Raw genomic sequence first — 72,089 nt, forward strand, 5'->3', positions numbered from 1 at the left:
TTTGTGTTCCCAACAAGCTAGGTGAATTTCGGCTTTCACACGCACTTACCTCACAGAACAGAGCATGTGGAGAGACGTTCGTTCATCTAGCACAAAGGGAACGGTTTGCAGGTGAAAATTTTACTCTGGTTTCTCAGAGTTTTTCCTACTGCCGGTTTGATGTTCCTGCAGTTTTCACTGTAAAACCGTGTTGGAGCTAGTACCTCCCCATATATATGTATGGAGTGGAGTTTGCAAGTGAAAAGAATCTTTCTGTTCCCAACAAGCTAGGTGAAGTACGGCTTTCACACACACATATCTCTCAGAATTGAGCATGTGGAGAGACGTTCGTTAATCTAGCACAACGGGAACGTGTTGCAGGAGAAACTTTTACTCTTGTCTCTCTGTCTGTTTCCTAGTGCCGGTTTGAAGTTCCTGCAGTTTTCACTGTAAAACCGAATTGGGGCTCGTACCTCCCCATATATATTTATGGAGAGTAGTTTGGAACTGAAAAGAAACTTTGTGTTCCCAACAAGCTAAGTGAAGGACGTCTTTCACACACAATTATCTCTCAGAACTGAAAATGTGGAGAGACGTTCGTTCATCTAGCACAAAGGGTACGGATTGCAGGAGAAACTTTTGCCATGGTTTCTCAATCTGTTTCCTAGTGCCGGTTTGAAGTTCCTGCAGTTTTTACTGTAAAACCGAGTTGGAGCTAGTACCTCCCCATATATATATATGGAGTGGATTTTGCAACTGAAAAGATACTTTGTGTTCCCAAAAAGCTAGTTGAAGTACGGCTTTCACACACACTTATCTCTCAGAACTGAGCATGTGGAGAGACGTTCGTTCATCTAGCACAAATGAAACGGGTTGCAGGAGAAACTTTTACTCTGGTTTCTCAGTCTGTTTCCTATTGCCGGGTTGAAGTTCCTGAAGTTTTCACTGTAAAACCGATTTCGAGTTCGTACCTACCCATATATAGTTATGGAGAGGAGTTTGCAACTGAAAAGGAACTTTGTGTTCCCAACAAGCTAGGTGAAGGACGGCTTTCACACACACTTATCTCTCAAAACTGAGCATGTGGAGAGACTTTCGTTCATCTAGCACAATAGGATCGGGTTGCAGGAGAACCTTTTATTCTGGTTTCTCAGTCTGTTTCCTAGTGCCGGTTTGAAGTTCCTGCAGTTTTCTCTGTAAAACCGAGTTGGAGCTAGTACCTCCCCATATATATGTATGGTGTGGAGTTTGCAACTGAAAAGAAACTTTGTGTTCCCAACAAGCTAGGTGAAGGACGGCTTTCACACACACTTACCTCTCAGAACTGAGCATGTGGAGAGACGTTCGTTCATCTAGCACAAAGGGAACGGGTTGCAAGAGAAATTTTACTCTGGTTTCTCAGTCAGTTTCCTAGTGCCGGTTTGAATTTCCTGCAGATTTCACTGTAAAACCGAGTTGGAGCTAGTACCGCCCCATATATATATATGGGTTGGGGTTTGCAAGTGAAAAGAAACTTTGTGTTCCCAACAAGCTAGGTGAAGAAAGGCTTTCACACACACTTATCTCTCAGAACTGAGCATGTGGAGAGACGTTCGTTCATCTAGCACAAAGGGAACGGTTTGCAGGAGAAACTTTTACTCTGGTTTCTCAGTCTGTTTCCAAGTGACGGTTTGAATTTCCTGCAGTTTTCACTGTAAACCCGAGTTGGAGCTAGTACCTCCTCATATATATGTATGGAGAGTAGTTTGGAACTGAAAAGAAACTTTGTGTTCCAAACAAGCTAAGTGAAGTACGTCTTTCACACACAATTATCTCTCAGAACTGAAAATGTGGAGAGACGTTCGTTCATCTAGCACAAAGGGTACGGATTGCAGGAGAAACTTTTGCCATGGTTTCTCAATCTGTTTCCTAGTGCCGGTTTGAAGTTCCTGCAGTTTTCACTGTAAAACCGAGTTGGAGCTAGTACCTCCCCATATATATATATGGAGTGGATTTTGCAACTGAAAAGATACTTTGTGTTCCCAAAAAGCTAGTTGAAGTACGGCTTTCACACACACTTATCTCTCAGAACTGAGCATGTGGAGAGACGTTCGTTCATCTAGCACAAATGAAACGGGTTGCAGGAGAAATTTTACTCTGGTTTCTCAGTCTGTTTCCTATTGCCGGGTTGAAGTTCCTGAAGTCTTCACTGTAAAACCGAGTTCGAGTTCGTACCTACCCATATATAGTTATGGAGAGGAGTTAGCAACTGAAAAGGAACTTTGTGTTCCCAACAAGCTAGGTGAAGGACGGCTTTCACACACACTTATCTCTCAAAACTGAGCATGTGGAGAGACTTTCGTTCATCTAGCACAATGGGATCGGGTTGCAGGAGAACCTTTTATTCTGGTTTCTCAGTCTGTTTCCTAGTGCCGGTTTGAAGTTCCTGCAGTTTTCTCTGTAAAACCGAGTTGGAGCTAGTACCTCCCCATATATATGTATGGTGTGGAGTTTGCAACTGAAAAGAAACTTTGTGTTCCCAACAAGCTTGGTGAAGGACGGCTTTCACACACACTTACCTCTCAGAACTGAGCATGTGGAGAGACGTTCGTTCATCTAGCACAAAGGGAACGGGTTGCAAGGGAAATTTTACTCTGGTTTCTCAGTCAGTTTCCTAGTGCCGGTTTGAATTTCCTGCAGATTTCACTGTAAAACCGAGTTGGAGCTAGTACCGCCCCATATATATATATGGGTTGGGGTTTGCAAGTGAAAAGAAACTTTGTGTTCCCAACAAGCTAGGTGAAGGAAGGCTTTCACACACACTTATCTCTCAGAACTGAGCATGTGGAGAGACGTTCGTTCATCTAGCACAAAGGGAACGGTTTGCAGGAGAAACTTTTACGCTGGTTTCTCAGTCTGTTTCCAAGTGACGGTTTGAATTTCCTGCAGTTTTCACTGTAAACCCGAGTTGGAGCTAGTACCTCCTCATATATATGTATGGAGTGAAGTTTGCAACTGAAAAGAAACTTTGTGTTCCCAACAAACTAGGTGAAGGACGGAATTCACACACACATATCTCTCAGAATTTAGCATGTGGAGAGACGTTCGTTCATCTAGCACAACGGGAAAGGTTTGCAGGAGAAACTTTTGCCATGGTTTCTCAATCTGTTTCCTAGTGCCGGTTTGAAGTTCCTCAGTTTTCACTGTAAATCCGAGTTGGAGCTAGTACCTCCCCATATATATGTTTGGGTTAGATTTTGCAACTGAAAAGATACTTTGTGTTCCCAACAAGCTAGGTGAAGTTCGGCTTTCACACACACATATCTCTCAGAACTGAGCATGTGGAGAGACGTTCGTTCATCTAGAAAAAGGGAACGGGTTGCAGGGAAATTTTTACCCTGGATTCTCAGTCTGTTTCCTAGTGCCGGTTTGAAGTTCCTGCAGTTTTCACTGTAAAACCGTGTTGGAGCTAGTACCTCCCCATATATATGTATGGAGTGGAGTTTGCAACTGGAAAAAAACTTTGTGTTCCCAACAAGCTAGGTGAAGGGCGGCTTTCACACACACTTATCTCTCAGAATTGAGCATGTGGAGAGACGTTCGTTCATCTAGCACAAAGGGAACGGTTTGCAGGGGAAACTTTTACTCTGGTTTCTCAGTCTGTTTCCAAGTGAAGGTTTGAATTTCCTGCAGTTTTCACTGTAAACCCGAGTTGGAGCTAGTACCTCCTCATATATATGTATGGAGAGTAGTTTGGAACTGAAAAGAAACTTTGTGTTCCCAACAAGCTAAGTGAAGGACGTCTTTCACACACAAATAACTCTCAGAACTGAAAATGTGGAGAGACGTTCGTTCATCTAGCACAAAGGGTACGGATTGCAGGAGAAACTTTTGCCATGGTTTCTCAATCTGTTTCCTAGTGCCGCTTTGAAGTTCCTGCAGTTTTCACTGTAAAACCGAGTTGGAGCTAGTACCTCCCCATATATATATATGGATTGGATTTTGCAACTGAAAAGATACTTTGTGTTCCCAAAAAGCTAGTTGAAGTACGGCTTTCACACACACTTATCTCTCAGAACTGAGCATGTGGAGAGACGTTCGTTCATCTAGCACAAATGAAACGGGTTGCAGGAGAAACTTTTACTCTGGTTTCTCAGTCTGTTTCCTATTGCCGGGTTGAAGTTCCTGAAGTTTTCACTGTAAAACCGAGTTCGAGTTCGTACCTACCCATATATAGTTATGGAGAGGAGTTTGCAACTGAAAAGGAACTTTGTGTTCCCAACAAGCTAGGTGAAGGACGGCTTTCACACACACTTATCTCTCAAAACTGAGCATGTGGAGAGACTTTCGTTCATCTAGCACAATGGGATCGGTTTGCAGGAGAACCTTTTATTCTGGTTTCTCAGTCTGTTTCCTAGTGCCGGTTTGAAGTTCCTGCAGTTTTCTCTGTAAAACCGAGTTGGAGCTAGTACCTCCCCATATATATGTATGGTGTGGAGTTTGCAACTGAAAAGAAACTTTGTGTTCCCAACAAGCTAGGTGAAGGACGGCTTTCACACACACTTACCTCTCAGAACTGAGCATGTGGAGAGACGTTCGTTCATCTAGCACAAAGGGAACGGGTTGCAAGAGAAATTTTACTCTGGTTTCTCAGTCAGTTTCCTAGTGCCGGTTTGAATTTCCTGCAGATTTCACTGTAAAACCGAGTTGGAGCTAGTACCGCCCCATATATATATATGGGTTGGGGTTTGCAAGTGAAAAGAAACTTTGTGTTCCCAACAAGCTAGGTGAAGGAAGGCTTTCACACACACTTATCTCTCAGAACTGAGCATGTGGAGAGACTTTCGTTCATCTAGCACAAAGGGAACGGTTTGCAGGAGAAACTTTTACTCTGGTTTCTCAGTCTGTTTCCAAGTGACGGTTTGAATTTCCTGCAGTTTTCACTGTAAACCCGATTTGGAGCTAGTACCTCCTCATATATATGTATGGAGTGAAGTTTGCAACTGAAAAGAAACTTTGTGTTCCCAACAAGCTAGGTGAAGGACGGCATTCACACACACATATCTCTCAGAATTTAGCATGTGGAGAGACGTTCGTTCATCTAGCACAACGGGAAAGTTTTGCAGGAGAAACTTTTACTCTGGTATCTCAATCTGTTTCCTAGTGCCGGTTTGAAGTTCCTCAGTTTTCACTGTAAATCCGAGTTGGAGCTAGTACCTCCCCATATATATGTTTGGGTTAGATTTTGCAACTGAAAAGATACTTTGTGTTCCCAACAAGCTAGGTGAAGTTCGGCTTTCACACACACATATCTCTCAGAACTGAGCATGTGGAGAGACGTTCGTTCATCTAGAAAAAGGGAACGGGTTGCAGGGAAATTTTTACCCTGGATTCTCAGTCTGTTTCCTAGTGCCGGTTTGAAGTTCCTGCAGTTTTCACTGTAAAACCGTGTTGGAGCTAGTACCTCCCCATATATATGTATGGAGTGGAGTTTGCAACTGGAAAAAAACTTTGTGTTCCCAACAAGCTAGGTGAAGGACGGCTTTCACACACACTTATCTCTCAGAATTGAGCATGTTGAGAGACGTTCGTTCATCTAGCACAAAGGGAACGGTTTGCAGGAGAAACTTTTACTCTGGTTTCTCAGTCTCTTTCCTAGTGCCGGTTTGAAGTTCCTGCAGATTTCACTGTAAAACCGAGTTGGATCTAGTACCACCCCATATATATGTATGGAGTGGTGTTTGCAAGTGAAAAGAAACTTTCTGTTCCCAACAAGCTTGTTGAAGGACGGCTTTCACACACATTTATCTCTCAGAACTGAGCATGTGGAGAGACGTTCGTTCATCTAGCACAAAGGGAACGGGATACAGGAGAAACATTTACTCTGGTTTCTCAGTCTGTTTCCTAGTGCCGGTTTGAATTTCCTACAGTTTTCACTGTAAAACAGGGTTGAAGCTAGTACCACCCCATATATATGTATGGAGTGGTGTTTTCAATTGAAAAGAAACTATCTGTTCCAAACAAGTTAGTTGAAGGACGGCTTTCACACACACTTATCTCTCAGAACTGAGCATGTGGAGAGACGTTCGTTCATCTAGCACAAAGGGAACGGTTTGCAGTAGAAAGTTTTTCTCTGGTTTCTCAGTATCTTTCCTAGTGCCGGTTTGAAGTTCCTGCAGATTTCACTGTAAAACCGAGTTGGAGCTAGTACCTCCCCATATATTTTTATGGGTTGGTGTTGGCAACTTAAAAGAAACTTTGTGTTCCCAACAAGCTAGGTGAATATCGGCTTTCACACGCACTTATCTCACAGAACTGAGCATGTGGAGGGACGTTCGTTCATCTAGCACAAAGGGAACGGGTTGCAGTAGAAACTTTTACTCTGGTTTCTCAGTCTTTTTCCTACTGCCGGTTTGAAGTTCCTGCAGTTTTCACTGTAAAACCGAGTTGGTGCTAGTACCTCCCCATATATATGTATGGAGAGTAGTTTGGAACTGAAAAGAAACTTTGTGTTCCCAACAAGCTAGTTGAAGGACGGCTTTCACACACACTTATCTCTCAGAACTGAGCATGTGGAGAGACGTTCGTTCATGTAGCAGAAATGGAACGGGTTGCAGGAGAAACTTTTACCCTGGTTTCTCAGTCTGTTTCCTAGTGCCGGTTTGAAGTTTCTGCAGTTTTCACTGTAAAACGGATTTGGAGCTAGTACCACCCCATATATATGTATGGAGTGTTGTTTGCAAGTGAAAAGAAACTTTCTGTTCCCAACAAGCTAGTTGAAGGACGGCTTTCACACACACTTATCTCTCAGAACTGAGCATGTGGATAGACGTTCGTTCATCTAGCACAAAGGGAACGGGATGCAGGAGAAACAATTACTCTGGTTTCTCAGTCTGTTTCCTAGTGCCGGTTTGAATTTCCTACAGTTTTCACTGTAAAACAGAGTTGAAGCTAGTACCTACCCATATATATGTATGGAGTGGAATTTCCAACTGAAAAGAAACTTTGTGTTCCCAACAAGCTAGGTGAAGGACGGCTTTCACACACACTTATTTCTCAGAACTGAGCATGTGGAGAGACTTTCGTTCATCTAGCACAAAGGGAACGGTTTGCAGTAGAAACTTTTACTCTGGTTTCTCAGTATCTTTCCTAGTGCCGGTTTGAAGTTCCTGCAGATTTCACTGTAAAACCGAGTTGGAGCTAGTACCTCCCCATATATATTTATGGGTTGGAGTTTGCAACTTAAAACAAACTTTGTGTTCCCAACAAGGGAGGTGAATTTCGGCTTTCACACGCACTTATCTCACAGAACTGAGCATGTGGAGAGACGTTCGTTCATCTAGCACAAAGGGAACGGTTTGCAGGTGAAACTTTTACTCTGGTTTCTCAGACTTTTTCCTACAGCCGGTTTGAAGTTCCTGCAGGTTTCACTGTAAAACGGTGTTGGAGCTAGTACCTCCCCATATATATGTATGGAGTGGAGTTTGCAAGTGAAAAGAAACTTTGTGTTCCCAACAAGCTAGTTGAAAGACGGCTTTCACACACACATATCTCTCAGAATTGAGCATGTGGAGAGACGTTCGTTAATCTAGCTCAACGGGAACGGGTTGCAGGAGAAACTTTTACTCTTGTCTCTCTGTCTGTTTCCTAGTGCCGGATTGAAGTTCCTGCAGTTTTCACTGTAAAACCGAATTGGGGCTCATACCTCCCCATATATATGTATGGAGAGTAGTTTGGAACTGAAAAGAAACTTTGTGTTCCCAACAAGCTAAGTGAAGGACGGCTTTCACACACACTTATCTCTCAGAACTGAACATGTGGAGAGACGTTCGTTCATCTAGGACAAAGAATACGGGTTGCAGGAGAAACATTTACCATGGTTTCTCAAAATGTTTCCTAGTGCTGGTTTGAAGTTCCTGCAGTTTTCACTGTAAAACCGAGTTGGAGCTAGTACCTCCCCATATATATTTATGGGTTGGTGTTTGCAACTTAAAAGAAACTTTGTGTTCCCAACAAGCTAGGTGAATTTCGGCTTTCACACGCACTTACCTCACAGAACAGAGCATGTGGAGAGCCGTTCGTTCATCTAGCACAAAGGGAACGGTTTGCAGGTGAAAATTTTACTCTGGTTTCTCAGAGTTTTTCCTACTGCCGGTTTGATGTTCCTGCAGTTTTCACTGTAAAACCGTGTTGGAGCTAGTACCTCCCCATATATATATATGGAGTGGATTTTGCAACTGAAAAGATACTTTGTGTTCCCAAAAAGCTAGTTGAAGTACGGCTTTCACACACACTTATCTCTCAGAACTGAGCATGTGGAGAGACGTTCGTTCATCTAGCACAAATGAAACGGGTTGCAGGAGAAACTTTTACTCTGGTTTCTCAGTCTGTTTCCTATTGCCGGGTTGAAGTTCCTGAAGTTTTCACTGTAAAACCGAGTTCGAGTTCGTACCTACCCATATATAGTTATGGAGAGGAGTTTGCAACTGAAAAGGAACTTTGTGTTCCCAACAAGCTAGGTGAAGGACGGCTTTCACACACACTTATCTCTCAAAACTGAGCATGTGGAGAGACTTTCGTTCATCTAGCACAATAGGATCGGGTTGCAGGAGAAACTTTTATTCTGGTTTCTCAGTCTGTTTCCTAGTGCCGGTTTGAAGTTCCTGCAGTTTTCTCTGTAAAACCGAGTTGGAGCTAGTACCTCCCCATATATATGTATGGTGTGGAGTTTGCAACTGAAAAGAAACTTTGTGTTCCCAACAAGCTAGGTGAAGGACGGCTTTCACACACACTTACCTCTCAGAACTGAGCATGTGGAGAGACGTTCGTTCATCTAGCACAAAGGGAACGGGTTGCAAGAGAAATTTTACTCTGGTTTCTCAGTCAGTTTCCTAGTGCCGGTTTGAATTTCCTGCAGATTTCACTGTAAAACCGAGTTGGAGCTAGTACCGCCCCATATATATATATGGGTTGGGGTTTGCAAGTGAAAAGAAACTTTGTGTTCCCAACAAGCTAGGTGAAGGAAGGCTTTCACACACACTTATCTCTCAGAACTGAGCATGTGGAGAGACGTTCGTTCATCTAGCACAAAGGGAACGGTTTGCAGGAGAAACTTTTACTCTGGTTTCTCAGTCTGTTTCCAAGTGACGGTTTGAATTTCCTGCAGTTTTCACTGTAAAACCGAGTTGGAGCTAGTACCTCCCCATATATATATATGGAGTGGATTTTGCAACTGAAAAGATACTTTGTGTTCCCAAAAAGCTAGTTGAAGTACGGCTTTCACACACACTTATCTCTCAGAACTGAGCATGTGGAGAGACGTTCGTTCATCTAGCACAAATGAAACGGGTTGCAGGAGAAACTTTTACTCTGGTTTCTCAGTCTGTTTCCTATTGCCGGGTTGAAGTTCCTGAAGTTTTCACTGTAAAACCGAGTTCGAGTTCGTACCTACCCATATATAGTTATGGAGAGGATTTAGCAACTGAAAAGGAACTTTGTGTTCCCAACAAGCTAGGTGAAGGACGGCTTTCACACACACTTATCTCTCAAAACTGAGCATGTGGAGAGACTTTCGTTCATCTAGCACAATGGGATCGGGTTGCAGGAGAACCTTTTATTCTGGTTTCTCAGTCTGTTTCCTAGTGCCGGTTTGAAGTTCCTGCAGTTTTCTCTGTAAAACCGAGTTGGAGCTAGTACCTCCCCATATATATGTATGGTGTGGAGTTTGCAACTGAAAAGAAACTTTGTGTTCCCAACAAGCTAGGTGAAGGACGGCTTTCACACACACTTACCTCTCAGAACTGAGCATGTGGAGAGACGTTCGTTCATCTAGCACAAAGGGAACGGGTTGCAAGAGAAATTTTACTCTGGTTTCTCAGTCAGTTTCCTAGTGCCGGTTTGAATTTCCTGCAGATTTCACTGTAAAACCGAGTTGGAGCTAGTACAGCCCCATATATATATATGGGTTGGGGTTTGCAAGTGAAAAGAAACTTTGTGTTCCCAACAAGCTAGGTGAAGGAAGGCTTTCACACACACTTATATCTCAGAACTGAGCATGTGGAGAGACGTTCGTTCATCTAGCACAAAGGGAACGGTTTGCAGGAGAAACTTTTACTCTGGTTTCTCAGTCTGTTTCCAAGTGACGGTTTGAATTTCCTGCAGTTTTCACTGTAAACCCGAGTTGGAGCTAGTACCTCCTCATATATATGTATGGAGTGAAGTTTGCAACTGAAAAGAAACTTTGTGTTCCCAACAAGCTAGGTGAAGGACGGAATTCACACACACATATCTCTCAGAATTTAGCATGTGGAGAGACGTTCGTTCATCTAGCACAACGGGAAAGGTTTGCAGGAGAAACTTTTGCCATGGTTTCTCAATCTGTTTCCTAGTGCCGGTTTGAAGTTCCTCAGTTTTCACTGTAAATCCGAGTTGGAGCTAGTACCTCCCCATATATATGTTTGGGTTAGATTTTGCAACTGAAAAGATACTTTGTGTTCCCAACAAGCTAGGTGAAGTTCGGCTTTCACACACACATATCTCTCAGAACTGAGCATGTGGAGAGACGTTCGTTCATCTAGAAAAAGGGAACGGGTTGCAGGGAAATTTTTACCCTGGATTCTCAGTCTGTTTCCTAGTGCCGGTTTGAAGTTCCTGCAGTTTTCACTGTAAAACCGTGTTGGAGCTAGTACCTCCCCATATATATGTATGGAGTGGAGTTTGCAACTGGAAAAAAACTTTGTGTTCCCAACAAGCTAGGTGAAGGGCGGCTTTCACACACACTTATCTCTCAGAATTGAGCATGTGGAGAGACGTTCGTTCATCTAGCACAAAGGGAACGGTTTGCAGTAGAAACTTTTACTCTGGTTTCTCAGTCTCTTTCCTAGTGCCGGTTTGAAGTTCCTGCAGATTTCACTGTAAAACCGAGTTGGATCTAGTACCACCCCATATATATGTATGGAGTGGTGTTTGCAAGTGAAAAGAAACTTTCTGTTCCCAACAAGCTAGTTGAAGGACGGCTTTCACACACACTTATCTCTCAGAACTGAGCATGTGGAGAGACGTTCGTTCATCTAGCACAAACGGAACGGGATGCAGGAGAAACATTTACTCTGGTTTCTCAGTCTGTTTCCTAGTGCCGGTTTGAATTTCCTACAGTTTTCACTGTAAAACAGGGTTGAAGCTAGTACCACCCCATATATATGTATGGAGTGGTGTTTTCAATTGAAAAGAAACTATCTGTTCCAAACAAGCTAGTTGAAGGACGGCTTTCACACACACTTATCTCTCAGAACTGAGCATGTGGAGAGACGTTCGTTCATCTAGCACAAAGGGAACGGTTTGCAGGTGAAACTTTTACTCTGGTTTCTCAGACTTTTTCCTACTGCCGGTTTGAAGTTCCTGCAGGTTTCACTGTAAAACGGTGTTGGAGCTAGTACCTCCCCATATATATGTATGGAGTGGAGTTTGCAAGTGAAAAGAAACTTTGTGTTCCCAACAAGCTAGTTGAAATACGGCTTTCACACACACATATCTCTCAGAATTGAGCATGTGGAGAGACGTTCGTTAATCTAGCTCAACGGGAACGGGTTGCAGGAGAAACTTTTACTCTTGTCTCTCTGTCTGTTTCCTAGTGCCGGATTGAAGTTCCTGCAGTTTTCACTGTAAAACCGAATTGGGGCTCATACCTCCCCATATATATGTATGGAGAGTAGTTTGGAACTGAAAAGAAACTTTGTGTTCCCAACAAGCTAAGTGAAGGACGGCTTTCACACACACTTATCTCTCAGAACTGAACATGTGGAGAGACGTTCGTTCATCTAGGACAAAGAATACGGGTTGCAGGAGAAACATTTACCATGGTTTCTCAATCTGTTTCCTAGTGCTGGTTTGAAGTTCCTGCAGTTTTCACTGTAAAACCGAGTTGGAGCTAGTACCTCCCCATATATATTTATGGGTTGGTGTTTGCAACTTAAAAGAAACTTTGTGTTCCCAACAAGCTAGGTGAATTTCGGCTTTCACACGCACTTACCTCACAGAACAGAGCATGTGGAGAGACGTTCGTTCATCTAGCACAAAGGGAACGGTTTGCAGGTGAAAATTTTACTCTGGTTTCTCAGAGTTTTTCCTACTGCCGGTTTGATGTTCCTGCAGTTTTCACTGTAAAACCGTGTTGGAGCTAGTACCTCCCCATATATATGTATGGAGTGGAGTTTGCAAGTGAAAAGAATCTTTCTGTTCCCAACAAGCTAGGTGAAGTACGGCTTTCACACACACATATCTCTCAGAATTGAGCATGTGGAGAGACGTTCGTTAATCTAGCACAACGGGAACGTGTTGCAGAAGAAACTTTTACTCTTGTCTCTCTGTCTGTTTCCTAGTGCCGGTTTGAAGTTCCTGCAGTTTTCACTGTAAAACCGAATTGGGGCTCGTACCTCCCCATATATATGTATGGAGAGTAGTTTGGAACTGAAAAGAAACTTTGTGTTCCCAACAAGCTAAGTGAAGGACGTCTTTCACACACAATTATCTCTCAGAACTGAAAATGTGGAGAGACGTTCGTTCATCTAGCACAAAGGGTACGGATTGCAGGAGAAACTTTTGCCATGGTTTCTCAATCTGTTTCCTAGTGCCGGTTTGAAGTTCCTGCAGTTTTCACTGCAAAACCGAGTTGGAGCTAGTACCTCCCCATATATATATATGGAGTGGATTTTGCAACTGAAAAGATACTTTGTGTTCCCAAAAAGCTAGTTGAAGTACGGCTTTCACACACACTTATCTCTCAGAACTGAGCATGTGGAGAGACGTTCGTTCATCTAGCACAAATGAAACGGGTTGCAGGAGAAACTTTTACTCTGGTTTCTCAGTCTGTTTCCTATTGCCGGGTTGAAGTTCCTGAAGTTTTCACTGTAAAACCGAGTTCGAGTTCGCACCTACCCATATATAGTTATGGAGAGGAGTTTGCAACTGAAAAGGAACTTTGTGTTCCCAACAAGCTAGGTGAAGGACGGCTTTCACACACACTTATCTCTCAAAACTGAGCATGTGGAGAGACTTTCGTTCATCTTGCACAATAGGATCGGGTTGCAGGAGAAACTTTTATTCTGGTTTCTCAGTCTGTTTCCTAGTGCCGGTTTGAAGTTCCTGCAGTTTTCTCTGTAAAACCGAGTTGGAGCTAGTACCTCCCCATATATATGTATGGTGTGGAGTTTGCAACTGAAAAGAAACTTTGTGTTCCCAACAAGCTAGGTGAAGGACGGCTTTCACACACACTTACCTCTCAGAACTGAGCATGTGGAGAGACGTTCGTTCATCTAGCACAAAGGGAACGGGTTGCAAGAGAAATTTTACTCTGGTTTCTCAGTCAGTTTCCTAGTGCCGGTTTGAATTTCCTGCAGATTTCACTGTAAAACCGAGTTGGAGCTAGTACCGCCCCATATATATATATGGGTTGGGGTTTGCAAGTGAAAAGAAACTTTGTGTTCCCAACAAGCTAGGTGAAGGAAGGCTTTCACACACACTTATCTCTCAGAACTGAGCATGTGGAGAGACGTTCGTTCATCTAGAAAAAGGGAACGGGTTGCAGGGAAATTTTTACCCTGGATTCTCAGTCTGTTTCCTAGTGCCGGTTTGAAGTTCCTGCAGTTTTCACTGTAAAACCGTGTTGGAGCTAGTACCTCCCCATATATATGTATGGAGTGGAGTTTGCAACTGGAAAAAAACTTTGTGTTCCCAACAAGCTAGGTGAAGGGCGGCTTTCACACACACTTATCTCTCAGAATTGAGCATGTGGAGAGACGTTCGTTCATCTAGCACAAAGGGAACGGTTTGCAGTAGAAACTTTTACTCTGGTTTCTCAGTCTCTTTCCTAGTGCCGGTTTGAAGTTCCTGCAGATTTCACTGTAAAACCGAGTTGGATCTAGTACCACCCCATATATATGTATGGAGTGGTGTTTGCAAGTGAAAAGAAACTTTCTGTTCCCAACAAGCTAGTTGAAAGACGGCTTTCACACACACTTATCTCTCAGAACTGAGCATGTGGAGAGACGTTCGTTCATCTAGCACAAACGGAACGGGATGCAGGAGAAACATTTACTCTGGTTTCTCAGTCTGTTTCCTAGTTCCGGTTTGAATTTCCTACAGTTTTCACTGTAAAACAGGGTTGAAGCTAGTACCACCCCATATATATGTATGGAGTGGTGTTTTCAATTGAAAAGAAACTATCTGTTCCAAACAAGCTAGTTGAAGGACGGCTTTCACACACACTTATCTCTCAGAACTGAGCATGTGGAGAGACGTTCGTTCATCTAGCACAAAGGGAACGGTTTGCAGGTGAAACTTTTACTCTGGTTTCTCAGATTTTTCCTACTGCCGGTTTGAAGTTCCTGCAGGTTTCACTGTAAAACGGTGTTGGAGCTAGTACCTCCCCATATATATGTATGGAGTGGAGTTTGCAAGTGAAAAGAAACTTTGTGTTCCCAACAAGCTAGTTGAAAGACGGCTTTCACACACACATATCTCTCAGAATTGAGCATGTGGAGAGACGTTCGTTAATCTAGCTCAACGGGAACGGGTTGCAGGAGAAACTTTTACTCTTGTCTCTCTGTCTGTTTCCTAGTGCCGGATTGAAGTTCCTGCAGTTTTCACTGTAAAACCGAATTGGGGCTCATACCTCCCCATATATATGTATGGAGAGTAGTTTGGAACTGAAAAGAAACTTTGTGTTCCCAACAAGCTAAGTGAAGGACGGCTTTCACACACACTTATCTCTCAGAACTGAACATGTGGAGAGACGTTCGTTCATCTAGGACAAAGAATACGGGTTGCAGGGAAACATTTACCATGGTTTCTCAATCTGTTTCCTAGTGCTGGTTTGAAGTTCCTGCAGTTTTCACTGTAAAACCGAGTTGGAGCTAGTACCTCCCCATATACATTTATGGGTTGGTGTTTGCAACTTAAAAGAAACTTTGTGTTCCCAACAAGCTAGGTGAATTTCGGCTTTCACACGCACTTACCTCACAGAACAGAGCATGTGGAGAGACGTTCGTTCATCTAGCACAAAGGGAACGGTTTGCAGGTGAAAATTTTACTCTGGTTTCTCAGAGTTTTTCCTACTGCCGGTTTGATGTTCCTTCAGTTTTCACTGTAAAACCGTGTTGGAGCTAGTACCTCCCCATATATATGTATGGAGTGGAGTTTGCAAGTGAAAAGAATCTTTCTGTTCCCAACAAGCTAGGTGAAGTACGGCTTTCACACACACATATCTCTCAGAATTGAGCATGTGGAGAGACGTTCGTTAATCTAGCACAACGGGAACGTGTTGCAGGAGAAACTTTTACTCTTGTCTCTCTGTCTGTTTCCTAGTGCCGGTTTGAAGTTCCTGCAGTTTTCACTGTAAAACCGAATTGGGGCTCGTACCACCCCATATATATGTATGGAGAGTAGTTTGGAACTGAAAAGAAACTTTGTGTTCCCAACAAGCTAAGTGAAGGACGTCTTTCACACACAATTATCTCTCAGAACTGAAAATGTGGAGAGACGTTCGTTCATCTAGCACAAAGGGTACGGATTGCAGGAGAAACTTTTGCCATGGTTTCTCAATCTGTTTCCTAGTGCCGGTTTGAAGTTCCTGCAGTTTTCACTGCAAAACCGAGTTGGAGCTAGTACCTCCCCATATATATATATGGAGTGGATTTTGCAACTGAAAAGATACTTTGTGTTCCCAAAAAGCTAGTTGAAGTACGGCTTTCACACACACTTATCTCTCAGAACTGAGCATGTGGAGAGACGTTCGTTCATCTAGCACAAATGAAACGGGTTGCAGGAGAAACTTTTACTCTGGTTTCTCAGTCTGTTTCCTATTGCCGGGTTGAAGTTCCTGAAGTTTTCACTGTAAAACCGAGTTCGAGTTCGTACCTACCCATATATAGTTATGGAGAGGAGTTTGCAACTGAAAAGGAACTTTGTGTTCCCAACAAGCTAGGTGAAGGACGGCTTTCACACACACTTATCTCTCAAAACTGAGCATGTGGAGAGACTTTCGTTCATCTAGCACAATAGGATCGGGTTGCAGGAGAAACTTTTATTCTGGTTTCTCAGTCTGTTTCCTAGTGCCGGTTTGAAGTTCCTGCAGTTTTCTCTGTAAAACCGAGTTGGAGCTAGTACCTCCCCATATATATGTATGGTGTGGAGTTTGCAACTGAAAAGAAACTTTGTGTTCCCAACAAGCTAGGTGAAGGACGGCTTTCACACACACTTACCTCTCAGAACTGAGCATGTGGAGAGACGTTCGTTCATCTAGCACAAAGGGAACGGGTTGCAAGAGAAATTTTACTCTGGTTTCTCAGTCAGTTTCCTAGTGCCGGTTTGAATTTCCTGCAGATTTCACTGTAAAACCGAGTTGGAGCTAGTACCGCCCCATATATATATATGGGTTGGGGTTTGCAAGTGAAAAGAAACTTTGTGTTCCCAACAAGCTAGGTGAAGCAAGGCTTTCACACACACTTATCTCTCAGAACTGAGCATGTGGAGAGACGTTCGTTCATCTAGCACAAAGGGAACGGTTTGCAGGAGAAACTTTTACTCTGGTTTCTCAGTCTGTTTCCAAGTGACGGTTTGAATTTCCTGCAGTTTTCACTGTAAACCCGAGTTGGAGCTAGTACCTCCTCATATATATGTATGGAGTGAAGTTTGCAACTGAAAAGAAACTTTGTGTTCCCAACAAGCTAGGTGAAGGACGGAATTCACACACACATATCTCTCAGAATTTAGCATGTGGAGAGACGTTCGTTCATCTAGCACAACGGGAAAGGTTTGCAGGAGAAACTTTTGCCATGGTTTCTCAATCTGTTTCCTAGTGCCGGTTTGAAGTTCCTCAGTTTTCACTGTAAATCCGAGTTGGAGCTACTACCTCCCCATATATATGTTTGGGTTAGATTTTGCAACTGAAAAGATACTTTGTGTTCCCAACAAGCTAGGTGAAGTTCGGCTTTCACACACACATATCTCTCAGAACTGAGCATGTGGAGAGATGTTCGTTCATTTAGAAAAAGGGAACGGGTTGCAGGGAAATTTTTACCCTGGATTCTCAGTCTGTTTCCTAGTGCCGGTTTGAAGTTCCTGCAGTTTTCACTGTAAAACCGTGTTGGAGCTAGTACCTCCCCATATATATGTATGGAGTGGAGTTTGCAACTGGAAAAAAACTTTGTGTTCCCAACAAGCTAGGTGAAGGGCGGCTTTCACACACACTTATCTCTCAGAATTGAGCATGTGGAGAGACGTTCGTTCATCTAGCACAAAGGGAACGGTTTGCAGTAGAAACTTTTACTCTGGTTTCTCAGTCTCTTTCCTAGTGCCGGTTTGAAGTTCCTGCAGATTTCACTGTAAAACCGAGTTGGATCTAGTACCACCCCATATATATGTATGGAGTGGTGTTTGCAAGTGAAAAGAAACTTTCTGTTCCCAACAAGCTAGTTGAAGGACGGCTTTCACACACACTTATCTCTCAGAACTGAGCATGTGGAGAGACGTTCGTTCATCTAGCACAAACGGAACGGGATGCAGGAGAAACATTTACTCTGGTTTCTCAGTCTGTTTCCTAGTGCCGGTTTGAATTTCCTACAGTTTTCACTGTAAAACAGGGTTGAAGCTAGTACCACCCCATATATATGTATGGAGTGGTGTTTTCAATTGAAAAGAAACTATCTGTTCCAAACAAGCTAGTTGAAGGACGGCTTTCACACACACTTATCTCTCAGAACTGAGCATGTGGAGAGACGTTCGTTCATCTAGCACAAAGGGAACGGTTTGCAGGTGAAACTTTTACTCTGGTTTCTCAGACTTTTTCCTACTGCCGGTTTGAAGTTCCTGCAGGTTTCACTGTAAAACGGTGTTGGAGCTAGTACCTCCCCATATATATGTATGGAGTGGAGTTTGCAAGTGAAAAGAAACTTTGTGTTCCCAACAAGCTAGTTGAAAGACGGCTTTCACACACACATATCTCTCAGAATTGAGCATGTGGAGAGACGTTCGTTAATCTATCTCAACGGGAACGGGTTGCAGGAGAAACTTTTACTCTTGTCTCTCTGTCTGTTTCCTAGTGCCGGATTGAAGTTCCTGCAGTTTTCACTGTAAAACCGAATTGGGGCTCATACCTCCCCATATATATGTATGGAGAGTAGTTTGGAACTGAAAAGAAACTTTGTGTTCCCAACAAGCTAAGTGAAGGACGGCTTTCACACACACTTATCTCTCAGAACTGAACATGTGGAGAGACGTTCGTTCATCTAGGACAAAGAATACGGGTTGCAGGAGAAACATTTACCATGGTTTCTCAATCTGTTTCCTAGTGCTGGTTTGAAGTTCCTGCAGTTTTCACTGTAAAACCGAGTTGGAGCTAGTACCTCCCCATATACATTTATGGGTTGGTGTTTGCAACTTAAAAGAAACTTTGTGTTCCCAACAAGCTAGGTGAATTTCGGCTTTCACACGCACTTACCTCACAGAACAGAGCATGTGGAGAGACGTTCGTTCATCTAGCACAAAGGGAACGGTTTGCAGGTGAAAATTTTACTCTGGTTTCTCAGAGTTTTTCCTACTGCCGGTTTGATGTTCCTGCAGTTTTCACTGTAAAACCGTGTTGGAGCTAGTACCTCCCCATATATATGTATGGAGTGGAGTTTGCAAGTGAAAAGAATCTTTCTGTTCCCAACAAGCTAGGTGAAGTACGGCTTTCACACACACATATCTCTCAGAATTGAGCATGTGGAGAGACGTTCGTTAATCTAGCACAACGGGAACGTGTTGCAGGAGAAAGTTTTACTCTTGTCTCTCTGTCTGTTTCCTAGTGCCGGTTTGAAGTTCCTGCAGTTTTCACTGTAAAACCGAATTGGGGCTCGTACCTCCCCATATATATGTATGGAGAGTAGTTTGGAACTGAAAAGAAACTTTGTGTTCCCAACAAGCTAAGTGAAGGACGTCTTTCACACACAATTATCTCTCAGAACTGAAAATGTGGAGAGACGTTCGTTCATCTAGCACAAAGGGTACGGATTGCAGGAGAAACTTTTGCCATGGTTTCTCAATCTGTTTCCTAGTGCCGGTTTGAAGTTCCTGCAGTTTTCACTGCAAAACCGAGTTGGAGCTAGTACCTCCCCATATATATATATGGAGTGGATTTTGCAACTGAAAAGATACTTTGTGTTCCCAAAAAGCTAGTTGAAGTACGGCTTTCACACACACTTATCTCTCAGAACTGAGCATGTGGAGAGACGTTCGTTCATCTAGCACAAATGAAACGGGTTGCAGGAGAAACTTTTACTCTGGTTTCTCAGTCTGTTTCCTATTGCCGGGTTGAAGTTCCTGAAGTTTTCACTGTAAAACCGAGTTCGAGTTCGTACCTACCCATATATAGTTATGGAGAGGAGTTTGCAACTGAAAAGGAACTTTGTGTTCCCAACAAGCTAGGTGAAGGACGGCTTTCACACACACTTATCTCTCAAAACTGAGCATGTGGAGAGACTTTCGTTCATCTAGCACAATAGGATCGGGTTGCAGGAGAAACTTTTATTCTGGTTTCTCAGTCTGTTTCCTAGTGCCGGTTTGAAGTTCCTGCAGTTTTCTCTGTAAAACCGAGTTGGAGCTAGTACCTCCCCATATATATGTATGGTGTGGAGTTTGCAACTGAAAAGAAACTTTGTGTTCATAACAAGCTAGGTGAAGGACGGCTTTCACACACACTTACCTCTCAGAACTGAGCATGTGGAGAGACGTTCGTTCATCTAGCACAAAGGGAACGGGTTGCAAGAGAAATTTTACTCTGGTTTCTCAGTCAGTTTCCTAGTGCCGGTTTGAATTTCCTGCAGATTTCACTGTAAAACCGAGTTGGAGCTAGTACCGCCCCATATATATATATGGGTTGGGGTTTGCAAGTGAAAAGAAACTTTGTGTTCCCAACAAGCTAGGTGAAGGAAGGCTTTCACACACACTTATCTCTCAGAACTGAGCATGTGGAGAGACGTTCGTTCATCTAGCACAAAGGGAACGGTTTGCAGGAGAAACTTTTACTCTGGTTTCTCAGTCTGTTTCCAAGTGACGGTTTGAATTTCCTGCAGTTTTCACTGTAAATCCGAGTTGGAGCTAGTACCTCCTCATATATATGTATGGAGAGTAGTTTGGAACTGAAAAGAAACTTTGTGTTCCCAACAAGCTAAGTGAAGGACGTCTTTCACACACAATTATCTCTCAGAACTGAAAATGTGGAGAGACGTTCGTTCATCTAGCACAAAGGGTACGGATTGCAGGAGAAACTTTTGCCATGGTTTCTCAATCTGTTTCCTAGTGCCGGTTTGAAGTTCCTGCAGTTTTCACTGTAAAACCGAGTTGGAGCTAGTACCTCCCCATATATATATATGGAGTGGATTTTGCAACTGAAAAGATACATTGTGTTCCCAAAAAGCTAGTTGAAGTACGGCTTTCACACACACTTATCTCTCAGAACTGAGCATGTGGAGAGACGTTCGTTCATCTAGCACAAATGAAACGGGTTGCAGGAGAAACTTTTACTCTGGTTTCTCAGTCTGTTTCCTATTGCCGGGTTGAAGTTCCTGAAGTTTTCACTGTAAAACAGAGTTCGAGTTCGTACCTACCCATATATAGTTATGGAGAGGAGTTTGCAACTGAAAAGGAACTTTGTGTTCCCAACAAGCTAGGTGAAGGACGGCTTTCACACACACTTATCTCTCAAAACTGAGCATGTGGAGAGACTTTCGTTCATCTAGCACAATGGGATCGGGTTGCAGGAGAACCTTTTATTCTGGTTTCTCAGTCTGTTTCCTAGTGCCGGTTTGAAGTTCCTGCAGTTTTCTCTGTAAAACCGAGTTGGAGCTAGTACCTCCCCATATATATGTATGGTGTGGACTTTGCAACTGAAAAGAAACTTTGTGTTCCCAAGAAGCTAGGTGAAGCACGGCTTTCACACACACTTACCTCTCAGAACTGAGCATGTGGAGAGACGTTCGTTCATCTAGCACAAAGGGAACGGGTTGCAAGAGAAATTTTACTCTGGTTTCTCAGTCAGTTTCCTAGTGCCGGTTTGAATTTCCTGCAGATTTCACTGTAAAACCGAGTTGGAGCTAGTACCGCCCCATATATATGTATGGAGTGGAGATAGCAACTGAAAAGAGACTTTGTGTTCCCAACAAGCTAGTTGAAGGACGGCTTTAAAACACACTTATCTCTCAGAACTGAGCATGTGGAGAGACTTTCGTTCATCTAGCACAAAGGGAATGGTTTGCTGGAGCAACTTTTACTCTGGTTTCTCAGTCTGTTTCTTAGTGCCTGTTTGAAGTTCACGCAGGTATCGCTGTAAAACGGATTTGGAGCTAGTACCTCCCCATATATATGTATAGAGTGGAGTTTTCAACTGAAAAGAAATTTTGTGTTCCCTACAAGCTAGGTGAACTAAGGCTTTCACACACACTTTTCTCTCAGAACTTAGCATGTGGAGAGACGTTCGTTCATCTAGCACCAAGGGAACGGGATGCAGGAGAAACTTTTACTCTGGTTTCTCAGTCTGTTTCCTAGTGCCGGTTTGAAGTTCCAGCAGTTTTCACTGTAAAACCGAGTTGGAGCTAGTACCTCCCCATATATATGTATGGAGTGGAGTTTGCAACTTAAAAGAAACTTTGTGTTCCCAACAAGCTAGGTGAAGGACGGCTTTCACACACACATATCTCTCAGAATTGAGCATGTGGAGAGACGTTCGTTCATCTAGTACAAGGGAACGTGTTGCAGGAGAAACTTTTACTCTGGATTCTCAGTCTGTTTCCTTGTGCCGGTTTGAAGTTCCTGCAGTTTTCACTGTAAAACCGAGTTGGAGCTTGTACCTCCCCATATATATGTATGGAGTGGAGTTTGCAACTGAAAAGAAACTTTGAGTTCCCAACAAGCTCGTTGAAGAATGGCTTTCACAAACACTTATCTCTCAGAACTGAGCATGTGGATAGTCGTTCGTTCTTCTAGCACAAATGGAACGGTTTACAGGTGAAACTTTTACTCTGGTTTCTCAGTCTGTTTCCTATTGCCGCTTTGATGTTCCTTCAGTTTTCACTGTAAAACCGAGTTGGAGCTAGTACCTCCCCATATATATGTATGGAGTGGAGTTTGCAAGTGAAAAGAAACTATGTGTTCCAAACAAGCTAGGTGAAGGACGGCTTTCACTCACACTTATCACTCAGAATTGAGCATGTGGAGAGACGTTCGTTCATCTAGCACAAATGGAACGGGTTACAGGAGAAACTTTTAATCTCGTTTCTCAGTCTGTTTCTAAGTGCCGGTTTGAAGTTCCTGCAGTTTTCACTGTAAAACCGAGTTCGTGCTAGTACCTCCCCATATATATTTATGGAGTGGGGTTTGCAACTGAATAGAAACTTTGTGTTCCCAACAAGCTAGGTGAAGGACGGCTTTCACACACACTTATCTCTCAGAACTGAGCATGTGGAGAGACGTTCGTTCATCTAGCACAAAGGGAACGGGTTGCAGGAGAAACTTTTACTCTGGTTTCTCAGTCTGTTTCTTAGTGCCGGTATGTAGTTCCTGCAGTTTTCACTGTAAACACGAGTTGGAGCTAGTACCTCCCCATATATATGTATGGAGTGGAGATTGCAACTGAAAAGAAACTTTGTGTTCCCAACAAGCTCGGTGAAGGACGGCTTTCACACACACTTATCTCTCAGAACTGAGCATGTGGAGAGTCCTTCGTTCTTCTAGCACAAAGGGAATGCGTTGCTGGAGCAAATTTTACTCTGGTTTCTCAGTCTGTTTCCTATTGCCGGTTTGATGTTCCTGCAGTTTTCACTGTAAATCCGAGTTGGAGCTAGTACCTCCCCATATATATGTATGGAGTGGAGTTTGCAAGTGAAAAGAAACTTTGTGTTCCCAACAAGCTAGGTGAAGGACGGCTTTCACACACACTTATCTCTCAGAACTGAGCATGTGGAGAGACGTACGTTAATCTAGCGCAACGGGAACGGGTTGCAGGAGAAACATTTACTCTGGTTTCTCAGTATGTTTCCAAGTGCCGGTTTGAATTTCCTGCAGTTTTCACTGTAAAATAGTGTTGGAGCTTGTACCTCCCCGTATATATTAATGGATTGGGGTTTGCACATGAAAAGAAACTTTGTGTTCCCAACAAGCTAGGTGAAGGACGGCTTTCACACACACTTATCTCTCAGAACTGAGAATGTGGAGAGACGTTCGTTCATCTAGCACAAAGGGAATGGGTTGCTGGAGCAAATTTTACTCTGGATTCTCAGTCTGTTTCCTAGTGCCAGTTTGAAGTTCCTGCAGTTTTCACTGTAAAACCGAGTTGGAGCTAGTACCTCCCCATATATATGTATGGAGTGGACTTTGGAACTTAAAAGAAACTTTGTGTTCCCAACAAGCTAGGTGAAGGACGGCTTTCACACACACTTATCTCTCAGAACTGAGCATGTGGAGAGACTTTCGTTCATCTAGCACAAAGGGAACGGGTTGCAGGAGAAACTTTTACTCTGGTTTCTCAGTCTGTTTCTTAGTGCCGTTATGTAGTTCCTGCAGTTTTCACTGTAAACTCGAGTTGGAGCTAGTACCTCCCCATATATATGTATGGAGTGGAGATTGCAACTGAAAAGAAACTTTGTGTTCCCAACAAGCTCGGTGAAGGACGGCTTTCACACACACTTATCTCTCAGAACTGAGCATGTGGAGAGTCGTTCGTTCTTCTAGCACAAAGGGAACGGTTTGCAGGTGAAACTTTTACTCTGGTTTCTCAGTCTGTTTCCTATTGCCGGTTTGATGTTCCTGCAGTTTTCACTGTAAAACCGAGTTGGAGCTAGTACCTCCCCATATATATGTATGGAGTGGAGTTTGCAAGTGAAAAGAAACTTTGTGTTCCCAACAAGCTAGTTGAAGGACGGCTTTCACACACACTTATCTCTCAGAACTGAGCATGTGGAGAGACATTCGTTTATCTAGCACAAAAGGAACGGGCTGCAGGGAAACTTTTTCTCTGGTTTCTCAGTCTGTTTCCTAGTGCCGGTTTGAAGTTCCTGCAGTTTTCACTGTAAAACCGAGTTGGAGCTAGTACCTCCCCATATATATGTATGGAGTGGAGTTTGCAAGTGAAAAGAAACTTTGTGTTCCCAACAAGCTAGGTGAAGGACGGCTTTCACACACACATATCTCTCAGAATTTAGCATGTGGAGAGACGTTCGTTCATCTAGCACAACGGGAACGAGTTGCAGGAGAAACTTTTAATCTGGTTTCTCAGTCTGTTTCCTAGTGCTGGTTTGAAGTTCCTGCAGTTTTCACTGTAACACGAGTTGGAGCTAGTACCTCCCCATTTATATGTATGGAGTGGGGTATGCAACTGAAAAGAATCTTTGTGTCCCCAACAAGCTAGGTGAAGGACGGCTTTCACACACACTTATCTCTCAGAACTGAGCATGTGGAGAGACGTACGTTAATCTAGCGCAACGGGAACGGGTTGCAGGAGAAACATTTACTCTGGTTTCTCAGTATGTTTCCAAGTGCCGGTTTGAATTTCCTGCAGTTTTCACTGTAAAACAGTGTTGGAGCTTGTACCTCCCCGTATATATTAATGGATTGGAGTTTGCACATGAAAAGAAACTTTGTGTTCCCAACAAGCTAGGTGAAGGACGGCTTTCACACACACTTATCTCTCAGAACTGAGAATGCGGAGAGACTTTCGCTCATCTAGCACAAAGGGAAAGTTTTGCAGGTGAAACTTTTAATTTGGTTTCTCAGTCTGTTTCTTAGGGCCGTTTTGATGTTCCTGCAGTTTTCACTGTAAAACCGAGTTTGAGCTAGTACATCCCCATATATATGTATGGAGTGGAGATAGCAACTGAAAAGAGACTTTGTGTTCCCAACAAGCTAGTTGAAGGACGGCTTCCACACACAATTATCTGTCATAACTGAGCATGTGGAGAGACTTTCTTTCATCTAGCACAAAGGGAACGGGTTGCAGGAGCAACTTTTACTCTGGTTTCTCAGTCTGTTTCTAGTGCCGGTTTGAAGTTCCTGCAGTTTTCACTGTAAAACAGAGTTGGAGCTAGTACCTCCCCATATATATGTATGGAGTGGAGTTTGCAACTGAAAAGGAATTTTGTGTTCCCAACAAGCTAGGTGAAGGACGGCTTTCACACACACTTATATCTCAGAATTCAGCAAGTGGAGAGACGTTCGATCATCTAGCACAACGGGAAACGGTTGCAGGAGAAAATTTTACTCTGGTTTCTCAGTCTGTTTCCTAGTGCCGGTTTGAAGTTCCTGCAATTTTCAGTGTAAAACAGAATTGGATCTCGTTCCTCCCCATATATATGTATGGAGAGGAGACTGCAACTGAAAGGAAACTTTGTGTTCCCAACAAGCTAGGTGAAGTAGGGCTTTCACACACAATTATCTCTCAGAAATGAGCATGTGGAGAGACGTTCGTTCATCTAGCACAAAGGGAACGGGTTGCAGGAGAAACTTTTACTCTGGTTTCTCAGTCTGTTTCCTACTGCCGGTGTTTAAGTTCCTGCAGTTTTCACTGTAAAATCGAGTTGGAGCTCGTACAACCCCATATATATGTATGGAATGGAGTTTGCAAGTGAAAAGAAACTTTGTGTTCCCAACAAGCTATATGAAGGACGGCATTCACACACACTTATCTCTCAGAACTGAGCATGTTGAGAGACGTTCGTTCATCTAACACAAAGGGAACGGGTTGCAGGAGAAACTTTTTCACTGGTTTCACAGTATGTTTCCTAGTGCCGGGATGAAGTTCCTGCAGTTTTCACTGTAAAACCGAGTTGGAACTTGTACTTCCCCATATATATGTATGGAGTGGAGTTTTCAACTGAAAAGAAATTTTGTGTTCCCAACAAGCCAGGTGAAGGAAGGTTTTCACACACACTTTTCTCTCAGAACTGAGCATGTGGAGAGACGTTCGTTCATCTAGCACAAAGGGAACGGTTTGCAGGAGAAACTTTTACTCTGTTTTCTCAGTCTGTTTCCTAGGGCCGTTTTGAAGTTCCTGCAGTTTTCACTGTAAAACCGAGTTGGAGCTAGTACCTCCCCATATATATGTATGGAGTAGAGTTGGCAAGTGAAAAGAAACTTTGTGTTCCCAACAAGCTAGGTGAAGGAAGGCTTTCACACACACTTATCTCTCAGTACTGAGCATGTGGAGAGACCTTCGTTCATCTAGCACAAAGGGAACGGGTTGCTGGAGAAACTATAACTCTGGTTTCTCAGTCTGTTTCCTAGTGCCGGTTTGAAGTTCCTGCAGTTTTCACTGTAAAACCGAGATGGAGCTAGTACATCCCCATTTAAATGTATGGAGTGCAGTTGGCAACTGAAAAGAAACTTTGTGTTCCCAACAAGCTAGTTGAAGGACGGCTTCCACACACAATTATCTGTCATAACTGAGCATGTGGAGAGACGTTCGTTCATCTAGTACAAAGGGAACGGTTGCAGGTGCAACTTTTACTCTGGTTTCTCAGTCTGTTTCTAGTGCCGGGTTGAAGTTCCTGCAGGTTTCACTGTAAAACCGAGTTTGAGCTAGTACCTCCCCATATATATGTATGGAGTGGAGTTTGCAACTGAAAAGGAATTTTGTGTTCCCAACAAGCTAAGTGAAGGACGGCTTTCACACACACTTATCTCTCAGAACTGAGCATTTGGAGAGACGTTCGTTCATCTAGCACAAAGGGAACGGGTTGCAGGAGAAACTTTTACTCTGGTTTCTCAGTCTGTTTCCTAGTGCCGGTTTGAAGTTTCTGCAGTTTTCACTGTAAAACCGAGTTGGAGCTAGTACCTGCCCATATATATGTATGGAGTGGACTTTGGAACTTAAAAGAAACTTTGTGTTCCCAACAAGCTATTTGAAAGACGGCTGTCACACACATTTCTCTCTCAGAACTGAGCATGTGGAGAGACGTTTGTTCATCTAGCACAAAGGGAACGGTTTGCAGGAGAAACTTTTTCTCTGGTTTCTCAGTCTGTTTCCTAGTGCCGGTTTGAAGTTCCTGCAGTTTTCACTGTAAAACCGAGTTGTAGCTAGTACCTCCCCATATATATGTATGGAGTGGAGTTTGCAACTGAAAAGGAATTTTGTGTTCCCAACAAGCTAGGTGAAGGACGGCTTTCACACACAATTATCTCTCAGAAATGAGCATGTGGAGAGACGTTCGTTCATCTAGCACAAAGGGAACGGGTTGCAGGAGAAACTTTTACTCTGGTTTCTCAGTCTGTTTCCTACTGCCGGTGTTTAAGTTCCTGCAGTTTTCACTGTAAAATCGAGTTGGAGCTCGTACAACCCCATATATATGTATGGAATGGAGTTTGCAAGTGAAAAGAAACTTTGTGTTCCCAACAAGCTATATGAAGGACGGCATTCACACACACTTATCTCTCAGAACTGAGCATGTTGAGAGACGTTCGTTCATCTAACACAAAGGGAACGGGTTGCAGGAGAAACTTTTTCACTGGTTTCACAGTATGTTTCCTAGTGCCGGTTTGAAGTTCCTGCAGTTTTCACTGAAAAACCGAGTTGGAACTAGTTCCTCCCCATATATATGTATGGAGTGGAGTTTGCAAGTGAAAAGACACTTTGCGTTCCTAACCAGCTAGGTGAAGGGCGGCTTTCACACACACTTTTCTGAAAGAACTGAGCGTGTGGAGAGACGTTCGTTCATCTAGCACAAAGGGAACGGTTTGCAGGAGAAACTTTTACTCTGGTTTCTCAGTCTGTTTCCTAGTGCCGGTTTGAAGTTCCTGAAGTTTTCACTGCAAAACCGAGTTGGAGCTAGTACCTCCCCATATATATGTATGGAGTGGAGTTTGCAACTGAAAAGAAACTTTGTGTTCCCAACAAGCTAGGTGAAGGACGGCTTTCACACACACATATCTCTCAGTACTGATCATGTGGAGAGACGTTCCTTCATCTAGCACAAAGGGAACGGGTTGCAGGAGAAACTATTACTCTGGTTTTTCAGTCTCTTTCCTAGTACCGGTTTGAAGTTCCTGCAGTTTTCACTGTAAAACAGATTTGGAGCTAGTACCTCCCCATATATATGTATGGAGTGGAGTTTGCAACTGAAAAGAAACTTTGTGTTCCCAACAAGCTAGGTGAAGGACGGCTTTCACACACACTTATCTCTCAGAACTGAGCATGTGGAGAGACTTTCGTTCATCTAGCACAAAGGGAACGGTTTGCTGGGGAAACTTTTACTCTGGTTTCTCAGTCAGTTTCCTAGTTCTGGTTTCAAGTTCCTGCAGTTTTCACTTTAAAACCGATTTGGAGCTTGTACATCCCCTTATAAATGTATGGAGTGGAGTTTGCTACTGAAAAGAAACTTTGTGTTCCCAACAAGCTATTTGAAGGACGGCTGTCACACACACTACTCTCTCAGAACTGAGCATGGGGAGAGACGTTTGTTCATCTAGCACAAAGGGAACGGGTTGCAGGAGAAATTTTACTCTGGTTTCTCAGTCTCTTTCTTAGTGCCGGTAAGAAGTTCCTGCAGTTTTCACTGTAAAACCGAGTTGGAGCTCGTACCTCCCAATATATATATATATATGGAGTGGAGTTTTCAACTGAAAAGAAACTTTGTGTTCCCAACAAACTAGGTGAAGGACGGCTTTCACACACACTTATCTCTCAGAACTGAGCATGTGGTGAGACTTTCTTTCATATAGCAAAAAGGGAACGGTTTGCAGGTGAAACTTTTACTCTGGTTTCTCGGTCTGTTTCCTAGTGCCAATTTGAAGTTCCTGCAGTTTTCACTGTAAAACCGAGTTGGAGCTAGAACCTCCCCAATATATGTATGGAGTGGAGTTTGCAAATGAAAAGAATCTTTGAGTTCCCAACAAGCTACTTGAAGGACGGCTTTCACACACACTTATCTCTCAGAGCTGAGCATGTGGAGAGACGTTCGCTCATCTAGCACAAAGGGAAAATTTTGCAGGTGAAAATTTTACTCTGGTTTCTCAGTCTGTTTCTTAGTGCCGGTTTGATGTTCCTGCAGTTTTCACTGTAAAACCGAGTTGGAGCTAGTAACTCCCCATATATATGTATGGAGTGGAGTTTGCAATTGAAAAGAAACTTTGTTTTCCCAACAAGCTAGGTGAAGGACGGCTTTCACACACACATATCTCTCAGAATTGAGCATGTGGAGAGACGTTCGTTCATCAAGCACAAAGGGAACGGTTTGCAGGAGAAACTTTTATTCTGGTTTCTCAGTCTGTTTCCTAGTTCCGCTTTCAAGTTCCTGCAGTTTTCACTTTAAAACGGATTTGGAGCTTGTACATCGCCTTATATATGTATGGCGTGGAGTTTGCAACTGAAAAGAAACTTTGTGTTCCCAACAAGCTAGGTGAAGGACGGCTTTCACAGACACTTATATCTCAGAACTGAGCATGTGGAGAGACGTTCCTTCATCTAGCACAAGGGAACGGGTTGCAGGAGAAACTTTTACTCTGGTTTTTCCGTCTCTTTCCTAGTGCCGGTTTGAAGTTCCTGCAGTTTTCACTGTAAAATAGATTTGGAGCTAATACCTCCCCATATATATGTATGGAGTGGAGTTTGCAACTGAAAAGAAACTTTTTGTTCCCAACAAGCTAGATGAAGGACGGCTTTCACACACAATTATCTCTCAGAACTGAACATGTGGAGAGACGTTTGTTCATCTAGCACAAAGGGAACGGGTTGCAGGAGAAACTTTTACTCTGGTTTCTCAGTCTCTTTCCTAGTGCCGGTTTGAAGTTCCAGCAGTTTTCACTGTAAAACCGTGTTGGAGCTAGTACTTCCCCATATATATGTATGGAGTGGAGTTTTCAACTGAAAAGAATCTTTGAGTTCCCAACAAGCTACTTGAAGGACGGCTTTCACACACACAAATCTCTCAGAGCTGAGCATGTGGAGAGACTTTCGTTCATCTAGCACAAATTGAACGGGCTGCAGGAGTAATTTTACTCTGGTTTCTCAGTCTGTTTCCTAGTGCCGGTTTGATGTTCCTGCAGTTTTCACTGTAAAACCGAGTTGGAGCTAGTTACTCCCCATATATATGTATGGAGTGGAGTTTGCAATTGAAAAGAAACTTTGTTTTCCCAACAAGCTAGGTGAAGGACGGCTTTCACACACACATATCTCTCAGAATTGAGCATGTGGAGAGACGTTCGTTCATCAAGCACAAATGGAACGGTTTGCAGGAGAAACTTTTATTCTGGTTTCTCAGTCTGTTTCCTAGTTCCGCTTTCAAGTTCCTGCAGTTTTCACTTTAAAACCGATTGGGAGCTTGTACATCCCCTTATATATGTATGGCGTGGGGTTTGCAACTGAAAAGAAACTTTGTGTTCCCAACAAGCTAGGTGAAGGACGGCTTTCACAGACACTTATATCTCAGAACTGAGCATGTGGAGAGACGTTCCTTCATCTAGCACAAGGGAACGGGTTGCAGGAGAAACTTTTACTCTGGTTTTTCAGTCTCTTTCCTAGTGCCGGTTTGAAGTTCCTGCAGTTTTCACTGTAAAACAGATTTGGAGCTAATACCTCCCCATATATATGTATGGAGTGGAGTTTGCAACTGAAAAGAAACTTTGTGTTCCCAACAAGCTAGATGAAGGACGGCTTTCACACACAATTATCTCTCAGAACTGAACATGAGGAGAGACGTTTGTTCATCTAGCACAAAGGAACGGGTTGCAGGAGAAACTTTAACTCTGGTTTCTCAGTCTGTTTCCTAGTGCCTGTTTGAAGTTCCTGCAGTTTTCACTGTAAAACCGAGTTGGAGCTAGTACCTCCCCATAAATATATATGGATTGGAGTTTGCAACTGAAAAGAAACTTTGTGTTCCCAACAAGCTAGGTGAAGGACGGCTTTCACACACAATTATCCCTCAGAAATGAGCATGTTTGGAGGCGTTCGCTCATCTAGCACAAAGGGAAAATTTTGCAGGTGAAACTTTTACTCTGGTTTCTCAGTCTGTTTCTTAGTGCCGGTTTGAAGTTCCTGCAGTTTTCACTGTAAAACCGAGTTGGAGCTAGTAACTCCCCATATATATGTATGGAGTGGAGTTTGCAAGTGAAAAGAAACTTTGTTTTCCCAACAAGCTAGGTGAAGGACGGCTTTCACACACACATATCTCTCAGAATTGAGCATGTGGAGAGACGTTCGTTCATCTAGCAGAAAGGGAACGGGTTGCAGGAGAAATTTTACTCTGGTTTCTCAGTCTGTTTCCTAGTGCCGGTTTGAAGTTCCTGCAGTTTTCACTGTAAAACCGAGTTGGAGCTAGTACCTTCCCATATATATGTATGGAGTGGGTTTGCATCAGAAAAGAAACTTTGTGTTCCCAACAAGCTAGGTGAAGGACGGCTTTCATACACACTTATCTGTCAGAAATGAGCATGTGGAGAGACGTTCGTTCATCTATCACAAATGGAACGGGTTGCAGGAGAAACTTTTACTTTGGTATCTCAGTCTGTTTCCTAGTGCCGGTTTGAAGTTCTTGCAGTTTTCACTGTAAAACTGAGTTGGAGCTATTACCTCCCCATATATATGTATAGAGTGGAGTTTGCAAATGAAATGAAACTTTGTGTTCCCAGCAAGCTAGGTGAAGGACGGCTTTCACACACACTTATCTCTCAGAACTGAGAATGTGGAGAGACATTCGTTCATCTAGCACAAACGGAACGGGTTGCAGGAGAAACTTTTACTCTGGTTTCTCAGTCTGTTTCCTAGTGCTGGTGTGAAGTTCCTGCATTTTTCACTGTAAAAAAGTGTTGGAGCTAGTACCTCCCCATATATATGTATGGATTGGAGATTGCAACTGAAAAAAAACTTTGTGTTCCCAACAATCTAGGTGAAGGATGGCTTTCACACACACTTATCTCTCAGAACTGAGCATGTGGAGAGACGTTCCTTCATCTAGCAAAAAGGGAACGGTTTGTAGGGGAAACTTTTACTCTGTTTTCTCTGTCTGTTTCCTACTGCCGGTTTGAAGTTCCTGCAGGTTTCACTGTAAAACCGAGTTGGAACTAGTACCTCCCCATATACATGTATGGAGTGGAGTTCGCAAGAGAAAAGAATTTTTGTGTTCCCAACAAGCTATTTGAAGGACGGTTTCACACACACTTATCTCTCAGAACTGAGCATGTGGAGAGACGTTCGTTCATCAAGCACAAAGGGAACGGTTTGCAGGAAAAACTTTTACTCTGGTTTCTCAGTCTGTTTCCTAGTGCCGGTTTGAAGTTCCTGCCGTTTTCACTGTAAATCCGAGTTGGAGCTAGTACCTTCCCATATATTTATTTATGGAGTGGAGTTTGCAAGTGAAAAGAAACTTTGTGTACCCAACAAGCTAGGTGAAGGACGGCTTTCACACACACTCATATCTCATAAATAAGCATGTGGAGTGACGTTCGCTCATCTAGCACAAAGAGAAAATTTTGCAGGTGAAAATTTTACTCTGGTTTCTCAGTCTGTTTCTTAGTGCCGGTTTGAAATTCCTGCAGTTTTCACTGTAAAACCGAGTTGGAGCTAGTAACTCCCCATATATATGTATGGAGAGGAGTTTGCAATTGAAAAGAAACTTTTTTTTCCCAACAAGCTAGGTGAAGGACGGCTTTCACACACACATATCTCTCAGAATTGAGCATGTGGAGAGACGTTCGTTCATCTAGCACAAAGGGAACGGGTTGCAGGTGAAACTTTTATTCTGGTTTCTCAGTCTGTTTCCTAGTGCCGGTTTGAATTTCCTGCAGATTTCACTGTAAAACCGAATTGGAGCTAGTACCTCCCCATATATATGTATGGAGAGGTGTTTGCCACTCAAATGAAACTTTGTGTTCCCAACAAGCTAAGTGAAGGACGGCTTTCACACACAATTATCTCTCAGAACTGAGCATGTGGAGAGACGTTCGTTCATCTAGCACAAAGGGAACGGGTTGCAGGAGAAACTTTTACTCTGGTTTCTCAGTCTGATTCTTAGTGCTGGTTTGAAGTTCCTGCAGTTTTCACTGTAAACCCTATTTGGAGCTAGTACCTCCCCATATATATGTATGGAGTGGATTTTTCAACTGAAAAGTATCTTTGTGTTCCCATCAAGCCATTTGAAGGACGGCTTTCACACACACTTAACTCTCAGAACTGAGCATGTGGAGAGACGTTCGTTCATCTAGCAAAAAGGGAACGGGTTGCAGGAGAAACTTTTATTCTGGTTTCTCAGTCTGTTTCCTAGTGCCGGTTTCAATTTCCTGCTGTTTTCACTGTAAAACAGAGTTGGAGCTTGTATCTCCCCATATATATTAATGGATTGGAGTTTGCAACTGAAAAGAAACTATGTGTTTCCAACAAGCTATTTTAAGGACGGCTTTCACACACACTCATCTCAGAACTGAGCATGTGGAGAGACGTTCGTTCATCTAGCACAAAGGGAACGGGTTGCAGGAGAAACTTTTACTCTGGTATCTCAGTCTGTTTCTTAGTGCCGGTTTGAAGTTCCTGCAGTTTTCACTGTAAACCCGTGTTGGAGCTAGTACCTTCCCATATATTTATTTATGGAGTGGAGTATGCAAGTGAAAAGTAACTTTGTGTTCCCAACAAGCAATTTGAAGGACGGGTTTCACACACACTCATCTCAGAACTGAGCATGTGGAGGGACGTTCGTTCATCTAGCACAAAGGGAACGGGATGCAGGGAAACTTTTACTCTGGTTTCTCAGTCTGTTTCCTAGTGCCGGTTTGAAGTTCCTGCAGTTTTCACTGTAAAACCGAGTTGGAGCTAGTACTTCCCCATATATATAATTGGATTGGAGTTTGCAACTGAAAAGAAACTTTGTGTTCCCAACAAGCAAGGTGAAGGACGGCTTTCACACACACTTATCCCTCAGAATTGAGCATGTTTGGAGACGTTCGCTCAACTAGCACAAAGGGAAAATTTTGCAGGTGAAACTTTACTCTGGTTTCTCAGTCTGTTTCTTAGTGCCGGTTTGAATTTCCTTCAGTTTTCACTGTAAAACCGAATTGGAGCTCGTACCTCCCCATATATATGTATGGAGAGGTGTTTGCCACTCAAAAGAAACTTTGTGTTCCCAACAAGCTAAGTGAAGGACGGCTTTCACACACAATTATCTCTCAGAACTGAGCATGTGGAGAGACGTTCGTTCATCTAGCACAAAGATAACGGGTTGCAGGAGAAACTTTTATTCTGGTTTCTCTGTCTGTTTCCAAGTGCCGGTTTGAAGTTCCTGCAGTTTTCACTGTAAAACAGTGTTGGAGCTTGTACCTCCCCATATATATGTATGGACTGGAGTTTGCAAATGAAAAGAATCTTTGTGTTCCCAACAAGCTATGTGAAGGACGGCGTTCACACACACTTATCTCTCAGAACTGAGCATGTGGAGAGACGTTCGTTCATCTAGCACAAAGGGAACGGGTTGCATGAGAAACATTTACTCTGGTTTCTCAGTCTTTTTCCTAGTGCCGGTTTGAAGTTCCTGCAATTTTCACTGTAAAACCGAGTTGGAGCATGTACATTCCCATATATATGTATGGAGTGGAGTTTGCAAGTGAAAAGAAACTTTGTGTTCCCAACAAGCTATTTGAAAGACGGCTTTCACACACACTTATCTCTCAGAACTGAGCATGTGGAGAGACGTTCGTTCATCTAGCACAAAGGAACGGGTTGCAGGAGTAATTTTACTCTGGTTTCTCAGTCTGTTTCCTAGTGCCGGTTTGAAGTTCCTGCAGTTTTCACGGTAAAACCGAGTTAGAGCTAGTACATCCCCATATATATGTATGGATTGGAGTTTGCAACTGAAAAGAAACTTTGTGTTCCCAACAAGCTAGGTAAAGGACGGCTTTCACACACACTTATCTCTCAGAACTGAGCATGTGGAGAGACGTTCGTTCATCTAGCACAAAGGGAACGGGCTGCAGGAGAAATTTTACTCTTGTTTCAGAGTTTGTTTCCTAGTGCCGGTTTGAAGTTCCTGCAGTTTTCACTGTTAAAACGATTTGGAGCTAGTACCTCCCCATATATATGTATGGAGTGGAGATTGCAAGTGAAAAGAAATTTTGTGTTCCCAACAAGCTAGGTGAAGGACGGCTTTCACAGACACTTATATCTCAGATCTGAGCATGTGGAGAGACGTTCCTTCATCTAGCACAAAGGGAACGGGTTGCAGGAGAAACTTTTACTCTGGTTTCTCACTCTCTTTCCTAGTGCAGGTTTGAAGTTCCTGCAGTTTTCACTGTAAAACACATTTGGAGCTAGTACCTCCCCATATATATGTATGGAGTGGAGTTTGCAACTGAAAAGAAACTTTGTGTTCCCAACAAGCTAGGTGAAGGACGGCTTTCACACACACTTATCTCTCAGAATTGAGCATGTGGAGGGACGTTCGTTTATCTAGCACAACGGGAACGGGTTGCAAGAGAAACTTATACACTGGTTTCTCAGTCTGTTTCCTAGTGCCGGATTGAAGTTCCTGCAGTATTCACTGTAAAACCGATTTGGAGCTAGAACTTCCCCATATATATGTATGGAGTGGAGTTTTCAACTGACAAGAAACTTTGTGTTCCCAACTAGCTAGGTGAAGGACAGCTTTCATACACACTTTTTTGTCAGAACTGAGCGTGTGGAGAGACGTTCGTTCATCTAGCACAAAGGGAACGGGTTACAGGAGAAACTTTTACTCGGGGTTCTCAGTCTGTTTCCTAGTGCCGGTTTGATGTTCCTGCAATTTTCACTGTAAAAAGGAGTTGGAGCTTGTACATCCCCATATATATGTATGGAGTGGAGTTTGCAAGTGAAAAGAAACTTTGTGTTCCCAACAAGCTAGGTGAAGGACGGCTTTCATACACATTTATCGCTTAGAACTGAGCATGTGGAGAGACATTCGTTCATCTAGCACTAAGAGAACGGGTTGCAGGAGAAACTTTTACTCTGGTTTCACAGTATGTTTCCTAGTGCCGGTTTGAAGTTCCTGCATTTTTCACTGTAATACCGAGTTGGATCTAGTACCTCCCCATATATATGTATGGAGTGGGGTTGGCAAGTGAAAAGAAACTTTGTGTTCCCAACAATATAAGTGAAGTACGGCTTTCACACACACTTATATCTCAGAACTGAGCATGTGGAGAGACGTTCCTTCATCTAACTGAAAGGGAACGGGTTGCAGTAGAAACTTTTACTCTGGTTTCTCAGTCTGTTTCCTAGTGCCGGTTTGAAATTCCTGCAGTTTTCACTGTAAAACCGAGTTGGAGCTAGTACTTCCCCATATATATATATGGAGTGGAGTTTGCAAGTGAAAAGAAACTTTGTGTTCCCAACAAGCTAGGTGAAGGACGGCTTTCACACACAATTATCTCTCGAAATTGAGCATGTGGAGAGAATTTCGTTCATCTAGCACAAAGGAACGGGTTGCAGGGGAAACTTTTACTCTGGTTTCTCAGTCTGTTTCCTAGTGCCGGTTTGAAGTTCCTGCAGTTTTCACTGTAAACCCGAGTTGGAGCTAGAACCTGCCAATATATATATATATATGGAGTGGAGTTTTCAACTGACAAGAAACTTTGTTTTCCCAACAAGCTAGGTTAAGGACGGCTTTCACACACACTTATCTCTCAGAACTGAGCATGTGGAGAGACGTTCCTTCATCTAGCAAAATTGGAACGGTTTGCAGGTGAAACTTTTACTCTGGTTTCTCAGTCTGTTTCCTAGTGCCGATTTGAAGTTCCTGCAGTTTTCACTGTAAAACCGAGTTGGAGCGAGTACCTCCCCATAGATATGTATGGAGTGGAGGTTGCAAGTGAAAAGAAATTTGTGTTCCCAAAAAGCTAGTTGAAGGACGGCTTTCACACACACTTATCTCTCAGAATTGAGCATGTGGCAAGACGTTCGTTCATGTAGCACAACGGGAACGGGTTGCAGGAGAAACTTTTACTCTGGTTTCTCAGTCTGTTTCCTAGTGCCGGTTTGAAGTTCCTGCAGTTTTCACTGTAAAACCGATTTGGAGCTAGTACTTCCCCATATATATGTATGGAGTGAAGTTTGCAACTGAAAAGAAACTTTGTGTTCACAACAAGCTAGGTGAAGGACGGCTTTCACACACACATATCTCTCAGAACTGAGCATGTGGTGAGACGTTCCTTCATCTAGCACAAAGGGAACGGTTTACAGGAGAAACTTTTACTCTGGTTTCTCAGTCTGTTTCCTAGTGCCGGTTTGAAGTTCCTGCAGTTTTCACTGTAAAACCGGGTTGGAGCTAGTACCTCCCCATATATATGTATGGAGTGGAGTTTTCAACTGAAAAGAAATTTTGTGTTCCCAACAAGCTAGGTGAAGGACGGCTTTCACACACAATTATCTCTCAGAACTGAGCATGTGGAGAGACGTTCGTTCATTTAGCACAAAGGGAACGGGTTCAGGGGAAACTTTTACTCTGGTTTCTCAGTCTGTTTCCTAGTGCCGGTTTGAAGTTCCTGCAATTTTCACTGTAAAACCGAGTTGGAGCTTGTACATCCCCATATATATGTATGGAGTGGAGTTTGCAACTGAAAAGAAACTTTGTGTTCCCAACAAGCTATTTGAAGTACGGCTGTCACACACACTTCTCTCTCAGAACTGAGCATGTGGAGAGACGTTTGTTCATCTAGCACAAAGGGAACGGGTTGCAGGGGAAAATTTTACTCTGGTTTCTCAGTCTGTTTCCTAGTGCCGGTTTGAAATTCCTGCAGTTTTCACTGTAAAACCGAGTTGGAGCTAGAACCTGCCAATATATATATATATATGGAGTGGAGTTTTCAACTGACAAGAAACTTTGTTTTCCCAACAAGCTAGGTTAAGTACGGCTTTCACACACACTTATCTATCAGAACTGAGCATGTGGAGAGACGTTCCTTCATCTAGCAAAATTGGAACGGTTTGCAGGTGAAACTTTTACTCTGGTTTCTCAGTCTGTTTCCTAGTGCCGATTTGAAGTTCCTGCAGTTTTCACTGTAAAACCGAGTTGGAGCGTGTACCTCCCCATATATATGTATGGAGTGGAGGTAGCAAGTGAAAAGAAATTTGTGTTCCCAAAAAGCTAGTTGAAGGACGGCTTTCACACACACTTATCTCTCAGAATTGAGCATGTGGCGAGACGTTTGTTCAACTAGCACAACGGGAACGGGTTGCAGGAGAAACTTTTACTCTGGTTTCTCAGTCTGTTTCCTAGTGCCGGTTTGAAGTTTCTGCAGTTTTCACTGTTAAACCGATTTGGAGCTAGTACTTCCTCATATATATGTATGGAGTGGAGTTTGCAACTGAAAAGGAACTTTGTGTTCACAACAAGCTAGGTGAAGGACGGCTTTCACACACACTTATCTCTTAGAACTGAGCATGTGGAGAGACATTCGTTCATCTAGCACTAAGGGAACGGGTTGCAGGAGAAACTTTTACTCTGGTTTCACAGTATGTTTCCTAGTGCCGGTTTGAAGTTCCTGCAATTTTCACTGTAAAACCGAGTTGGATCTAGTACCTCCCCATATATATGTATGGAGTGGGGTTGGCAAGTGAAAAGAAACTTGTGTTCCCAACAATATAAGTGAAGGACGGCTTTCACACACACTTATATCTCAGAACTGAGCATGTGGAGAGACGTTCCTTCATCTAACTGAAAGGGAACGGGTTGCAGTAGAAACTTTTACTCTGGTTTCTCAGTCTGTTTCCTAGTGCCGGTTTGAAATTCCTGCAGTTTTCACTGAAAAACCGAGTTTGAACTAGTACCTCCCCATATATATGTTTGGAGTGGAGTTTGCAACTGAAAAGAATCTTTGTGTTCCTAACAAGCTAGGTGAAGGAAGGCTTTCACACACATTTTTTTATCAGAACTGAGCATGTGGAGAGACGTTCGTTCATCTAGCACAAAGGGAACGGGTTGCAGGAGAAACTTTTACTCGGGGTTCTCAGTCTGTTTCATAGTGCCTGTTTGAAGTTCCTGCAGTTTTCACTGTAAAACCGAGTTGGAGCTAGTACCTCCCCATACATATGTAAGGAGTGGAGTTTGCAATTGAAAAGAAACTTTGTGTTCCCAACAAGCTAGGTGAAGGACGGCTTTCACACACACTTATCTCTCAGAACTGAGAATGTGGAGAGACGTTCGTTCATCTAGCACAAATGGAAAGGGTTGCAGGTGTAAATTTTACTCTGGTTTCTCAGTCTGTTTCCTAGTGCTGGTGTGAAATTCCTGCATTTTTCACTGTAAAACCGAGTTGGAGCTCTTACCTCCCCATATATATGTATGGAGTGGGGTTTGCAACTGAAAAGAAACTTTGTGTTCCCAACAAGCTTGGTGAAAGACAGCTTTCACACACACATATCTCTCAGAACTGAGCATGTGGTGAGACGTTCCTTCATCTAGCACAAAGGGAACGGGTTGCAGGAGAAAATTTTACACTGGTTTCTCAGTCTGATTCCTACTGCAGGTTTGAAGTTCCTGCAGGTTTCACTGTAAAACCGAGTTGGAACTAGTACCTACCCATATATAAGTATGGAGTGGAGTTCACAAGTGAAAAGAAACTTTGTGTTCCCAACAAGCTATGTGAAGGACGGCTTTCACACACAATTATCTCTCAGAACTGAGCATGTGGAGAGACGTTCGTTCATTTAGCACAAAGGGAACGGGTTGCAGGAGAAACTTTTACTCTGGTTTCTCAGTCTGTTTCCTAGTGCCGGTTTGAAGTTCCTGCAATTTTCACTGTAAAACCGAGTTGGAGCTTGTACATCCCCATATATATGTATGGAGTGGAGTTTGCAAGTGAAAAGAAACTTTGTGTTCCCAACAAGCTATTTGAAATACGGCTTTCACACACACTTATCTCTCAGAACAGAGCATGAGGAGAGACGTTCGTTCATCTAGCACAAAGGGAACGGGTTGCAGGAGAAACTTTTACTCTGGTTTCTCAGTCTGTTTCCTAGTGCCGGTTTGAAGTTCCTGCAGTTTCACTGTAAAACCGAGGTGGATCTGGTACCTTCCCATATATATGTATGGAGTGGAGTATGCAACTGAAAAGAAACTTTGTGTTCCCAACAAGCTGGGTGAAGGACGGCTTTCACACACACTTATCTCTCAGAAATGAGCATGTGCAGAGACGTTCGTTCATCTAGCACAAAGGGAACGGGTTGCAGGGGAAACTTTTACTCTGGTTTCTCAGTCTGTTTCCTAGTGCAGGTTTGAAGTTCCTGCAGTTTTCACTGTAAAACCGAGTTGGAGCTTGTACATCCCCATATATATGTATGGAGTGGAGTTTGCAACTGAAAAGAAACTTTGTGTTCCCAACAAGCTATTTGAAGGACGGCTGTCACACACACTTCTCTCTCAGAACTGAGCATATGGAGAGACGTTTGTTCATCTAGCACAAATGGAACGGGTTGCAGGGGAAACTTTTACTCTGGTTTCTCAGTCTGTTTCCTAGTGCCGGTTTGAAGTTCCTGCAGTTTTCACTGTAAACCCGAGTTGGAGCTAGAACCTGCCAATATATATATATATATGGAGTGGAGTTTTCAACTGACAAGGAACTTTGTTTTCCCAACAAGCTATGTGAAGGACGGCTTTCACACACACTTATCTCTCAGAACTGAACATGTGGAGAGACGTTCCTTCATCTAGCAATATTGGAACGGTTTGCAGGTGAAACTTTTACTCTGGTTTCTCAGTCTGTTTCCTAGTGCCGATTTGAAGTTCCTGCAGTTTTCACTGTAAAACCGAGTTGGAGCGAGTACCTCCCCATATATATGTATGGAGTGGAGGTTGCAAGTGAAAAGAAATTTGTGTTCCCAAAAAGCTAGTTGAAGGACGGCTTTCACACACACTTATCTCTCAGAATTGAGCATGTGGCGAGACGTTCGTTCATCTAGCACAACGGGAACGGGTTGCAGGAGAAACTTTTTCTCTGGTTTCCCAGTCTGTTTCCTAGTGCCGGTTTGAAGTTCGTGCAGTTTTCACCTTAAAACCGATTTGGAACTAGTACTTCCCCATATATATGTATGGAGTGGAGTTTTCAACTGAAAAGAAACTTTGTGTTCCCAAAAAGCTAGGTGAAGTACGGCTTTCATACACACTTATCTCTCAGAACTGAGCATGTGGAGAGACGTTCGTTCATCTAGCACAAACGGAAAGTGTTGCAGGAGAAACTTTTACTCTGGTTTCACAGTATGTTTCCTAGTGCCGGTTTGAATTTCCTGCAGTTTTCACTGTAAAACCGAGTTGGAACTAGTACCTCCCCATATATATGTATGGAGTGGGGTTTGCAAGTGAAAAGAAACTTTGTGTTCCCAACAATATAAATGAAGGATGGCTTTCACACACACTTATCTCTCAGAACTGAGCATGTGGAGAGACGTTCGTTCATCTAGCACAAAGGAACGGGTTGCAGGAGTAATTTTACTCTGGTTTCTCAGTCTGTTTCCTAGTGCCGGTTTGAAGTTCCTGCAGTTTTCACGGTAAAACCGAGTTAGAGCTAGTACATCCCCATATATATGTATGGAGTGGAGTTTGCAACTGAAAAGGAACTTTGTGTTCCCAACAAGCTAGGTAAAGGACGGCTTTCACACACACTTATCTCTCAGAACTGAGCATGTGGAGAGACGTTCGTTCATCTAGCACAAAGGGAACGGGCTGCAGGAGAAATTTTACTCTTGTTTCAGAGTTTGTTTCCTAGTGCCGGTTTGAAGTTCCTGCAGTTTTCACTGTTAAAACGATTTGGAGCTAGTACCTCCCCATATATATGTATGGAGTGGAGTTTTCAACTGACAAGAAACTTTGTGTTCCCAACTAGCTAGGTGAAGGACAGCTTTCATACACACTTTTTTGTCAGAACTGAGCGTGTGGAGAGACGTTCGTTCATCTAGCACAAAGGGAACGGGTTACAGGAGAAACTTTTACTCGGGGTTCTCAGTCTGTTTCCTAGTGCCGGTTTGATGTTCCTGCAATTTTCACTGTAAAACGGAGTTGGAGCTTGTACATCCCCATATATATGTATGGAGTGGAGTTTGCAAGTGAAAAGAAACTTTGTGTTCCCAACAAGCTAGGTGAAGGACGGCTTTCATACACACTTATCGCTTAGAACTGAGCATGTGGAGAGACATTCGTTCATCTAGCACTAAGGGAACGGGTTGCAGGAGAAACTTTTACTCTGGTTTCACAGTATGTTTCCTAGTGCCGGTTTGAAGTTCCTGCATTTTTCACTGTAATACCGAGTTGGATCTAGTACCTCCCCATATATATGTATGGAGTGGGGTTGGCAAGTGAAAAGAAACTTTGTGTTCCCAACAATATAAGTGAAGGACGGCTTTCACACACACTTATATCTCAGAAATGAGCATGTGGAGAGACGTTCCTTCATCTAACTGAAAGGGAACGGGTTGCAGTAGAAACTTTTACTCTGGTTTCTCAGTCTGTTTCCTAGTGCCGGTTTGAAATTCCTGCAGTTTTCACTGTAAAACCGAGTTGGAGCTAGTACTTCCCCATATATATGTATGGAGTGGAGTTTGCAAGTGAAAAGAAACTTTGTGTTCCCAACAAGCTAGGTGAAGGACAGCTTTCACACACAATTATCTCTCGAAATTGAGCATGTGGAGAGAATTTCGTTCATCTAGCACAAAGGAACGGGTTGCAGGGGAAACTTTTACTCTGGTTTCTCAGTCTGTTTCCTAGTGCCGGTTTGAAGTTCCTGCAGTTTTCACTGTAAACCCGAGTTGGAGCTAGAACCTGCCAATATATATATATATATGGAGTGGAGTTTTCAACTGACAAGAAACTTTGTTTTCCCAACAAGCTAGGTTAAGGACGGCTTTCACACACACTTATCTCTCAGAACTGAGCATGTGGAGAGACGTTCCTTCATCTAGCAAAATTGGAACGGTTTGCAGGTGAAACTTTTACTCTGGTTTCTCAGTCTGTTTCCTAGTGCCGATTTGAAGTTCCTGCAGTTTTCACTGTAAAACCGAGTTGGAGCGAGTACCTCCCCATAGATATGTATGGAGTGGAGGTTGCAAGTGAAAAGAAATTTGTGTTCCCAAAAAGCTAGTTGAAGGACGGCTTTCACACACACTTATCTCTCAGAATTGAGCATGTGGCAAGACGTTCGTTCATGTAGCACAACGGGAACGGGTTGCAGGAGAAACTTTTACTCTGGTTTCTCAGTCTGTTTCCTAGTGCCGGTTTGAAGTTCCTGCAGTTTTCACTGTAAAACCGATTTGGAGCTAGTACTTCCCCATATATATGTATGGAGTGAAGTTTGCAACTGAAAAGAAACTTTGTGTTCACAACAAGCTAGGTGAAGGACGGCTTTCACACACACATATCTCTCAGAACTGAGCATGTGGTGAGACGTTCCTTCATCTAGCACAAAGGGAACGGTTTACAGGAGAAACTTTTACTCTGGTTTCTCAGTCTGTTTCCTAGTGCCGGTTTGAAGTTCCTGCAGTTTTCACTGTAAAACCGGGTTGGAGCTAGTACCTCCCCATATATATGTATGGAGTGGAGTTTTCAACTGAAAAGAAATTTTGTGTTCCCAACAAGCTAGGTGAAGGACGGCTTTCACACACAATTATCTCTCAGAACTGAGCATGTGGAGAGACGTTCGTTCATTTAGCACAAAGGGAACGGGTTGCAGGGGAAACTTTTACTCTGGTTTCTCAGTCTGTTTCCTAGTGCCGGTTTGAAGTTCCTGCAATTTTCACTGTAAAACCGAGTTGGAGCTTGTACATCCCCATATATATGTATGGAGTGGAGTTTGCAAGTGAAAAGAAACTTTGTGTTCCCAACAAGCTATTTGAAGGACGGCTTTCACACACACTTATCTCTCAGAACTGAGCATGAGGAGAGACGTTCGTTCATCTAGCACAAAGGGAACGGGTTGCAGGAGAAACTTTACTCTGGTTTCTCAGTCTGTTTCTAGTGCCGGTTTGAAGTTCCTGCAGTTTTCACTGTAAAACCGAGTTTGAGCTATACCTCCCCATATATATGTATGGAGTGGAGTATGCAACTGAAAAGAAACTTTGTGTTCCCAACAAGCTAGGTGAAGGACGGCTTTCACACACACTTATCTCTCAGAAATGAGCATGTGGAGAGACGTTCGTTTATCTAGCACAAAGGGAACGGGTTGCAGGGGAAACTTTTACTCTGGATTCTCAGTCTGTTTCCTAGTGCTGGTTTGAAGTTCCTGCAGTTTTCACTGTAAAACCGAGTTGGAGCTTGTACATCCCCATATATATGTATGGAGTGGAGTTTGCAACTGAAAAGAAACTTTGTGTTCCCAACAAGCTATTTGAAGTACGGCTGTCACACACACTTCTCTCTCAGAACTGAGCATGTGGAGAGACGTTTGTTCATCTAGCACAAAGGGAACGGGTTGCAGGGGAAAATTTTACTCTGGTTTCTCAGTCTGTTTCCTAGTGCCGGTTTGAAATTCCTGCAGTTTTCACTGTAAAACCGAGTTGGAGCTAGAACCTGCCAATATATATATATATATGGAGTGGAGTTTTCAACTGACAAGAAACTTTGTTTTCCCAACAAGCTAGGTTAAGTACGGCTTTCACACACACTTATCACTCAGAACTGAGCATGTGGAGAGACGTTCCTTCATCTAGCAAAATTGGAACGGTTTGCAGGTGAAACTTTTACTCTGGTTTCTCAGTCTGTTTCCTAGTGCCGATTTGAAGTTCCTGCAGTTTTCACTGTAAAACCGAGTTGGAGCGTGTACCTCCCCATATATATGTATGGAGTGGAGGTAGCAAGTGAAAAGAAATTTGTGTTCCCAAAAAGCTAGTTGAAGGACGGCTTTCACACACACTTATCTCTCAGAATTGAGCATGTGGCGAGACGTTTGTTCAACTAGCACAACGGGAACGGGTTGCAGGAGAAACTTTTACTCTGGTTTCTCAGTCTGTTTCCTAGTGCCGGTTTGAAATTTCTGCAGTTTTCACTGTTAAACCGATTTGGAGCTAGTACTTCCTCATATATATGTATGGAGTGGAGTTTGCAACTGAAAAGGAACTTTGTGTTCACAACAAGCTAGGTGAAGGACGGCTTTCACACACACTTATCTCTTAGAACTGAGCATGTGGAGAGACATTCGTTCATCTAGCACTAAGGGAACGGGTTGCAGGAGAAACTTTTACTCTGGTTTCACAGTATGTTTCCTAGTGCCGGTTTGAAGTTCCTGCAATTTTCACTGTAAAACCGAGTTGGATCTAGTACCTCCCCATATATATGTATGGAGTGGGGTTGGCAAGTGAAAAGAAACTTGTGTTCCCAACAATATAAGTGAAGGACGGCTTTCACACATACTTATATCTCAGAACTGAGCATGTGGAGAGACGTTCCTTCATCTAACTGAAAGGGAACGGGTTGCAGTAGAAACTTTTACTCTGGTTTCTCAGTCTGTTTCCTAGTGCCGGTTTGAAATTCCTGCAGTTTTCACTGAAAAACCGAGTTTGAACTAGTACCTCCCCATATATATGTTTGGAGTGGAGTTTGCAACTGAAAAGAATCTTTGTGTTCCTAACAAGCTAGGTGAAGGAAGGCTTTCACACACATTTTTTTATCAGACCTGAGCATGTGGAGAGACGTTCGTTCATCTAGCACAAAGGGAACGGGTTGCAGGAGAAACTTTTACTCGGGGTTCTCAGTCTGTTTCATAGTGCCTGTTTGAAGTTCCTGCAGTTTTCACTGTAAAACCGAGTTGGAGCTAGTACCTCCCCATACATATGTAAGGAGTGGAGTTTGCAATTGAAAAGAAACTTTGTGTTCCCAACAAGCTAGGTGAAGGACGGCTTTCACACACACTTATCTCTCAGAACTGAGAATGTGGAGAGACGTTCGTTCATCTAGCACAAATGGAAAGGGTTGCAGGTGTAAATTTTACTCTGGTTTCTCAGTCTGTTTCCTAGTGCTGGTGTGAAATTCCTGCATTTTTCACTGTAAAACCGAGTTGGAGCTCTTACCTCCCCATATATATGTATGGAGTGGGGTTTGCAACTGAAAAGAAACTTTGTGTTCCCAACAAGCTAGGTGAAAGACAGCTTTCACCCACACATATCTCTCAGAACTGAGCATGTGGTGAGACGTTCCTTCATCTAGCACAAAGGGAACGGGTTGCAGGAGAAAATTTTACACTGGTTTCTCAGTCTGATTCCTACTGCAGGTTTGAAGTTCCTGCAGGTTTCACTGTAAAACCGAGTTGGAACTAGTACCTACCCATATATATGTATGGAGTGGAGTTCACAAGTGAAAAGAAACTTTGTGTTCCCAACAAGCTATGTGAAGGACGGCTTTCACACACAATTATCTCTCAGAACTGAGCATGTGGAGAGACGTTCGTTCATTTAGCACAAAGGGAACGGGTTGCAGGAGAAACTTTTACTCTGGTTTCTCAGTCTGTTTCCTAGTGCCGGTTTGAAGTTCCTGCAATTTTCACTGTAAAACCGAGTTGTAGCTTGTACATCCCCATATATATGTATGGAGTGGAGTTTGCAAGTGAAAAGAAACTTTGTGTTCCCAACAAGCTATTTGAAATACGGCTTTCACACACACTTATCTCTCAGAACAGAGCATGAGGAGAGACGTTCGTTCATCTAGCACAAAGGGAACGGGTTGCAGGAGAAACTTTTACTCTGGTTTCTCAGTCTGTTTCCTAGTGCCGGTTTGAAGTTCCTGCAGTTTCACTGTAAAACCGAGGTGGATCTGGTACCTTCCCATATATATGTATGAAGTGGAGTATGCAACTGAAAAGAAACTTTGTGTTCCCAACAAGCTGGGTGAAGGACGGCTTTCACACACACTTATCTCTCAGAAATGAGCATGTGGAGAGACGTTCGTTCATCTAGCACAAAGGGAACGGGTTGCAGGGGAAACTTTTACTCTGGTTTCTCAGTCTGTTTCCTAGTGCAGGTTTGAAGTTCCTGCAGTTTTCACTATAAAACCGAGTTGGAGCTTGTACATCCCCATATATATGTATGGAGTGGAGTTTGCAACTGAAAAGAAACTTTGTGTTCCCAACAAGCTATTTGAAGGACGGCTGTCACACACACTTCTCTCTCAGAACTGAGCATATGGAGAGACGTTTGTTCATCTAGCACAAATGGAACGGGTTGCAGGGGAAACTTTACTCTGGTTTCTCAGTCTGTTTCCTAGTGCCGGTTTGAAGTTCCTGCAGTTTTCACTGTAAACCCGAGTTGGAGCTAGAACCTGCCAATATATATATATATATGGAGTGGAGTTTTCAACTGACAAGGAACTTTGTTTTCCCAACAAGCTATGTGAAGGACGGCTTTCACACACACTTATCTCTCAGAACTGAACATGTGGAGAGACGTTCCTTCATCTAGCAATATTGGAACGGTTTGCAGGTGAAACTTTTACTCTGGTTTCTCAGTCTGTTTCCTAGTGCAGGTTTGAAGTTCCTGCAGTTTTCACCTTAAAACCGATTTGGAACTAGTACTTCCCCATATATATGTATGGAGTGGAGTTTTCAACTGAAAAGAAACTTTGTGTTCCCAAAAAGCTAGGTGAAGTACGGCTTTCATACACACTTATCTCTCAGAACTGAGCATGTGGAGAGACGTTCGTTCATCTAGCACAAACGGAAATTGTTGCAGGAGAAACTTTTACTCTGGTTTCACAGTATGTTTCCTAGTGCCGGTTTGAAGTTCCTGCATTTTTCACTGTAATACCGAGTTGGATCTAGTACCTCCCCATATATATGTATGGAGTGGGGTTGGCAAGTGAAAAGAAACTTTGTGTTCCCAACAATATAAGTGAAGGATGGCTTTCACACACACTTATATCTCAGAACTGAGCATGTGGAGAGACGTTCCTTCATCTAAATCAAAGGGAACGGGTTGCAGTAGAAACTTTTACTCTGGTTTCTCAGTCTGTTTCCTAGTGCTGGTGTGACGTTCCTGCAGTTTTCACTGTAAAACCTAGTTGGAGCTAGTACCTCCCCATATATATGTATGGAGTGGAGTTTGCAACTGAAAAGAAACTTTGTGTTCCCAACAAGCTAGGTGAAGTACGGCTTCCACACACAATTATCTGTCAGAACTGAGCATGTGGAGAGACGTTCGTTCATCTAGCAAAAAGGGAACGATTTGCAGGAGCAACTTTTACTCTGGTTTCTCAGTGTGTTTCCTAGTGCCGGGTTGGAGTTCCTGCAGTTTTCACTGTAAAACCGAATTGGAGCTAGAACTTCCCCATATATATGTATGGAGTGGAGTTTGCAAGTGAAAAGAAACTTTGTGTTCCCAACAAGCTAGGTGATGGACGGCTTTCACACACACATACCTCTCAGAACTGAGCATGTGGAGAGACGTTCGTTCATCTAGCACAAAAGCAACGGATTGCATTCGAAGCATTTACTCAGGTTTCTCAATCTGTTTCCTACTGCCGGTTAGAAGTTCCTGCAGTTTCACTGAAAAACGGATTTGGAACTAGTACCTCCCCATATATATGTTTGGAGAGGAGTTTGCAAGTGAAAAGAAACTTTGTGTTCCTAACAAGCTAGGTGAAGGACGGCTTTCACACACAATTTTCTGTCAGAACTGAGCGTGTGGAGAGACGTCCGTTCATCTAGCACAAAGGGAACGGTTTGCAGGAGAAACTTTTACTCTGGTTTCTCAGTCTGTTTCCTAGTGCCGGTTTGAAGTTCCTGCAGTTTTCACTGTAAAACCGAGTTGGAGCTAGTACCTCCCCATATATATGTATGGAGTGGAGTTTGCAACTGAAAAGAAACTTTGTTTTCCCAACAAGCTAGGTGAAGGGCGGATTTCACACACACTTATCTCTCAGAACTGAGCATGTGGAGAGACGTTCGTTCATCTAGCACAAAGGGAAAGGTTTGCATGAGAAACTTTTACTCTGGTTTCTCAGTCTGTTTCCTAGTGCCGGTTTGAAGTTCCTGCAGCTTTCACTGTAAAACCGAGTTGGAGCTAGTACCTCCCCATATATATGTATGGAGTGGAGTTTGCAAGTGAAAAGAAACTTTGTGTTCCCAACAAGCTAGTTGAAGGACGGCTTTCACACAGAATTATCTCTCAGAGCTGAGCATGTCGAGAGAGTTTCGTTCATCTAGCACAAAGGGAACGGGTTGCAGGAGTAATTTTACTCTGGTTTCTCAGTGTGTTTCCTAGTGCCGGTTTGAAGTTCCTACAGTTTTCACTGTTAAAACGATTTGAGGCTAGTACCTCCTCATATATATGTATGGAGTGGAGTTTGCAAGTGAAAAGAATCTTTGTGTTCCCAACAAACTAGGTGAAGGACGGCTTTCACACACACTTATCTGTCAGAACTGAGCATGTGGAGAGACCTTCGTTCATCTAGCAAAAATGGAACGGTTTGCAGGAGAAACTTTTATTTGGTTTCTCAGTGTGTTTCCTAGTGCCGGTTTGAAGTTCCTGCAGTTTTCACTGTAAAACCGAGTTGGAGCTAGTACCTCTCCATATATATGTATGGAGTGGAGTTTGCAACTGAAAAGAAACTTTGTGTTCCCAACAAGCTAGGTGAAGGGCGGATTTCACACACACTTATCTCTCGGAACTGAGCATGTGGAGAGACGTTCGTTCATCTTGCTCAAAGGGAACTGGTTGCAGGAGAAACTTTTACTCTGGTTTCTAAGTCTCTTTCCTAGTGCCGTTTTAAAGTTCCTGCAGTTTTCACTGTAAAAACGAGTTGGAGCTAGTACCTCCCCATATATATGTATGGAGTGGAGTTTGCAACTGAAAAGAATCTTTGAGTTCCCAACAAGCTAGTTGCAGGAAGGCTTTCACACACACTTATCTCTCAGAACTTAGCATGTGGAGAGACGTTCGTTCATCTAGCACAAAGGGAACGGGTTGCAGGAATAATTTTACACTGGTTTCTCAGTCTGTTTCCTAGTGCTGGTTTGAAGTTCCTGCAGTTTTCACGGTAAAACCGTGTTGGAGCTAGTACCTCCCCATATATATGTATGGAGTGAAGTTTGCAACTGAAAAGAAACTTTGTGTTCCCAACAAGCTAGGTGAAGGACGGCTTTCACAGACATTTATATCTCAGAACTGAGCATGTGGAGAGACGTTCCTTCATCTAGCACAAAGGGAACGGGTTGCAGGAGAAACTTTTACTCTGGTTTCTCAGTCTCTTTCCTAGTGCCGGTTTGATGTTCCTGCAGTTTACACTGTAAAACCGATTTGGAGCTAGTACCTCCCCATATAAATGTATGGAGTGGAGTTTGCAAGTGAAAAGAAACTTTGTGTTCCCAACAAGCTTTGTGAAGGACGGCTTTCACACACACTTATCTCTCAGAACTGAGCATGTGGAGAGACGTTCGTTCATCTAGCACAAAGGGAACGGTTTGCAGTATAAACTTTTACTTTGGTTTCTCAGTCTGTTTCCTAGTGCCAGTTTGAAGTTCCTGCAGTTTTCACTGTAAAACTGAGTTGGAGCTATTACCTCCCGATATATATGTATGGAGTGTAGTTTGCAAGTGAAATTAAACTTTGTGTTCCCAACAAGCTAGGTGAAGGACGGCTTTCACACACACTTATCTCTCAGAATTGAGAATGTGGAGAGACGTTCGTTCATCTAGCACAAAGGGAACGGGTTGCAGGAGTAACATTTTCTCTGGTTTCTCAGTCTGTTTCCTAGTGCTGGTGTGAACTTCCTGCATTTTTCACTGTAAAACCGAGTTGGAGCTAGTACCTCCCCATATATATATATGGAGTGGAGTTTGCAACTGAAAAGAAACTTTGTGTTCTCGACAAGCTAGTTGAAGGACGGCTTTCACAGACACATATATCACAGATCTGAGCATGTGGAGAGACTTTCCTTCATCTAGCAAAAAGGGAACGGGTTGCAGGAGAAACTTTTACTCTGGTTTTTCAGTCTCTTTCCTAATGCCGGTTTGAAGTTCCCGCAGTTTTTTCTGTAAAACAGATTTGGTGCTAGTACCTCCCCATATATATATATTGAGTGGATTTTGCATATGAAAAGAAACTTTGTGTTCCCAACAAGCTAGGTGAAGGACGGCTTTCACACACACATATCTCTCAGAACGGAGCATGTGGAGAGACGTTCGTTCATCTAGCACAAAGGGATCGGGTTGCTGGAGAAACTTTTACTCTGGTTTCTCAGTCTGTTTCCTAGTGCCGTTTTGAAGTTCCTGCAGTTTTCACTGTAAAACCGAGTTGGAGCTAGTACCTCCCCATATATATGTATGGTGTGGAGTTTGCAACTGAAAAGAAACTTTGAGTTCCCAACAAGCTAGTTGAAGGACGGCTTTCACACACAATTATCTCTCAGAGCTGAGCATGTGGAGAGACGTTCGTTCATCTAGCACTAATGGAACGGGTTGCAGGAGTAATTTTACTATGGTTTCTCAGTCTGTTTCCTAGTGCCGGTTTGAAGTTCCTGCAGTTTTCACTGTAAAACACATTTGGAGCTAGAACCTCCCCATATATATGTATGGAGTGGAGTTTGCAACTGAAAAGAAACTTTGTGTTCCCAACAAGCTAGGTGAAGGACGGCTTTCACACACACTTATCTCTCAGAATTAAGCATGTGGAGAGACGTTCGTTCATCTAGCAAAACGGGAACGGGTTGCAAGAGAAACTTATACTCTGGTTTCTCAGTCTGTTTCCTAGTACCGGTTTGAAGTTCCTGCAGTATTCACTGTAAAACCGATTTGGAGCTAGTACTTCCCCATATATATGTATGGAGTGGAGTTTTCAACTGACAAGAAACTTTGTGTTCCCAACTAGCTAGGTGAAGGACAGCTTTCATACACACTTTTTTGTCAGAACTGAGCGTGTGGAGAGACGTTCGTTCATCTAGCACAAAGGGAACGGTTTGCAGGAGAAACTTTTACTCTGGTTTCTCAGTCTGTTTCCTAGTGCCGGTTTGAAGTTCCTGCAGTTTTCACTGTAAAACCGGGTTGGAGCTAGTACTTCCCCATATATATGTATGGAGTGGAGTTTTCAACTGAATAGAAATTTTGTGTTCCCAACAAGCTATGTTAAAGACGGCTTTCACAAACAATTATCTCTCAGAACTGAGCATGTGGAGAGACGTTCGTTCATTTAGCACAAAGGGAACGGGTTGCAGGGGAAACTTTTACTCTGGTTTCTCAGTCTGTTTCCTAGTGCCGGTTTGAAGTTCCTGCAATTTTCACTGTAAAACCGAGTTGGATCTAGTACCTCCCCATATATATGTATGGAGTGGGGTTGGCAAGTGAAAAGAAACTTTGTGTTCCCAACAATATAAGTGAAGGACGGCTTTCACACACACTTATATCTCAGAACTGAGCATGTGGAGAGACGTTCCTTCATCTAACTGAAAGGGAACGGGTTGCAGTAGAAACTTTTACTCTGGTTTCTCAGTCTGTTTCCTAGTGCCGGTTTGAAATTCCTGCAGTTTTCACTGAAAAACCGAGTTTGAAATAGTACCTCCCCATATATATATTTGGAGTGGAGTTTGCAACTGAAAAGAATCTTTGTGTTCCTAAAAAGCTAGGTGAAGGAAGGCTTTCACACACATTTTTTTGTCAGAACTGAGCATGTGGAGAGACGTTCGTTCATCTAGCACAACGGGAACGGGTTGCAGGAGAAACTTATACTCGGGGTTCTCAGTCTGTTTCATAGTGCCTGTTTGAAGTTCCTGCAGTTTTCACTGTAAAACCGAGTTGGAGCTAGTACCTCCCCATACATATGTATGGAGTGGAGTTTGCAATTGAAAAGAAACTTTGTGTTCCCAACAAGCTAGGTGAAGGACGGCTTTCACACACACTTATCTCTCAGAACTGAGAATGTGGAGAGACGTTCGTTCATCTAGCACAAATGGAAAGGGTTGCAGGTGTAACTTATACTCTGGTTTCTCAGTCTGTTTCCTAGTGCTGGTGTGAAGTTCCTGCATTTTTCACTGTAAAATCGAGTTGGAGCTCGTACCTCCCCATATATATGTATGGAGTGGAGTTTGCAACTGAAAAGAAACTTTGTGTTCCCAACAAGCTAGGTGAAGAACGGCTTTCACACACACATATCTCTCAGAACTGAGCATGTGGTGAGACGTTCCTTCATCTAGCACAAAGGGAACGGGTTGCAGGAGAAAATTTTACACTGGTTTCTCAGTCTGATTCCTACTGCCGGTTTGAAGTTCCTGCAGGTTTCACTGTAAAACCGAGTTGGAACTAGTACCTACCCATATATATGTATGGAGTGGAGTTCGCAAGTGAAAAGAAACTTTGTGTTCCCAACAAGCTAGGTGAAGGACGGCTTTCACACACAATTATCTCTCAGAACTGAGCATGTGGAGAGACGTTCGTTCATTTAGCACAAAGGGAACGGGTTGCAGGAGAAACTTTTACTCTGGTTTCTCAGTCTGTTTCCTAGTGCCGGTTTGAAGTTCCTGCAATTTTCACTGTAAAACCGAGTTGGAGCTTGTACATCCCCATATATATGTATGCAGTGGAGTTTGCAAGTGAAAAGAAACTTTGTGTTCCCAACAAGCTATTTGAAGGACGGTTTTCACACACACTTATCTCTCAGAACTGAGCATGAGGAGAGACGTTCATTCATCTAGCACAAAGGGAACGGGTTGCAGGAGAAACTTTTACTCTGGTTTCTCAGTCTGTTTCCTAGTGCCGGTTTGAAGTTCCTGCAGTTTTCACTGTAAAACCGAGGTGGATCTGGTACCTCCCCATATATATGTATGGAGTGGAGTATGCAACTGAAAAGAAACTTTGTGTTCCCAACAAGCTAGGTGAAGGACGGCTTTCACACACAATTATCTCTCAGAAATGAGCATGTGGAGAGACGTTCGTTCATCTAGCAAAAAGGGAACGGGTTGCAGGGGAAACTTTTACTCTGGTTTCTCAGTCTGTTTCCTAGTGCTGGTTTGAAGTTCCTGCAGTTTTCACTGTAAAACCGAGTTGGAGCTTGTACATACCCATATATATGTATGGAGTGGAGTTTGCACCTGAAAAGAAACTTTGTGTTCCCAACAAGCTATTTGAAGGACGGCTGTCACACACAGTTCTCTCTCAGAACTGAGCATGTGGAGAGACGTTTGTTCATCTAGCACAAAGGGAACGGGTTGCAGGGGAAACTTTTACTCTGGTTTCTCAGTCTGTTTCCTAGTGCCGGTTTGTAGTTCCTGCAGTTTTCACTGTAAACCCGAGTTGGAGCTAGAACCTGCCAATATATATTATATATGGAGTGGAGTTTTCTACTGACAAGGAACTTTGTTTTCCCAACAAGCTAGGTTAAGGACGGCTTTCACACACACTTATCTCTCAGAACTGAGCATGTGGAGAGACGTTCCTTCATCTAGCAAAATTGGAACGGTTTGCAGGTGAAACTTTTACTCTGGTTTCTCAGTCTGTTTCCTAGTGCCGGTTTGAAGTTCCTGCAGTTTTCACTGTAAAACCGAGTTGGAGCGAGTACCTCCCCATATATATGTATGGAGTGAAGGTTGCAAGTGAAAAGAAATTTGTGTTCCCAAAAACCTAGTTGAAGGACGGCTTTCACACACACTTATCTCTCAGAATTGAGCATGTGGCGAGACGTTCGTTCATCTAGCACAACGGGAACGTGTTGCAGGAGAAACTTTTACTCTGGTTTCTCAGTCTGTTTCCTAGTGCCGGTTTGAAATTCCTGCAGTTTTCACTGTAAAACCAATTTGGAGCTAGTACTTCCCCATATATATGTATGAAGGGAAGTTTGCAACTGAAAAGGAACTTTGTGTTCCCAACAAGCTAGGTGAAGGACGGCTTTCACACACACTTATCTCTCAGAACTGAGCATGTGGTGAGACGTTCCTTCATCTAGCACAAAGGGAACGGTTTGCAGGAGAAACTTTTACTCTGGTTTCTCAGTCTGTTTCCTAGTGTCGGTTTGAAGTTCCTGCAGTTTTCACTGTAAAACCGGGTTGGAGCTAGTACCACCCCATATATATGTATGGAGTGGAGTTTTCAACTGAAAAGAAATTTTGTGTTCCCAACAAGCTAGGTGAAGGGCGGCTTTCACACACAATTATCTCTCAGAACTGAGCATGTGGAGAGACGTTCGTTCATTTAGCACAAAGGGAACGGGTTGCTGGGGAAACTTTTACTCTGGTTTCTCAGTCTGTTTCTTAGTGCCGGTTTGAAGTTCCTGCAATTTTCACTGTAAAACCGAGTTGGAGATTGTACATCCCCATATATATGTATGGAGTGGAGTTTGCAAGTGAAAAGAAACTTTGTGTTCCCAACAAGCTAGGTGAAGGACGGCTTTCATACACACTTATCTCTTAGAACTGAGCATGTGGAGAGACATTCGTTCATCTAGCACTAAGGGAACGGGTTGCAGGAGAAACTTTTACTCTGGTTTCTCAGTCTGTTTCCTTGTGCCGGTTTGAAGTTCCTGCAATTTTCACTGTAAAACCGAGTTGGATCTAGTACCTCCCCATATATATGTATGGAGTGAGGTTGGCAATTGAAAAGAAAGTTTGTGTTCCCAACAATATAAGTGAAGGACGGCTTTCACACACACTTATATCTCAGAACTGAGCATGTGGAGAGACGTTCCTTCATCTAACTGAAAGGGAACGGGTTGCAGTAGAAACTTTTACTCTGGTTTCTCAGTCTGTTTCCTAGTGCCGGTTTGAAATTCCTGCAGTTTTCACTGAAAAACCGAGTTTGAACTAGTACCTCCCCATATATATGTTTGGAGTGGAGTTTGCAACTGAAAAGAATCTTTGTGTTCCTAACAAGCTAGGTGAAGGAAGGCTTTCACACACATTTTTTTGTCAGAACTGAGCATGTGGAGAGACGTTCGTTCATCAAGCACAAAGGGAACGGGTTGCAGGAGAAACTTTTACTCGGGGTTTTCTGTCTGTTTCATAGTGCCTGTTTCAAGTTCCTGCAGTTTTCACTGTAAAACCGAGTTGGAGCTAGTACCTCCCCATACATATGTATGGAGTGGAGTTTGCAATTGAAAAGAAACTTTGTGTTCACAACAAGCTAAGTGAAGGACGGCATTCACACACACTTATCTCTCAGAACTGAGAATGTGGAGAGACGTTCGTTCATCTAGCACAAATTGAAAATGTTGCAGGTGTAAATTTTACTCTGGTTTCTCAGTCTGTTTCCTACTGCTGGTGTGAAGTTCCTGCATTTTTCACTGTAAAACCGTGTTGGAGCTCTTACTTCCCCATATATATGTATGGAGTGGAGTTTGCAACTGAAAAGAAACTTTGTGTTCCCAACAAGCTAGGTGAAGGACGGCTTTCACACACACATATCTCTCAGAACTGTGCATGTGGTGAGACGTTCCTTCATCTAGCACAAAGGGAACGGGTTGCAGGAGAAAATTTTACACTGGTTTCTCAGTCTGATTCCTACTGCCGGTTTGAATTTCCTGCAGGTTTCACTGAAAAACCGAGTTGGAACTAGTACCTACCCATATATATGTATGGAGTGGAGTTCGCAAGTGAAAAGAAACTTTGTGTTCCCAACAAGCTAGGTGAAGGACGGCTTTCACACACAATTATCTCTCAGAACTGAGCATGTGGAGAGACGTTCGTTCATTTAGCACAAAGGGAACGGGTTGCAGGAGAAACTTTTACTCTGGTATCTCAGTCTGTTTCTTAGTGCCGGTTTGAAGTTCCTGCAATTTTCACTGTAAAACCGAGTTGGAGCTTGTACATCCCCATATACATGTATGGAGTGGAGTTTGCAAGTGAAAAGAAACTTTGTGTTCCCAACAAGCTATCTAAAGGACGGCTTTCACACACACTTATCTCTCAGAACTGAGCATGAGGAGAGACGTTCGTTCATCTAGCACAAAGGGAACGGGTTGCAGGAGAAACTTTTACTCTGGTTTCTCAGTCGGTTTCCTAGTGCCGGTTTTAAGTTCCTGCAGTTTTCACTGTAAAACCGAGGTGGATCTGGTACCTCCCAATATATATGTATGGAGTGGAGTATGCAACTGAAAAGAAACTTTGTGTTCCCAACAAGCTAGGTGAAGGACGGCTTTCACACACACTTATCTCTCAGAAATGAGCATGTGGAGAGACGTTCGTTCATCTAGCACAAAGGGAACGGGTTGCAGGGGAAACTTTTACTCTGGTGTCTCAGTCTGTTTCCTAGTGCTGGTTTGAAGTTCCTGCAGTTTTCACTGTAAAACCGAGTTGCAGCTTGTACATCCCCATATATATGTATGGAGTGGAGTTTGCAACTGAAAAGAAACTTTGTGTTCCCAACAAGCTATTTGAAGGACGGCTGTCACACACACATCTCTCTCAGAACTGAGCATGTGGAGAGACGTTTGTTCATCTAGCACAAAGGGAACGGGTTGCAGGGGAAACTTTTACTCTGGTTTCTCAGTCTGTTTCCTAGTGCCGGTTTGAAGTTCCTACAGTTTTCACTGTAAACCCGAGTTGGAGCTAGAACCTGCCAATATATATATATATATGGAGTGGAGTTTTCTACTGACAAGAAACTTTGTTTTCCCAACAAGCTAGGTGAAGGACGGCTTTCACACACACTTATCTCTCAGAACTGTGCATGTGGAGAGACGTTCCTTCATCTAGCAAAATTGGAACGGTTTGCAGGTGAAACTTTTACTCTGGTTTCTCAGTCTGTTTCCTAGTGCCGATTTGAAGTTCTTGCAGTTTTCACTGTAAAACCGAGTTGGAGCGAGTACCTCCCCATATATATGTATGGAGTGGAGGTTGCAAGTGAAAAGATATTTCTGTTCCCAAAAAGCTAGTTGAAGGACGGCTTTCACACACACTTATCTCTCAGAATTGAGCATGTGACGAGACGTTCGTTCATCTAGCACAACGGGAACGGGTTGCAGGAGAAACTTTTACTCTGGTTTCTCAGTCTGTTTCCTAGTGCCGGTTTGAAGTTCCTGCAGTTTTCACTGTAAAACAGATTTGGAGCTAGTACTTCCCCATATATATGTATGGAGTGGAGTTTTCAACTGAAAAGAAACTTTGTGTTCCCAACAACCTAGGTGAAGGACGGCTTTCATACACACTTATCTCTCAGAACTGAGCATGTGGAGAGACGTTCGTTCATCTAGCACAAACGGAACGGGTTGCAGGAGAAACTTTTACTCTGGTTTCACAGTATGTTTCCCAGTGCCAGTTTGAATTTCCTGCAGTTTTCACTGTAAAACCGAGTTGAAACTAGTACCTCCCCATATATATGTATGGAGTGGGGTTTGCAAGTGAAAAGAAACTTTGTATTCCCAACAATATAAATGAAGGATGGCTTTCACACACACTTATCTCTCAGAACTGAGCATGAGGAGAGACGTTCCTTCATCTAAATCAAAGGGAACGGGTTGCAGTAGAAACTTTTACTCTGGTTTCTCAGTCTGTTTCCTAGTGCTGGTGTGACGTTCCTGCAGTTTTCACTGTAAAACCGAGTTGGAGCTAGTACCTCCCCATATATATGTATGGAGTGGAGTTTGCAACTGAAAAGAAACTTTGTGTTCCCAACAAGCTAGGTGAAGTACGGCTTCCACACACAATTATCTGTCAGAACTGAGCATGTGGAGAGACTTTCGTTCATCTAGCAAAAAGGGAACGATTTGCAGGAGCAACTTTTACTCTGGTTTCTCAGTGTGTTTCCTAGTGCCGGGTTGGAGTTCCTGCAGTTTTCACTGTAAAACCGAATTGGAGCTAGTACCTCCCCATATATATGTATGGAGTGGAGTTTGCAACTGAAAAGAAACTTTGTATTCCCAACAAGCTAGGTGATGGACGGCTTTCACACACACATACCTCTCAGAACTGAGCATGTGGAGAGACGTTCGTTCATCTAGCAAAAAGGCAACGGATTGCATTCGAAACATTTACTCAGGTTTCTCAGTCTGTTTCCTACTGCCGGTTAGAAGTTCCTGCAGTTTCACTGAAAAACGGATTTGGAACTAGTACCTCCCCATATATATGTTTGGAGTGGAGTTTGCAAGTGAAAAGAAACTTTGTGTTCCCAACAAGCTAGGTGAAGGACGGCTTTCACACACAATTTTCTGTCAGAACTGAGCATGTGGAGAGACGTCCGTTCATCTAGCACAAAGGGAACGGTTTGCATGAGAAACTTTTACTCTGGTTTCTCAGTCTGTTTCCTAGTGCCGGTTTGAAGTTCCTGCAGTTTTCACTGTAAAACAGTGTTGGAGCTAGTACCTCCCCATATATATGTATGGAGTGGAGTTTGCAACTGAAAAGAAACTTTGAGTTCCCAACAAGCTAGTTGAAGGACGGCTTTCACACACAATTATCTCTCAGAGCTGAGCATGTGGAGAGACGTTCGTTCATCTAGCACTAATGGAACGGGTTGCAGGAGTAATTTTACTATGGTTTCTCAGTGTGTTTCCTAGTGCCGGTTTGAAGTTCCTGCAGTTTTCACGGTAAAACCGAGTTGGATCTAGTACCTCCCCATATATATGTATGGAGTGGAGTTTGCAACTGAAAATAAACTTTGTGTTCCCAACAAGATGGTGAAGGACGGCTTTCACACACACTTATCTGTCAGAACTGAGCATGTGGAGAGACCTTCGTTCATATAGCACAAAGGGAACGGGTTGCAGGGGAAACTTTTACTCTGGTTTCTCAGTCTCTTACCTAGTGCCGGTTTGAAGTTCCTGCAGTTTTTTCTGTAAAAGAGATTTGGTGCTAGTACCACCCCATATATATGTATTGAGTGGATTTTGCATATGAAAAGAAACTTTATGTTCCCAACAAGCTAGGTGAAGGACGGCTTTCACACACACATATCTCTCACAACGGAGCATGTGGAGAGACGTTCGTTCATCTAGCACAAAGAGATCGGGTTGCTGGAAAAACCTTTACTCTGGTTTCTCAGTCTGTTTCCTAGTGCCGTTTTGAAGTTCCTGCAGTTTTCACTGTAAAACCGAGTTGGAGCTAGTACCTCCCCATATATATGTACGGAGTGGAGTTTGCAACACAAAAGAAACTTTGTGTTCCCAACAAGATGGGTGAAGGACGGCTTTCACACACACTTATCTCTCAGAACTGAGCATGTGGAGAGACGTTCGTTCATCTAGCAGAAAGGGAACGGTTTGCAGGAGAAACTTTTACTTTGGTTTCTCAGTCTGTTTCCTAGTGTCGGTTTGAATTTCCTGCAGTTTTCACTGTAAAACCGTGTTGGAGCTAGTACCTCCCCATATATATGTATGGAGTGGAGTTTGCAAGTGAAATGAAACTTTGTGTTCCCAACAAGCTAGGTGAAGGACGGCTTTCACACACACTTATCTCTCAGAACTGAGAATGTGGAGAGACGTTCTTTCATCTAGCACAAAGGGAACGGGTTGCAGGAGTAAATTTTACTTTGGTTTCTCAGTCTGTTTCCTAGTGCTGGTGTGAAGTTCCTGCATTTTTCACTGTAAAACCGTGTTGGAGCTCTTATTTCCCCATATATATGTATGGAGTGGAGTTTGCAACTGAAAAGAACCTTTGTGTTCCCAACAAGCTAGGTGAAGGACGGCTTTCACACACACATATCTCTCAGAACTGAGCATGTGGTGAGACGTTCCTTCATCTAGCACAAAGGGAACGGGTTGCAGGAGAAAATTTTACACTGGTTTCTCAGTCTGATTCCTACAGCCGGTTTGAATTTCCTGCAGGTTTCACTGTAAAACCGAGTTGGAACTAGTACCTACCCATATATATGTATGGAGTGGAGTTCGCAAGTGAAAAGAAACTTTGTGTTCCCAACAAGCTAGGTGAAGGACGGCTTTCACACACAATTAACTCTCAGAACTGAGCATGTGGAGAGACGTTCGTTCATTTAGCACAAAGGGAACGGGTTGCAGGAGAAACTTTTACTCTGGTTTCTCAGTCTGTTTCCTAGTGCCGGTTTGAAGTTCCTGCAATTTTCACTGTAAAACCGAGTTGGAGCTTGTACATCCCCATATATATGTATGGAGTGGAGTTTGCAAGTGAAAAGAAACTTTGTGTTCCCAACAAGCTATTTAAAGGAAGGCTTTCACACACACTTATCTCTCAGAACTAAGCATGAGGAGAGACGTTCGTTCATCTAGCACAAAGGGAACGGGTTGCAGGAGTAACTTTTACTCTGGTTTCTCAGTCTGTTTCCTAGTGCCGGTTTTAAGTTCCTGCAGTTTTCACTGTAAAACCGAGGTGGATCTGGTACCCCCCATATATATATGTATGGAGTGGAGTATGCAACTGAAAAGAAACTTTGTGTTCCCAACAAGCTAGGTGAAGGACGGCTTTCACACACACTTATCTCTCAGAAATGAGCATGTGGAGAGACTTTCGTTCATCTAGCACAAAGGGAACGGGTTGCAGGTGAAACATTTACTCTGGTTTCACAGTATGTTTCCTAGTGCCGGTTTGATGTTCCTACAGTTTTCACTGTAAACCCGAGTTGGAGCTAGAACCTGCCAATATATATATATATATGGTGTGGAGTTTTCAACTGACAAGAAACTTTGTTTTCCCAACAAGCTAGGTGAAGGACGGATTTCACACACACTTATCTCTCAGAACTGAGCATGTGGAGAGACGTTCCTTCATCTAGCAAAATTGGAACGGTTTGCAGGTGAAACTTTTACTCTGGTTTCTCAGTCTGTTTCCTAGTGCCGATTTGAATTTCCTGCAGTTTTCACTGTAAAACCGAGTTGGAGCGAGTACCTCCCCATATATATGTATGGAGTGGAGGTTGCAAGTGAAAAGAAATTTGTGTTCCCAAAAAGCTAGTTGAAGGACGGCTTTCACACACACTTATCTCTCAGAATTGAGCATGGGACGAGACGTTCGTTCATCTAGCACAACGGGAACGGGTTGCAGGAGAAACTTTTTCTCTGGTTTCTCAGTCTGTTTCCTAGTGCCGGTTTGAAGTTCCTGCAGTTTTCACTGTAAAACCGATTTGGAGCTAGTGCTTCCCCATATATATGTAAGGAGTGGAGTTTTCAACTGAAAAGAAACTTTGTGTTCCCAACAACCTAGGTGAAGGACGGCTTTCATACACACTTATCTCTCAGAACTGAGCATGTGGAGAGACGTTCGTTCATCTAGCACAAACGGAACGGGTTGCAGGAGAAACTTTTACTCTGGTTTCACAGTATGTTTCCTAGTGCCGGTTTGAATTTCCTGCAGTTTTCACTGTAAAACCGAGTTGAAACTAGTACCACCCCATATATATGTATGGAGTGGGGTTTGCAAGTGAAAAGAAACTTTGTGTTCCCAACAATATAAATGAAGGATGGCTTTCACACACACTTATCTCTCAGAACTGAGCATGAGGAGAGACGTTCCTTCATTAAAATCAAAGGGAACGGGTTGCAGTAGAAACTTTTACTCTGGTTTCTCAGTCTGTTTCCTAGTGCTGGTGTGACGTTCCTGCAGTTTTCACTGTAAAACCGAGTTGGAGCTAGTACCTTCCCATATATATGTATGGAGTGGAGTTTGCAACTGAAAAGAAACTTTGTGTTCCCAACAATCTAGGTGAAGCACGGCTTCCACACACAATTATCTGTCAGAACTGAGCATGTGGAGAGACGTTCGTTCATCTAGCAAAAAGGGAACGATTTGCAGGAGCAACTTTTACTCTGGTTTCTCAGTGTGTTTCCTAGTGCCGGGTTGGAGTTCCTGCAGTTTTCACTGTAAAACCGAATTGGAGCTAGTACCTCCCCATATATATGTATGGAGTAGAGTTTGCAACTGAAAAGAAACTTTGTGTTCCCAACAAGCTAGGTGATGGACGGCTTTCACACACACATACCTCTCAGAACTGAGCATGTGGAGAGACGTTCGTTCATCTAGCAAAAAGGCAACGGATTGCATTCGAAACATTTACTCAGGTTTCTCAGTCTGTTTCCTACTGCCGGTTAGAAGTTCCTGCAGTTTCACTGAAAAACCGATTTGGAACTAGTACCTCCCCATATATATGTTTGGAGTGGAGTTTGCAAGTGAAAAGAAACTTTGTGTTCCCAACAAGCTAGGTGAAGGGCGGCTTTCACACACACTTAACTCTCAGAACTGGGCATGTGGAGAGACGTTCGTTCATCTAGCACAAAGGGAAAGGTTTGCATGAGAAACTTTTATTCTGGTTTCTCAGTCTGTTTCCTAGTGCCGGTTTGAAGTTCCTGCAGCTTTCACTGTAAAACCGAGTTGGAGCTAGTACCTCCCCATATATATGTATGGAGTGGAGTTTGCAACTGAAAAGAAACTTTGAGTTCCCAACAAGCTAGTTGAAGGACGGCTTTCACACACACTTATCTCTCAGAGCTAAGCATGTGGAGAGACGTTCGTTCATCTAGCACTAATGGAACGGGTTGCAGGAGTAATTTTACTCTGGTTTCTCAGTGTGTTTCCTAGTGCCGGTTTGAAGTTCCTGCAGTTTTCACTGTAAAACCGAGTTGGATCTAGTACCTCCCCATATATATGTATGGAGTGGAGTTTGCAACTGAAAAGAAACTTTGTGTTCCCAACAAGATGGTGAAGGACGGCTTTCACACACACTTATCTCTCAGAACAGAGCATGTGGAGAGACGTTCGTTCATCTAGCACAAAGGGAACGGGTTGCAGGTGAAACATTTACTCTGGTTTCACAGTATGTTTCCTAGTGCCGGTTTGATGTTCCTGCAGTTTTCACTGTTAAAAAGATTTGGAGCTAGTACCTCCCCATATATATGTATGGAGTGGAGTTTGCAAGTGAAAAGAATCTTTGTGTTCCCAACAAGCTAGGTGAAGGACGGCTTTCACACACACTTATCTGTCAGAACTGAGCATGTGGAGAGACCTTCGTTCATATAGCACAAAGGGAACGGTTTGCAGGAGAAAATTTTACTCTGGTTTCTCAGTATCTTTCCTAGTGCCGTTTTAAAGTTCCTGCAGTTTTCACTGTAAAACCGAGTTGGAGCTAGTACCTCCCCATATATATGTATGGAGTGGAGTTTGCAACTGAAAAGAATCTTTGAGTTCCCAACAAGCTAGTTGCAGGAAGGCTTTCACACACACTTTTCTCTCAGAACTGAGCATGTGGAGAGACGTTCGTTCATCTAGCACAAAGGGAACGGGTTGCAGGGTAAACTTTTACTTTGGTTTCTCAGTCTGTTTCCTAGTGCCAGTTTGAAGTTCCTGCAGTTTTCACTGTAAAACTGAGTTGGAGCTATTACTTCCCCATATATATGTATGGAGTGTAGTTTGCAAGTGAAATGAAACTTTGTGTTCCCAACAAGCTATGTGAAGGACGGCTTTCACACACACTTAACTCTCAGAACTGAGAATGTGGAGAGACGTTCGTTCATCTAGCACAAAGGGAACGGGTTGAAGCAGTAACATTTACTCTGGTTTCTCAGTCTGTTTCCTAGTGCTGGTGTGAACTTCCTGCATTTTTCACTGTAAAACCGTGTTGGAGCTAGTACCTCCCCATATATATGTATTGAGTGGAGTTTGCAACTGAAAAGAAACTTTGTGTTCTCGACAAGCTAGGTGAAGGACGGCTTTCACAGACACATATGTCTCAGATCTGAGCATGTGGAGAGACTTTCCTTCATCTAGCACAAAGTGAAAGGGTTGCAGGAGAAACTTTTTCTCTGGTTTCTCAGTCTCTTATCTAGTGCCGGTTTGAAGTTCCTGCAGTTTTTTATGTAAAAGAGATTTGGTGCTAGTACCACCCCATATATATGTATTGAGTGGATTTTGCATATGAAAAGAAAGTTTATGTTCCCAACAAGCTAGGTGAAGGACGGCTTTCACACACACATATCTCTCACAACGGAGCATGTGGAGAGACGTTCGTTCATCTAGCACAAAGAGATCGGGTTGCTGGAGAAACTTTTACTCTGGTTTCTCAGTCTGTTTCCTAGTGCCGTTTTGAAGTTCCTGCAGTTTTCACTGTAAAACCGAGTTGGAGCTAGTACCTCCCCATATATATGTACGGAATGGAGTTTGCAACACAAAAGAAACTTTGTGTTCCCAACAAGCTGGGTGAAGGACGGCTTTCACACACACTTATCTCTCAGAACTGAGCATGTGGAGAGACGTTCGTTCATCTAGCAGAAAGGGAACGGTTTGCAGGAGAAACTTTTACTTTGGTTTCTCAGTCTGTTTCCTAGTTCCGGTTTGAATTTCCTGCAGTTTTCACTGTAAAACCGAGTTTGAGCTATTACCTCCCCATATATATGTATGGAGTGGAGTTTGCAAGTGAAATGAAACTTTGTGTTCCCAACAAGCTAGGTGAAGGACGGCTTTCACACACACTTATCTCTCAGAACTGAGAATGTGGAGAGACGTTCGTTCATCTAGCACAAAGGGAACGGGTTGCAGGAGTAAATTTTACTCTGGTTTCTCAGTCTGTTTCCTAGTGCTGGTGTGAAGTTCCTGTTTTTTTCACTGTAAAACAGAATTGGAGCTAGTACCTCCCCATATATATGTATGGAGTGGAGTTTGCAACTGAAAAGAAACTTTGTGTTCCCAAAAAGCTAGGTGAAGGACGGCTTTCACACACAATTATCTCTCAGAACTGAGCATGTGGAGAGACATTCGTTCATCTAGCCAAAGGGAACGGGTTGCAGGAGAAAATTTTACTCTGATTTCTCAGTATGTTTCCTACTGCCGGTTTAAAATTCCTGCAGTTTTCACTGTAAAATAGAGTTGGATCTCGTACCTCCCCATATATATGTATGGAGTGGAGTTTGCAAATGAAAAGAAACTTTGTGTTCCCAACAAGCTAGGTGAAGGACGGCTTTCACACATATCTGTCAAAACTGAGGTTGTGGAGAGACGTTCGTTCATCTAGCACAAAGGTAAAGGGTTGCAGGAGAAACTTTTTCTCTGGTTTCTCAGTGTGTTTCCTAGTGCTGGTTTGAATTTCCTGCAGTTTTCACTGTAAAACCGATTTGGAGCTTGTACCTCCCCATATATATGTATGGAGTGGAGTTTGCAACTGAAAAGAAACTTTGTGTTCCCAACAAGATAGGGGAAGGAAGGCTTTCACACACACTTATCTCTCAGAATTGAGCATGTGGCGAGACGTTCGTTCATCTAGCACAACGGGAACGGGTTGCAGGAGAAACTTTTACTCTGGTTTCTCAGTCTGTTTCCTAGTGCCGGTTTGAAGTTCCTGCAGCTTTCACTGTAAAACCGAGTTGGAGCTAGTACTTCCCCATATATATGTATGAAGTGGAGTTAGCAACTGAAAAGAAACTTTGTGTTCCCAACAAGCTAGGTGAAGGACAGCTTTCACACACACTTATCTCTCAGAACTGAGCATGTGGTGAGACGTTCCTTCATCTAGCACAAAGGGAACGGTTTGCAGGAGAAACTTTTACTCTGGTTTCTCAGTCTGTTTCCTAGTGTCCGTTTGAATTTCCTGCAGTTTTCACTGTAAAACCGGGTTGGAGCTAGTACCTCCCCATATATATGTATGAAGTGGAGTTGGCAACTGAAAAGAAACTAAGTGTTCCCAACAAGCTAGTAGAATGACGGCTTTCACACACACTTATATGTCAGAGCTGAGCATGTGGAGAGACGTTCGTTCATCTAGCACAAAGGAACTCTTTGCAGGAGAAATTTTACTCTGGTTTCTCAGTCTGTTTCCTAGTGCCGGTTTGAAGTTCCTGCAGTTTTCACTGTTAAACCGATTTGGAGCCAGTACCTCCCCATATATATGTATGGAGTGGAGTTTGCAAGTGAAAAGAAACTTTGTGTTAGCAACAAGTGGGTGAAGGACGGCTTTCACACACACTTATCTGTCAGAACTGAGCATGTGGAGAGACGTTCGTTCATCTAGCACAAAGGGAAAGGTTTGCAGGAGAAACTTTTACTTTGGTTTCTCAGTCTGTTTCCTAGTGCCGGTTTGATGTTCCTGCAGTTTTCACTGTAAAACCGTGTTTGAGCTATTACCTCCCCATATATATGTATGGAGTGGAGTTTGCAAGTGAAATGAAACTTTGTGTTCCCAACAAGCTAGGTGAAGGACGGCTTTCAAACACACTTATCTCTCAGAACTGAGAATGTGGAGAGACGTTCGTTCATCTAGCAAAAAGGGAACGGGTTGCAGGAGTAAATTTTACTCTGGTTTTTCAGTCTGTTTCCTAGTGCTGGTGTGAAGTTCCTGCATTTTTCACTGTAAAACAGAATTGGAGCTAGTACCTCCCCATATATATGTATGGAGTGGATTTTGCAACTGAAAAGAATTTTTGTGTTCCCAACAAGCTAGGTGAAGGACGGCTTTCACACATATCTGTCAAAACTGAGGATGTGGAGAGACGTTCGTTCATATAGCACAAAGGGAAAGGGTTGCAGGAGAAACTTTTTCTCTGGTTTCTCAGTGTGTTTCCTAGTGCTGGTTTGAAGTTCCTGCAGTTTTCACTGTAAAACCGAGTTGGAGATAGTACCTCCCCATATATATGTAAGGAGTGGAGTTTGCAACTGAAAAGAAACTTTGTGTTCCCAAAAAGCTAGTTGAAGGACGGCTTTCACACACACTTATCTCTCAGAACTGAGCATGTGGAGAGACGTTCGTTCATCTAGCACAAAGGGAACGGGTTGCAGGAGAAACTTTTACTCTGCTTTCTCAGTCTGTTTCCTAGTGCCGGTTTGAAGTTCCTGCAGTTTTCACTGTAAAACCGATTTGGAGCTAGTACCTCCCCATATATATGTATTTTGTGGAGTTTGCAACTGAAAAGAAACGTTTTGTTCCCAAAAAGCTAGGTGAAGGACGGCTTTCACACACACTTATCTCTCAGAACTGAGCATGTGGAGAGACGTTCGTTCATCTGGCACAAAGGGAACGGGTTGCAGGAGAAAATTTTCCTCTCGTTTCTCAGTATGTTTCCTACTGCCGGTTTGAAGTTCCTGCAGTTTTCTCTGTAAAACCGATTTGGACCTAGTACCTCCCCATATATACGTATGGAGTGGTGTTTGCAAGTGAAAAGAAACTTTGTGTTCCCACATGCTAGGTGAAGGATGGCTTTCACACACACTTAACTCTCAGAACTGAGCATGTGGAGAGACGTTCGTTCATCTAGCACAAAGGGAACGGGTTGCAGGAGAAACTTTTACTCTGGTTTATCAGTCTGTTTCCTAGTGCTGGTGTGAATTTCCTGCAGTTTTCACTGTAAAACCGAGTTGGAGATAGTACCTCCCTATATATATGTAAGGAGAGGATTTTGCAACTGAAAAGAAACTTTGTGTTCCCAACAAGCTAGGTGAAGGACGGCTTTCACACACACTTATCTCTCAGAACTGAGCATGTGGAGAGACGTTCGTTCATCTAGCACAAAGGGAACGGGTTGCAGGGGAAAATTTTACTCTGGTTTCTCAGTATGTTTCCAAGTGCCGGTTTGAAGTTCCTGCAGTTTTCACTGTAAAACCGATTTGGAGCTAGTACCTCCCCATATAGATGTATGGAGTGGAGTTTGCAAGTGAAAAGAATCTTTGTGTTCCCACATGCTAGGTGAAGGATAGCTTTCATACACACTTAACTCTCAGAACTGAGCATGTGGAGAGACGTTCGTTCATTTAGCACAAAGGGAACGGGTTGCAGGAGGAAATTTTACTCTGGTTTCTCAGTCTGTTTCCTAGTGCCGGTTTGAAGTTCCTGCAGTTTTCACTGTAAAATCGAGTTGGAGCTCTGACCTCCCCATATATATGTATGGAGTGGAGTTTGCAAGTGAAAAGAATCTTTGTGTTCCCACATGCTAGGTGAAGGATGGTTTTCACACACACTTAACTCTCAGAACTGAGCATGTGGAGAGACTTTCGTTCATCTAGCACAAAGGGAATGTGTTGCAGGAGAAACTTATACTCTGGTTTCTCAGTCTGTTTCCTAGTGCCGGTTTGAAGTTCCTGCAGTTTTCACTGTAAAATCGAGTTGGAGCTCGGACCTCCCCATATATATGTATGGAGTGGTGTTTGCAACTGAAAAGAAACTTTGTGTTCCCAACAAGCTAGGTGAAGGACGGCTTTCACTCACACTTATCTGTCAGAACTGAGCATGAGTAGAACGTTCGTTCATCTTGCACAAATGGAACGGGTTGCAGGAGAAACTTTTACTCTGGTTTCTCAGTGTGTTTCCTAGTGCTTGTTTGAAGTTCCTGCAGTTTTCACTGTAAAATCGAGTTGGAGCTCGGACCTATCCATATATATGTATGGAGTGGAGTTTGCAACTGAAAAGAAACTTTGTGTTCCCAACAAGCAAGGTGAAGGACGGCTTTCACACACACTTATCTGTCAGAACTGAGCATGTGGAGAGACGTTCGTTCATCTAGCACAAAGGGAACGGGTTGTAGGAGAAAATTTTACTCTGGTTTATCAGTGTGTTTCCTAGTGCCGGTTTGAAGTTCCTGCAGTTTTCACTGTAAAATCGAGTTGGAGCTCGGACCTCCCCATATATATGTATGGAGAGGTGTTTGCAACTGAAAAGAAACATTGTGTTCCCAACAAGCTAGGTGAAGGACGGCTTTCACTCACACATATCTGTCAGAACTGAGCATGTGTAGAACTTTCGTTCATCTTGCACAAAGGAACGGGTTGCAGGAGAAACTTTTACTCTGGTTTCTCAGTGTGTTTCCTAGTGCTGGTTTGAAGTTCCTGCAGTTTTCACTGTAAAACCGAGTTGGAGATAGTACCTCCCCATATATATGTATGGAGTGGTGTTTGCAACGGAAAAGAAACTTTGTGTTCCCAACAAGCAAGGTGAAGGACGGCTTTCACACACACTTATCTCTCAGAACTGAGCATGTGGAGAGACGTTCGTTCATCTAGCACAAAGGGAACGGGTTGCAGGAGAAAATTTTACTCTGGTTTATCAGTCTGTTTCCTTGTGCTGGTGTGAATTTCCTGCAGTTTTCACTTTAAAACCGCGTTGGAGATAGTACCTACCCATATATATGTAAGGAGTGGAGTTTGCAACTGAAAAGAAACTTTGTGTTCCCAACAAGCTAGGTGAAGGACGGCTTTCACACACACTTACCTCTCAGAACTGAGCATGTGGAGAGACGTTCGTTCATCTAGCACAAATGGAACGGGTTGCAGGAGAAACTTTTACTCTGGTTTCTCAGTCTTTTTCCTATTGCCGGTTTGAAGTTCCTGCAGTTTTCACTGTAAAACCGATTCGGAGCTAGTACCTCCCCATATATATGTATGGAGTGGAGTTTGCAACTGAAAAGAAACTATTTGTTCCCAAAAAACTAGGTGAAGGACGGCTTTCACACACACTTATCTCTCAGAACTGAGCATGTGGAGAGACGTTCGTTCATCTAGCACAAAGGGAACGGGTTGCAGGAGAAAATTTTACTCTGGTTTCTCAGTATGTTTCCAAGTGCCGGTTTGAAGTTCCTGCAGTTTTCACTGTAAAACCGATTTGGAGCTGGTACCTCCCCATATATATGTATGGAGTGGAGTTTGCAAGTGAAAAGAATCTTTGTGTTCCCACATGTTAGGTGAAGGATTGCTTTCACACACACTTAACTCTCAGAACTGAGCATGTGGAGAGACGTTCGTTCATCTAGCAAAAAAGGAACGGGTTGCAGGAGAAACTTTTACTCTGGTTTCTCAGTCTGTTTCCTAGTGCCGGTTTGAAGTTCCTGCAGTTTTCACTGTAAAACCGATTTGGAGCTAGTACCTCCCCATATATATGTATGGAGTGGAGTTTGCAACTGAATAGAAACTTTTTGTTCCCAAAAAGCTAGGTGAAGCCGGCTTTCACACACACTTATCTCTCAGAACTGAGCATGTGGAGAGACGTTCGTTCATCTAGCACAAAGGGAACGGGTTGCAGGAGAAACTTTTACTCTGGTTTCTCAGTCTGTTTCCTAGTGCCGGTTTGAAGTTCCTGCAGTTTTCAATGTAAAAACGATTTGGAGCTAGTACCTCCCCATATATATGTATGGAGTGGAGTTTGCAACTGAAAAGAAACTTTTTGTTCCCAAAAAGCTAGGTGAAGGACGGCTTTCACACACACTTATCTCTCAGAACTGAGCATGTGGAGAGACGTTCGTTCATCTAGCACAAAGGGAACGGGTTGCAGGAGAAACTTTTACTCTGGTTTCTCAGTCTGTTTCCTAGTGCCGGTTTGAAGTTCCTGCAGTTTTCACTGTAAAACTGATTTGGAGCTAGTACCTCCCCATATATATGTATGGTGTGGAATTTGCAACTGAAAAGAAACTTTGTGTTCCCAAAAAGCTAGGTGAAGGACGGCTTTCACACACACTTATCTCTCAGAACTGAGCATGTGGAGAGACGTTCGTTCATCTAGCACAAAGGGAACGGGTTGCAGGAGAAAATTTTACTCTGGTTTCTCAGTATGTTTCCAAGTGCCGGTTTGAACTTCCTGCAGTTTTCACTGTAAAACCGATTTGGAGCTAGTACCTCCCCATATATATGTATGGAGTGGAGTTTGCAAGTGAAAAGAATCTTTGTGTTCCCACATGCTAGTTGAAGAATGGCTTTCACACACACTTAACTCTCAGAACTGAGCATTTGGAGAGACGTTCGTTCATCTAGCACAAAGGGAACGGGTTGCAGGAGAAAATTTTACTCTGGTTTCTCAGTCTGTTTCCTAGTGCCGGTTTGAAGTTCCTGCAGTTTTCACTGTAAAATCGAGTTGGAGCTCGGACTTCCCCATATATATGTATGGATTGGTGTTTGCAACTGAATAGAAACTATGTGTTCCCAACAACCTAGGTGAAGGACGGCTTTCACTCACACTTATCTTTCGGAACTGAGCATGTGTAGAACGTTCGTTCATCTTGCACAAAGGGAACGGGTTGCAGGAGAAACTTTTACTCTGGTTTCTCAGTGTGTTTCCTAGTGCTGGTTTGAAGTTCCTGCAGTTTTCACTGTAAAACCGAGTTGGAGCTAGTACCTCCCCATATATATGTATGGAGTGGTGTTTGCAAGTGAAAAGAAACTTTGTGTTCCCACATGCTAGGTGAAGGATGGCTTTCACACACACTTAACTCTCAGAACTGAGCATGTGGAGAGACGTTCATTCATCTAGCACAAAGGGAACGGGTTGCAGGGGAAACTTTTACTCTGGTTTCTCAGTCTGTTTCCTAGTGCTGGTGTGAATTTCCTGCAGTTTTCACTGTAAAACCG

The sequence above is a fragment of the Camelus bactrianus genome, chromosome 2 (genome assembly GCF_048773025.1).
Source record: "Camelus bactrianus isolate YW-2024 breed Bactrian camel chromosome 2, ASM4877302v1, whole genome shotgun sequence".
Classification (NCBI taxonomy): Eukaryota; Metazoa; Chordata; class Mammalia; order Artiodactyla; family Camelidae; genus Camelus; species Camelus bactrianus.